Genomic DNA, 72,089 nt, shown 5'->3' with positions numbered 1-72,089 from the left:
CCCAGGATGCTTTGATAGTGACCAAGTTAAGCTTATAGAACAGCTATTTTCCGAATACTGTCAGGCTATATTTGATGCCTGTCCCCAAAAGTATAGTAAAACAAACCTGGATATGCATGTGTGCGTGCACAGTCTTGAGCTCAGATATGTTGATAAAATGAATAAAGTTTCCCCTTTAGATGTGCTTGAAGACTTACAGGCTTATGGTCGATTCCTGAATGGTGTGGCAAACCACTTTCGCACCGCAGCCATGGCCAACTCTCCAAGTTGTAGGTGGAAGCAAGGCTGGCAGCAGCCTCAGGGCGAGTTCCCCAATGCCATCTGTAAAACATAGGTGTCAATACGATGTGGAATGGCATACCTGTGATTTCACAATCCCCGCAATATCATTGCATAAATATCCTGCATATTCCATTGAATTTTTTAAGAAAACTTGGCACATAATCAAGGATTTTTGCCCGCAACAATCACAAAAAAACTCTGCGTTTTTCTGGAGGGACTGGTTAATGTTATTAGTTACACCGGTACTGCTGTGTTGACTCTGCTGAAAAAACTTGGACTTTTTTGTTCCCAATTAGCATAAAGAGGCTGACGGATTTATTTAACTATTCCTATGATGATATCACTAAATATTCTCTATTCACTAAGTCACTATTCTGGCCAAAATGATGTGAAATTGCACTGTTTTTGGTTAAAAACCTTCAAAAATGTTGGAAAGAGGAATGCTACCCCCCCCCGCTGCAACTGCTACCCACCCACGTAAGACCCCTGAAAACCCTGCATTTACAAGATCTGCTGACAAGAATATATTACCTGGTGTTAATCCATCCAGGGGCAATGTCAGCTTCCGCTCCTGTCTTGCCAGGTACAGGGTCTTCTCAGCATAGATGGGTAGCCAAGTTTCAAACAACTTTGATGCAGCATCCCAATGCAGGACAAGAAAGTCCTGTGCAATCTATAAAATGGAAAACACATTTTTAAAACCAATTCAATGTAGCATACTAATAAAACGTTTTAAACAATGCATCCTCATATTCAAGATCATATTTCCCTATACCTACCATGCCTTTGGTCATCAGGCGAGGTATGGTACATATGGTACTATCTGATATGGTACATTCTGTAAAAAAGAACAAAGTTGTCAGTCACTGAAATATTATTTTTTTGCTTTATCAAATAATTATTCTGTTTAATAATTACCTGGTATGAGAGCCTTTGCAAGAGCGCAATCATAGTTAAGTTATACAAAATATATAGAAAACAATCCTCCCTCTCTCTCTCTATGCAATTCATATGACAAATTGCATAATGTTACATGTAAATTGTCTATGTTTTTACTGCACAATAATATTTGTGGCTGCTCACTGCATAGGGCACAGAATATATATATATATATATATATATATATATATATATATATATATATATATATATATATATATATATTATATATATATATATTATTATATATTATTATATATAAATATATTATATATTTCTTAATGTTGCAGGCCTTGCGCAGAAGGCCAAGTAACGTTAGAGAGATAAGACAGTTCTGCAAAATAAGTGCATCCTATCTTTATATGTAAACATAACTTAATAAACCAAACACAAATAAAAGTAAACTCATAATGAACACTATAACCTTGTAACTGGAGTCCATTTGAATCGAATTAAACGCATTTCAGTCACCTCGTGTGTTACAGCGTTCACAAAATGGCGGACAGTCTGCATAGATCTATCTATATTCAACATATTCACAAAAAAAATGTGGACATCTCTTTATAAGGATATTGATTGGAAAAAAATGTGGTTGATGAGTAATAAATTCTGTCTTAACAATAAAATAAAAGAAGTATCTTTCAAAATTATACACAGAATATATCCGGCAAAAAAGACGTTAGAAAGATTTAAGATTGATATTGAGTATTCATGTAATTTCTGTGGCTTAAATGAAGAAACTATTGAACATTTGTTTTATCACTGTGTGTTTACTAAAAAGTTCTGGATGAATGTACAAAATTTTATTGAAAGGAAAACAGGACAGTCATTTGCAGGAGAAGGACGTTCTTCTTTACTTTGAGGACATTAATTTGGAAAAGGACTTTGTACAACTTGTTTTATTTTTAGGAAAATTTCACATTCATAAAAGAAAGTGGACTGACAGCAAGCCATAACCTATTTCTACAAGAGCTATCTCATTACAGCACCACTATCAGTGATCTTAAACAGTCAAAGGCTTTAAAAACAAATTCTATTCTGAAAAAATTCCTATGCAACTAATGTATTTTTTGTATACTCTTTGTAATCTTATTTCTTTTAGTGTTTGTACCCCTGGCAAACAGTTTTGTTCTGTAAATTTTTGTTAATAAAATTCATAAAAAAAAAAAAAATCAACATATTCACAACCCCGAACGTCATTACCCAAAAAATAGGCTTGTTTGAGATGAGCAAAATCTGCGCAGAACCGATCACCGGTGATCAGCGCGAGATGCATGCCGGTTAGAAATGTGTCCGAGTGCGGTCCGCCTTGCTCTGATGTCATGCTGACGTATGTCAAAAATCTCTCGCGAGCGCAAGGCACACCTGTCGGATTCTGCAGTCGAGCGCAGTTGCTCTCCACCGACTGCGCTGATCAGAAGCATGATGGGAAACGACTTGCTGACGACACAGCTTAATGTTCATTGGTTTAAACAACCGTTATGTATTGTTCTCTTTTAAAATGTTTGATTTTAAAACTCTGATATCATGTTTTATGTGTATACGTTATGTGTGAATATTCCCAAACTATCTAACAGTGCGATCTCTATGGGTTATGCAATTTAATTTTTATAAAAAATAAATAAATAAAAACACGTATGTCTGTATTAAAGAAAAAAATATTGATAAACATGTATTTGGAATGGAATTAAATAACAAGTACTTTGGGTGTCTTGTTCATTTTATTTATTTTCATATAAAAGCAACATAAATTGAATTACATCCAGTTTATTAGCAACACTGTGCACGAGCGTGAATCCCGCGATATCCATCTTTGATCTCGCAGGTGTCAGATCCACTACGTGAAGAGAGATCTGTCCGGCTTGCCTGCGCTTTTTTCACTCCTCCTCTCACTGCAGCCGCCTACTCTCGACTACATTTCAGGCGAGGCAAGGCGCATCTCAAACAAGCCTATTCTCTGGCAGAACCGATCACCGGCAGGGTTCGAATTATGATTTCATCTTTGTGGGGGTCTCTTAAAAAAAAGAAAAAAAAAGTAGTCTATGAGCAGGCGCTCATCGTAGTAGTACATTAGTAGCTTACTAATGTAAATAAATAAAAATGTTTCATAAAAAAGAGTTGCTAACACAATTCAATTGAAATAGTACATTTGGTTTAATTTGTTGTTTAATGAGGTCTGATATATGTTGTTAGTGGTGATTAACTTTCACGTGAATAAATAAATAGATCCAACAATTTTAAGTGTGTATTTAAGTGGTCCAGTGGCAGAACTTTTGCCAAGTGTGTCAGAGGTTCTGGGTTCTTATCCGCACTCGTATAGGTTTTTTTCTCTCTCATCAAAATCGATTATGTTTATCAGTGGTTGTATATCAGGCAAGGACACGTTTGTGTGCATTTTGTTTTGTAATTTCACCGGAACGAATAGAGAGTCTCCACAACGGATTGAAGCGCGCGTCCGAGTGAAGACTGTGCGCGAGCCACAAGAGAACACAGTATCCGCGCCACTGATCGCAGCGGCAACGAGCACTTTGATCACTTGATTTAAAAAACAACACATTTCAGTGCTAGATTGACTCTTATTTAACAAACAAACTAAATGAATGCTCTGCTAGTTAACTGGAGATGTTTATTGGTATATTAGTGAAACCAGAGTGGTTTCAAAAGTGGTGGGGACAATATCGACCTTAGCAAAAAGTGGTGGGGACATGTCCCACCCGCAAATTACGCCTATGTTAAAATAACACTTGCCTGATGGGTTATGTTACTGCTAGATCGGACGTTGACGTCACTTCTGTGAGTTGAGAAAAGTCAGTAAAAGTCCTGGCAGAAAGCGAAGCATAAGGATGTAGTGTGATAATGATCCGAGATCCCGCGAGATCCATGTGTTTGGCATCTTGTCCTACCTAAGTCTCGTATAGGTACGCTACAGTAGTCTGAAGGAAAAAGTGCTTTATTTGTAATTTAAAATAATGGTGCTGATGATTTTTAGAGACCCCCACAGGTGTATGACTTTGCTGCTTTCATGGGAGCTCATCCTCTCTCTATGGGAGCTCAGCTCCCACTGGCTCCCACGTAATTCGAACCATGATCACCGGTGATCAGCGCGAGATGCATGCCGGTTAAAAAATTATTGATAAACATGTATTTGGAATGGAATTAAATATCAAGTACTTTGGATGTCTTGTTCATTTTATTTATTTTCATATAAAAGCAACAGAACTCGAATTACATCCAGTTTATTAACAACACTGTGCACGAGCGTGAATCCCGCGATATCCATCTTTGATCTCACAGGTGTCTGATCCACTGCGAGAAGAGAGAAGTGTCCGGCTTGCCTGCGCTTTTTTCACTCCTCCCCTCACTGCAGCCGCCTACTCTCGACTACATTTCAGGCGAGGCAAGGCGCATCTCAAACAAGCCTAACATCTGTGGTATGAACATTACAGATCTCGTGTGCATATTATCTAGGGATGGCTGACGCGAAACAGTCATTCCGAAGCTTTGCGAGATCCCGAAGCGCAGATGCTTCGAAACACTGATCCGAAGCGTGATTCAAAACACCCATGTCACATGACTATGACCAAATGAAGAGAGGGGGTTCAGCGAAAAATCGGCAGCTGGCAGCAGGAAGTAGCTGCCGTTGACAGCCGGAAGTAGCTGCCGTTGACAGCCGGAAGCCCTGCCATATTAGGAGGGACCTGCTATTTCGTGACAGCCAATCAGTATCGTCCAACGTAGTAGCAACCAATCACATTTAACTTTAAGTCAAGCGACAGCAGCCAATGGTGGCGCCGGCGAATCTTCAGTAATGGCGGCGGTGTTTGGCTCGGTAAGTTCGTATATATTATCAGATTAATAAATAATTGTTGCTCTGTACGTTGGAGTTTAACTTTTATGTTAGAGACAGTGTATCTGTGACTACACTGTAAAAAATGTTACTGCTATTTACTTAAAAAAATTATGGTAACAATATTACACATAATATTTTTGAGTAGTTAAAGCTTGATTTCATTCATGGAATCTACCTGAATAAATCATGTAAAACGCCCTAATTTATTTAGTCTATGACACACAATTTTTTAGTGAAATGTGCTTTTTTATTTGAAGTATTTTTTATTCTCAAAATTGTGTGAAGTTAAGTGAATGGATATGACCAGTTTATATTTAACTTTGAGATATATTGTTTTATAAAAAGACCATATACTGCTAGAGCAGCACAGAATCAATTACTGCACTATCATTAGCAGCATTATTGCTACATGTATATAACAATATGCTTCATAATATTAAATAAATGCAGTTATTCACAACCTAACCATAAGCCCTACTCTTCTGCACAATGGTAACGATCAAAACTTTAACATAATAGAAACTCTTTCAAATGTCAAACATACCTGAACATTGAACATTAACAGATGTTTCCCTTTACTCAAAAACACATGAAATAACACTTAATTTCAAGATTTACTCTCCATTTCCAGCCATGTGCAAAGCATGCTGGGAACAAACAATGGTGTGTCTAAATAAAACCGCATAAATGAGCTAATTTTCTTAAAATAAATAGGTAGCCCCTTTTCCTTAATTTTAGGAGGTTTATCAGTTCCTCAATTCAAGCCTTAAAATTGTGTATGTTTCCTTAAAAAAAATAGGAAAATGCATCTCTTGGTGTTATTAGTGAAATTTTCTCAATATTTTCAATAAAACCCTAACCACAATTTTCTTAATAAAATATACATAATATTTTTAATGATCACCTCAATTTTTTTAATGAAAATTACAAGACTCATGATTCATTTTTTACAGTGTACTTAAGTTGAATTGGTTAATTTAATCATTTGTAGAAACGCAGCTTGTGCACCGTGTGCTCCTGGTTTGTGAGGGGCTATCATTAACTTCAAATACTACGTTACCATTATCATTAAATATTAGCTTTTTTTAACATGTTAACTTAATCTATTGATTAGAATAAAGCTCATGCTGATTTATTGGAATTATTGACAAGCTCAGCCTTGATGATACACGAGCAACGCTAACAAAACATATCCCAAATGTGCCATGTTTTAATACAAAACACCATTTTAATCAACATTACTTCACCATATTCTAAACTTCTGTTTTTTGTAGGTTCACCAGAGCCTGTCACAGATTGCTGGGGACGGACAAACATACTGCCAGGAAGGAAATCCATCCAAACTCACTGGTATGTTTTCACATAAGGAACAATGTTAAATGTATTATATCCTGTCTTGATCAAAGCAGGCAAAAGGCATACTGTTTTTTTATCTTTTTATTTTTTTATACAAATTCTAGATTGTATTGAAAATTTGACATTTCAGTGTCTATTTTCTTTGTTTGATTTATGTTTTGGATGGGACCCAATCACCAGATGAGACCAGAATATGTGTGTGTGTATGTATGTATGTGATATGTATATGTATGTATGTTAAATTATTTTATATATATCTATTCAAGATATACTGGAACTGTTCACTTTTTCCATATAACTTTCACCCCCAGTTTCACAGACAAGGCTCAAAACTGGTCCCAGACTAAAATGCATGTTTAACTGAAAGCAAATTACACTTGCATATCTTAAAATGTCAGTGCCATTGTTTCTTTTAAGATTCACAACAGTAATGTTTTTTTTCTAAGGCATATTTATAAAAGTCCTAATTGCACTAAGGCCTAATCTTGTCATAATCTAAACCCTATCTGTGAAACCGGGCTTCAGAGTTTTACATATTAGTCCAGTGGTTCAGTTCAACCCTTTGTTCTCTGGCTTTAGATGGGAATAGACAGTGGCATTTAAAAAATAAATTACACCTGCTTTTTCTCTCGTGTGTTTAAAATAACAAACTTTTTTTTTTTTTTTTTTTTTTAAGCTCAATTGCAATAAAGATGGATCCGGGATCTTGGAAGCTTGTTAAAAATTAGGGTTTGATTTCATGTTGCAACAATTTTGATTTCTTTGCTATCTTTAGTGTAGAAATAAAATATTAGTGGTTTTGTTTCCCCATAACTTTTATTTTACGGATAACCCAACATCCATAATTGTCATCAAAAGACATCAGGCTGATCCCAATTAATTTTGTTTTTCAGGTGTGTGTGTACGGAAGCCCTTCTTTAGTGTAGAAATAAAATATTAGTTTTTCCATTTAGATTTCTTTTTTTCCAGGGTGTTCCAGCTCAGTTGGGATCTGTGGACTGCGGTGTATTCATGCTAATGGTAAGTTATTACAGTGGTTTTGTTTCCCCATAACTTTTATTTTACGGATAACCCAACATCCATAATTGTCATCAAAAGACATCAGGCTGATCCCAATTAATTTTGTTTTTCAGGTGTGTGTGTACGGAAGCCCTTCTTTAGTGTAGAAATAAAATATTAGTTTTTCCATTTAGATTTCTTTTTTTCCAGGGTGTTCCAGCTCAGTTGGGATCTGTGGATACTTGTCTATCTTTTTCTAACATCTGTCTTTCTTACTAAGGTTTCAGGGGTCAAACACTATGTGATCTGATTCACAGAATTGTACTTTTATGTGTATTTCTTTAAAGTGAACATTATCTGTACTACTTTTGGAGGAACTGCGATTCCCTTGTGCTTTTGTGTGTGTTGAATGCTCTGTACAGGTCTTGTGATATGCAGCAGCTGACCCCAAGACGCCTTTCTACGACCTCCAAGGTCATCACCGGACCATCTTGGACTCGGATGACAATGTCGACTTACCCTCCTATCTGTACATAAGTGTAGAATTGTTTTAACTTTGTTCTTTTGCCAATGATGTATGTACTGATGTCAATCATGCCTTCAGAAATGGTATAACTGGTGTGAGATTGTGTGTACAGTAGAGTCTCTGGCCTGCGACCCCGTGAGAATTTGATGCCTGGCTCTACCGATGAAACTATTCTTCAGTAAATTTGTACTTATTTGATTGAACCTCACGACTCCTGGTCTTCTTTCATCATATCTGGTCCTGGGTCTTTAAGCTGTTATTCCCTAACACTAGAAACTTAGTTTTTCTATGAACTGTAACATCTAGTTCAGAATTGTTGTTCATTCTGATTTCAGAACAACAAATATCAAGCCTGTTTTTAAAGTTATAGCTGTTTTATAAAACAAAGACAAGAATGTATGGAAATACTACAGATGTAAAACTGAACTTAAATGATAGCAAAATATGTTTTTTGGGTCATTGAGAATTATTTTTATTTTTTTCTTTTAGACAGGACATTCATTATTTGTTTAATGAATGTTTTTGTACGTTTAATAAAAATACAATATTATATAGGCATTCATTTATGTATATATTTCATTATTTGACAAACATGTACACATTTATACACGTTCAAATTCATAATTTCAAGGGTAGCTTAATGTTTGTTTTTTGTACTGTCTATGATCTTCGTTACTTAATTTATATTTGATAAACCTTTTTAAATCAATTACAAAATAATTACAAATGTAAGTATTTTATTTAAATAAGTACTAAAATGATATATATACATTGATATAATAATTTATTTGCCTTGCTAAAAGCGGCATCCACCTCCGACTTCCGGTTATTAGCGGCAGCTGACGTCAGCTGCCGATGGCAGCTACTTCCTGCTGCCAGCTGCCGATTTTTCGCTGAACCCCTACTGCAAATGAAGTCTCGAAGAGTTTCACTAAAACGCCCTCCGGAGATTCAAAACGAAAAACGGGTCGGCAGCGTTTCTAAACTTCTCCGTTTTGGGTCTCCGTTTTTGCCGTTTTAGTGTGGACGGGATGTGCAAACGTAGCAAAGGGTCTCCGTTTTTAAACGAAAACGCAGTAGTGTGGACGGGGCCTAAGTGTTTCATCAGGTGTGGTCCGCCCAGAGCCATAGAGAGAAAGAGTTGCGACACTCTTTGATGTCGCCGCTATGGCTGTCACGTGGTTCATGTAAGCCCCAATAGTTCTAAAACATACGCTGGCTGTCATGCTCTTCTATGGGACAGACAGCAGCGATTGCATTATTGAACGGTAAATATAAAATAAAACACACACCCAAGTACTTTTTCAGCTGTTATTGCATTATTGCATTTTGTTAATGTCAGTTTTGCATTTGGAGATAAGTTTTAGGCTATATTTTTGGAGGGAAAAGCTAGTGTTCATGTTCGCATGGGTAGTAGCACTGGCTTTAGCGGCTCTAACTTAACTTTTCCATATCATTCATCTGATGATGGACGTCTCATGATATTTATTTTAGCACAACTGGGCTGTATTAGGCTATTGATTCCCGTGATTTTGCTTATAAATTTTGATTCAGCCATTAGCCTACCTTCGTGATCACGCAAAGAGGTCTGCCGTGGCGGTCCGTTCAGAGTTCGCTTAAATATTTTTTATTAAACAATGACAGACAACAAAAATGTGTGCTTGTGTGGGTGTGTATGAACAAGAAAAACAAAAACCAGGGGCAGGTGATCCAATAACAATCCTAGAGGTCCAGCATTGTTCTCACAAGCCGCTTCACTCAAGACAATAAAACATAATGAAAAGTTAGTATATCCCAAAAAATTTAATTAAATAAAAGTTGCTATAAAGGTGGTAGTGATTCATTACCGAACTCTTACTGTCACAGCTGACGAAGTCGCACTAGCTAGCAGGCAGTGCTTGAAAATTGGTTGAAACAACCAACATAAAATATAAATAATTACGCTGTGCATATACAAATGAAGACCAGTATAAGCATCGCAAAGGGCCTCTGATACAACATAGACAGTTGACAAATTAAAAGAGGTCGATATTTCAGCAACTTAACTCTAGAACAACTCGACGCGCAGCAATGTAAGTGAATGGTGTCCAACGCCAAAATGACGGTGTTTAGAACTATTCCGCTCTTCAAATCCCGGAAGTAGGCGGTTAAAAGCGCCGCCATTATTTACAACGGAGGTCTATAGGAGTGTCGCAACTCTTTCCCTGCGTCCCAATGTGCATACTATCCGCCCTATCTGCCCTAAATAGTATTGACAATTACTAATGTCACATACTATATAGGATGGATAGTATGCACATTGGGACGCAGGCCATCTCTCTATGGCTCTGGGTCCGCCGAATCAGCGTTTGATTGACACGGTCGGGAACAAACCACACAATCGCACATATGTATAAAAGTGAAATCAACGCATATTGACCTTGTGCGTTTTTGTGAGAGGAGATTGATTTTGAGATAACGGATTTTGGTGATATAGTGACATAGTAGGCTAAGTCCTTCCACAGCAGAGAAATTAATATTTTTGAATAAAAATATCTAAAAAAAGTGAGACATTGTGGCTTGATTTCTTTTATTAATATTCATTTTGCAGGACCAAAATAACATTATGCACAGTGAGGAGCCTATAGGTTACAAGCTTCACATATTAGAAAAATACAATAATAAAAAAACAATACATTTTTTTAAATGGCTCGTCACGGTTGTTTCAGATCAACACCTGCAAGTGACCACTAGGTGTCACCGTTGAGACGGGTGTCGGATTGATTCGAAGCCTCGAAACAATATGGCCCATTTGGTTCAACTGTTTCATTGCTTCACGAAGCCTCGATTTGCCCACCACTAATATTTTCAAGTTGTTGTAACAATAGTACCTGCAAAATAACTGGACAAATTGATGAAACAGGAGCCACCACGTCATGTATAAATAATCTGGGATCCTACAGTAAAGCCTAAGGATATTTTGGGAGGGCATTTAAATATTAGAAGCCTGTATCCAAAATGTGATGAAATTAGAATTTTGCTAATTGGTTCCAATCTTGATTATTTGTGCATAGGTGAAACATGGATGCATGATAAAATCCCCACCTCAATGATAGATGTGCCTGGATATAAGTGCTATAGAAAGGACAGGGTTACTGGTAGAGGAGGAGGAGTTCTGGTTTACATTAAAGACTCCTTTAAGACCAAGGAAGTCCAATTAGATGAATCTCTATCAATTGAAAGTCTATGTGTAAATGTGGCTCTATCCTCACGCATGATGTTTAACATCCTTGTAGTGTATAATCCACCATCTAGCTGCCTACAAATAAAAATTTGGAAAAAATTCTTAAATCTTTTAAACCGAACAGTGAGGTGCTTATCTATGGAGATACTAATGTTAATTGGTTAAATAAATCTAGTAGGAAACAACTCAAAGAACTAACATCAAAATATGACTTTCATCAATTTGTAAATGGACCTACTCGCTTGACAAAAACATCACAGACAGCAATAGATTTAGCTTTCTCAAATAAGCCGGAAAGAGTCTTAAAAACATACAATTTGGTGTGTGGCTTATCAGATCATAACATGATATTAATTTCCAGAAAACTCTCAAAAAAACGTCTAAATGAATATAAATATGACCGAAAGGCAATCAAGTTAATAATCCCCCGCAAAGATCTCATTCAATTTGAGAATGAGTTAGCAAACACTAATTGGGATGAAGTCTCACAACATAGTCAAGCGAACAAGTGTTGTGATATATTTACTTTTACAATGAGTAACATTTTAAATAAGTCCTTAAAACAATGTAAAAGGCCACAAAGAAAAGTACAGCTTCCATGGGTAAGTGATGCAGTACGACAGTTAATAAAAAAAGAGATTTTGCTTTAAAAACCTATCTTAAAACCAGATATGACACAGATTTGATGTTATTTAAAGGTTTACGAAATCAAGTAGTAAAAGAATTGCGCAACTTAAAAGCAAACTATTATATGAAAATTCTAACTGAAGCTAAAGGAAATTGTAAAGCAATGTGGAAACAAATTAACAGTTTAATTAAACCTAATGCAAATACAAATAATTCATATGACCTAAAATGTGAAGAAAAAAATATATCAGACCCTGTCCAAGTTGCTAATGCTTTTAATCAATTTTTTATTAAATCAGTACAAGATCTTGCTTCAAATTTGTAGTTTTGTCAATAGTGGCAACTTAAACATATTGTCATCAGCAAATGAGAATTCCTTTAAAATTAGAGAAGTGGATCAGGCAGTGGTACTGAAAGCTATTTCAGACCTGAATACTAATTTATCCAAAGACAACTACAACATAGATGCAACTTTCCTCAAAAAATATTCTCAAATTATCATTCAACCTTTGACCCACATTATAAATGTCTCTAGTAAGACTGGAATATTTCCAGATGCGTGGAAAAAGGCATTGGTTAAACCCATCTTTAAGTCCGGGAATACCACAGACGTTAGTAACTATCGACCAATAAGTCTAGTTCCGGTAATGTCAAAAATACTAGAAAAAATAGTTTCAGAACAGCTAACACAATATTTAGAAACAGTATATGAAGAGTTCAGATGCAAAAGCCTCTAAGTGCCATCTGAAATTTTCTTCTAGAATGACCATTTTTATCAAGCTCGTATATTTAAGTTCAGTAATTTCACTTTAATGACAATTAATAGGTAATCTTCATTGCCATTTGAGTGAAATTACTGAACTTAAATACACGAGCTTGATAAAAATGGTCATTTTAGAAGAAAATTTCAGATGGCATCATGGCACTTAGAGGCTTTTGCATCTGAACTCTTCATATACACCCTCAACAGTATGGTTTCAGACAGAACCATTCCACTGAATCAGCCATCTGCGCATTATTGGAAAATATTGTGCAGCCGCTTGATAGAGGAAACATCGTGGGTGCAGTATTCCTGGACTTAAAGAGGGCATTCGATACAGTAAACCATAGCCGTCTTATCTCAAAACTGTCATCGTATAATATGTCATACCAGGCATTATTATGGTTCGAGTCATACTTACAGGGCCGAGAACAATGTGTAGTTATTGATCATGTAAAATCTGCCCCATGTAAAATTAAGACCGGAATTCCTCAGGGAACCATACTGGGGCCTGTTCTCTTCAGCCTGTATGTGAACGAGCTGCCTGAAGTGTGTCCTGAAGTTGGCCTTCAGATGTATGCCGATGACACTGTGGTTTATGTGTCAAGCCCTGTTGTTATCGGCAGTACACTGACCAAAAGTCTTGAGAAAGTGTCTAATTGGCTAAATAAATCATGTTTAACACTTAATCTGAGGAAAACTAAATCAATGTGTTTTTCTATAAAAAGAACAAGGATAACAAATGACCTTAACGTTAAAATGAATGGTGAGCTCATCGATCAGGTAGAACAAGAAAAATATTTAGGAGTGATTTTAGATTCTCAGCTAAATTTTAAAAGTCATATTAAAAATATTTCAAGAAAAATGAAGGCCAGTATGAACTGTTTCAGAATGATTAGGAGGAGCAGGCTAACATTTGAATGTGCTCATGTCTTTCTGAATACTATGATCATGTCCCACCTGTCGTACTGCACCACTGTTTGGTCCCAGACTAGCCAAACTACTCTAAAGCCTATCGAGAGGCTTTATAACCGTGCCTATAAAATAAAAAGCCCATTCGATTCCATCACTGTTACATTTTAAGTAAACATAAAATCTTAAATTTTGTTAATTTTGTTAATCTTAGACACATAAAGTTGTTTTTTAAATGTTTGACTGGACTTGCACCTGAGCCACTTTGCAAATTTGTGAACAGGCTGGAAACCTCCAGATCAACAAGAGCGGCTACATGTGGAGACTGTAAAGTGGCATTTTGTAAAACATCTTTTGCCCAAAATGTTTTTTCTGTGAAAGGAGCCAATTTGTGGACCTGGCTTCCTGCAAATATAAAGACTTTAACTAAACTGTCCACCTTTAAAAAACGAACAAAAGCCTGGTTCATACAGCAGCAGCAGTGTGATCATGCCGTGTGAGTTCGAGTGAATGTGTTTATTTATTATACTTATCTTTATTGGTGCTAACGGGTTTCTAGACATTTTATTGTATTCACTGTAATTCTTTTATTTTTATTTCTTCATCATCTTGACTGTTAAAAGCTCTTCTAGGGACAGGTGTTGCGAATTAGCCATGGCTATAAACACTGTGATACATGCATCGGATTGTATCTGTCCCTATTCAAATAAACAACAAATAAATAAATAAACGTCGCACCAAATCCTCAGCAGATGTGAGGGTGCAGGCGCACACACACAGCTCGTAATATGAGAGTCCTCCTTTCAGTTTTCAAAATTGTCCCGGTTTCTCACCACAACAGACTATATTCTTACACTAATCCTGTAATGATTTACTTTCAAGTCCCACATCTCCACATGAATAAAAAGAAACTTTTGCTAAATGTATAACACCTTTACACAAAAATGTAGCCTAATTCAGACCAAACGAATAAGCAGGCTATCCGAAGAGTTTATTTCCATCACACTGTAAAGTGTTTTTAGAAATTACATATAGATTACATATACCCAAGATTTTACATATAAACTGGGTCAGCATTATTACAGTTAGTACCATGGGAAGTAGGGGTGCTGAGTATGACCCCTGGCGTGGAGCCCATGAAGAAATATGGTTGAGGATAGAAGTTCATACAAACAAAACCAAAAAACTGTGGTGTTTTGCCTATAGACATACATATTACTTGTGTTTGTTTTTATTTATGCTGTATTATAAAATACCCATATTATAACAAATAAATAAGATATATTTGGAAATTGCCCTTTAAAACGAAGGCTCAGTTTGTGGTTCACAATTATTTGATTAAAAACAACAAAAACAATAAAACAAAGTGTTATATTAAACACTTTTTTATTTATGTTTTTGTTAACAGAAGTTATCTTGCGCCTTTAATTGTTTCCGCTATCGTCCTGTCAATCATCTGCCTCATTCTCGCGGGTCGCGGCTATGATTAGGCTACAGTTTCAGTAAAAATTTATTTCACCATCATCGGAACCCACCCCCAGCCGATTGGCATTACAGTATTTGCAATCACCATCCCGTGGCAAAACGGAGCGTAAAAGAAAAGTTCTGACTGAACATTGGTCAGTGAGCCTCTCCCGCTCGGCGCTGTCAAGCGCAGCTTCACCACACAGATTTAACTCCGCACAGCTAAATAAAACAGGCTGGTGGCAGACTAATAGGGCCTAATTAATATTTCTGATGTAAAGATTTCTGTGAAACGTGTAAAGTTGCACAGAAGAAAGCCCAATAGGACCTGCCCTGTGTGGAGTTCTAGATATCAATATGAAGCCAGGCCATGCAGGTGAACGGGTACATTTTTCTTTTATTACTCTCCTTTTCCACATACACACTCGTGCTCTTACTTCTTCCTTTTCTCTTCATTTCTCTCTCCTTATTCACAACTACTTCCCCCTAGTGTCTCAGTAAGTATTGCACTGCATAACAAGACACCACATCTCCCCCATTACGTAAAACAATTTCACGTAGTAATACTTAACTCAAAACAGTACTAGATTACCATATGAACACTTAAGCATAACCTTTTGCCTTATTACAACTAAGTTCCTTTACAGTTGTTAAACATCTGTAATTACATTAGTTAATTCTCAATTTAACGTCTTCATAATTCCAACAGAATTACAGAATCTTAACATGACTATATTCAATCTCCATCTGCGCTATACCTACATACAGTCAGTAATTTAACCACTGTATGCTCTCATTCAGTCTCATAGTCTTTCAACCAAAAAGGTGGTTTGCGCTGTCGAACCGAACGTTTTCCTGTGCTCTGTTCAGTGTTCGGAACCTTTGCAACTGAAACATCAACGGCCGACTGATCTGAGGTCGGCTTCAAGATCTCTGGAACCAAAGACAAGTGAGAAGAGTGCCACAGTCTTCCATCTGCCAGTCTGTATGTGCTTGGGCCCACTTGTTTCTCTATTTCCACTGGCTGTGTGAACTTTGAATGTCCTTTGGGAACATGCATTGGTTTACGTACGCGCACTTTATTGCCCACCTGAAATGTAGACACTCGAGCCCCTCGTTTCGCATCAGAGTATTGCTTCATTTTGTTTTGACGAATTGACACTCGTTGTCTAACTTCCTGGTCTCGTGTGTAACTGGAGTGAGATGTGAACACAGTAAGTTTGGTTCTCATTTTCCTGCCGTAAAACAGTTCAAATGGTGAAACACCAGTCATTGCATGTGGAGTAGAACGGTACGTCTGCAAAAAGTCCAAGACTGTTTGTTTCCACGGTTGTTTTTGCAAAATGGCCATTTGCACACAGTCCTTAAGAACCTTGTTAAACCTTTCCACAGCCCCATTAGCCGCAGGATGGTATACCGATGTTTTGGTGTGTGCAATATTTCGTTCGTCCAGGAAAGCGTTAAAGGCTGAAGAAATAAGTTGTGGTCCATTATCTGTTACCAGACACTCAGGGTTTCCATGCCTACTGAAAACCAAATTCAGGAATCCAATGACGACAGCTGTCGTAATGGAAGGCGTAAACGCCACTTCAGGCCATTTTGAGTAATAGTCAGTCAGTGTAATGGCATATTTACAGTCATGAACCGCTGTCTCAAAAGGTCCTACTATGTCCAAACCTAACTTTAACCATGGACCGTCAGGAAGAGGCACCGGCTGTAATGGAGAAGCAGTAGTCTTTGCCGTCCTGTCTGACTCCTGACACAACGAACATGCTGCAATCTGGGTTTGAACCATAGCATCTATTCCTGGAAACCAATACAGCTCACGCAACCGCTGCTTGGTCCTTACTATGCCTTGATGATTCTCGTGTGCTAAAGTGACCATGGTTCTACGCAATGTCACTGGCACCACCAACCGTGAACCCCGGAACACTAGATTGTTTGTCACACAAAGTTCATGTCTCATTTTGAAGTACGGTTGTAGCTGGGAATCCAGGGCTTTCGCTGAAGCTGGCCAACCCTTTTCAATCTGAGCACGCAGGGCAGAAAGCTCAGAACAGGCCATAGAAGCAGACTCAAACTCCTTTGGAGTAACAGACGTAAGAGACATTGACAGCAACGCGACTAGCTCAGGTTCTGCATCCGAGTTCATGTCTGTGGTGGATGGCAAGGGCAATCTTGAAAGACAATCAGCTGTACAGTTCAATGAACCTGCACGATAGACCACGTCATAATTAAAGCATAACAGGCGCGCAGCCCATCTAGCTATGCGCATTCCCGCCCTGTCTGCTCCTTTTGTACAAAGAAGTGTCGTTAGAGCCTGGTGGTCGGTTCGTAGTGTAAATTTATGCCCCCACAGATAGGTCCTCCACTTTTCTACCGCCCACACGCATGCCAAAGCCTCTTTCTCCACTGTTGCATATTTCCTCTCAGCCTGAGTTAAGGATCTGGAGGCAAAAGCAACTGTCCGTTCTGTGTTGTCTGGGTGAATCTGGGTGAACACGGCACCAAGGCCATAATCTGATGCATCTGTCGAGATAATGGACGGTAAATTAGGGTCGTACAATGCTAATGCTGAACTTGCAAGCAACAATTGCTTCACAGTGACAAAGCAGTTCTCCATTTCCTCACTTCACTGAAATGGTCCCTCCTGGCGAATACATGCCCGTAAGGGTTCAACAACAGTAGCATAATTGGGTATAAATTTATTATACCATGAGAGCATACCCAGGAACGAACGTAGGGCTGGCACATCCTTAGGAGCTGGAGCTTGTACGATTGCCTGTAAGTGCTCAGTATCTGGCTGAACTCCTTGTGCTGTAACCAGGTGTCCCAGAAAACGCAGGCTCTTTTGCCTAATTTGACACTTTTGTTCGTTCAACCGTAACCCAGCCTCCTTTAGTCGGCTCAGTACTGTGTTCAGCGCAGCGTCGTGCTCCGCTGCTGTGCGTCCAAAGCAAATAACGTCATCAAGGTAGTTCTGCACGTTTGGTACACCTTTGAGTATGCACTCCATCATCTTTTGAAATACCGACGGTGCTGAAGCCAACCCATACGGTACCCTGCAAAACCGGAACAGTCCTTCATGCGTGATGAACGCTGTTAAATCACGGCTCTCAGGATGTAAAGGCACTTGATGATATGCACTCTCAAGATCGATTGTGGAGAAGATTGTAGATCCCGCTAAAGCAGTCAATAACTCTTCCATGTGAGGCAGGGGGTAACTGTCTATTACTACAGCCTTGTTTGGTTCCCTGAGATCTACACACATTCTTATGCCACCAGTCTTTTTCATTGTAACCACAATTGGTGACACCCATGGGGATGCATCAATTCGCTCTATAACTCCAGCAGAAAGTAGTCTGTCCAACTCAGCGGTCACAGCTTTTCTCACAGAAAAGGGAAGGCGTCGGAGTTTCTGTCGAACTGGCACGGCTGACTCTATCACTTTGACTTTATGCATAAATCCAGCAACACAGCCAACTGAGTCCACTTGAGTAGAAAGCTGTAGCACTGGTTCTGCAGAGCAAGATGTGGAGGCTGTAGCATGATCTGACAGAATTGTATCTCCTTTAATGCATAGTTTAAGAGCAGTTATGAGATCCATGCCCATTAATGCAGTTCCTTTATCCACCACATAGAAGTTCACTGAACATTTGCGGCTGTCTTTTACTACAGTTGCATGCAAGCAGCCGATCACATTAATCGGAGTACGGGAGTAAGTGACTAAGCAGGCTGCAGGTGGCTTTAAAGGTACTTCCCCAAAGTAATCATCATACATGCTCTTTGGCAGAACTGAAACAGACGCACCAGTATCAACGGTCAGCGTAACCGGCCTCTGAACCGCACCGGCTTCGACTTGAACGGTACAGTGAAGTTTAGTGCTTACATCCTTATCTTGTAGTAGCAGTAGCGTGTACTCTGGCATTACAACTTAATGCACTGTGTGAGTTTGCGTCGTTCTACAGACACGTGCAAAATGTCCTCTTTTTTTGCAATTTTTACATGTTACCTTGGCTGCTGGACATTCTACCGCATTTGCAAGATGTTTATCCGATCCGCAGCGAAAGCAGGAGCGTGGCGTCACCGTTCGAGGCGATGTGAATGAAGCAGTGGGGCGCGTGCCAGCCATTCTATTTTTAGGTTCCCCAGTGCCGCGTCCACGCACGTTTCTTTGCATATTCACAGTCTGTACGGAAAAGTTCTGTGTACTCGTAAACGCTTTAGCTTGCTCTCCAGCAGATTCGACTTGTTGTGCAATTGTAACAGCATCCGCTAACGTTAACTTATCATGCAGCAACAGCCTCTCTCGGATACGCGGATTAATGACGCTTTCAACCAGCTGGTCACGAATCATATCATCTGCATTTGTAAACTCACACGTAGACGAGAGTTCTCTCAGTGCAGCAACATACTGAATTATAGGCTCACCAGCTTGCTGAATTCTTTTCCGGAATGTGTGTCTCTCCATGACCACGTTCAACTTGGGTGTAAAATGAGCATGCAAAGCAGTAATAGCTGCGGTCATTGTATCGCCCGTTTCTGGTAATGTGTAAAATATTCTCTGCCCCTCCGTGCCCAGGCAATGTAACAGAAGGGCTCTTTTCCTGGCTTCCGACCATTCCTGTCCTTCAACGTCGATCACTAGTAGATAATTCTGGAACATTCGCTCCCATGTCTTGAAAGGAATCGCGGGGTCGCCCGGAGCAAGTAAGAAGAAGTTAGGAAATGGTGCAGACGATGCCATCTTTGCAGCAATAGTGGGTTGCCTCGTCGCCAATTTGTGGAGTTCTAGATATCAATATGAAGCCAGGCCATGCAGGTGAACGGGTACATTTTTCTTTTATTACTCTCCTTTTCCACATACACATACTCGTGCTCTTACTTCTTCCTTTTCTCTTCATTTCTCTCTCCTTATTCACAACTACTTCCCCCTAGTGTCTCAGTAAGTATTGCACTGCATAACAAGACACCACACCCTGTACAGTTTAAGAATCTGTAGCCATAGTAGAGGACTATTATATTGTTTTACTAAATATATACTGGTTTAAAGTGGATTAAATGACTGCAGGTTAGTCTCCTTGGAGTGAGATGTCATACAGATTAAACAATCACTGATTCCTCTTGTTCCTAAATCATATATTATTTACCACAAATGCCATGTAGGCCTAGCCTTTCAGTAGCCTACTTTTATTACTCAGTAGCCTACTGTTTGGTTAAAAGGATCTTGTCCTTTACACATTGTTGTAAAAAAAAAAACATTTTTAATTCGAATAAAGAACTAAGTTATTAGAATTTGTAACTGGTTTAAAACTTTTAGAAAAAAAGAACATACGGTAAACATACGTTTTCTCAAACGCATCTTGGCCAGGAATTCAATATTGCCTAAAATATCCAGATTTTGTTTTTCTGTTTTCACTTGCTTCTGTCTTGAAGCAGGTCTGCACAGACTGATCAGCTTATGACATTAAAGTAAGCAACAGGAAAACAAAACCTGGATATTTTAGACGTAGAAATGGCCCGTAATGGTCACTCTACAGAACAGATAGCATAGGCTACTTTACATTGCAAAGTGAAATTTTTCACTGCTGTCACGGATATACAAAAATCTAGACTACACCACTGACTGACATGTAATGACTAACGTTAACGTTAACGTTACATGGAGCAAATCCGACCATATGTAAACATGGATAAACATTTAAAATCTTAAAAATAGCCTACACCAGATAACTTCTGTCTGATATATCACTTTGATATTACAATTTATCAAACATTACGACAAAATGAAAAACATAAACGTAAATTATTATGGGGCAAAAGAGATGATTCCGACGGTAGGCCTATAGGCTATCTCTGACAACTATAACCTTAGAAAACGGTTCATTGACAACGCAAAAAAATCCCGCGATTTGCAAATAATGCAGTTACTATTCCAGTGTTAATAACATACACAGTTACAAGTTACAGTAATTTTATTACCTGAAAACCAGGTCAGGCCGTTCTGAGATTTTTTGGCGTGCTCCTCGAAGACAAAATGGTTAGAAAAGGCGGGGCTTAGCAAAGGGGTGGTTTGAGTACACAATTAAGATATCTATAAAATAATTTCGACTAGTCAGAATGTTCATTCAAGATATCTACACTGAAATTCTTCCTAGTCACAAAGCTGAATGCTATGGCAAGCCCTTTTAACATTTAAAAGCTAATTTTGACTATCCGGAATTAACATTGTAGATATCAACAATGTCTTTCTGACTAGTCGTAATTACATTTTGGATAGTTGGAATTGTCATTCAAGATATCTGTAACGTAATTGTGACTAGTCGAAACGACAGATAGAGATATCTGTAATTCAGTTTTGACTAGGCAAAACTGAATTACAGATATCTGCAATGACGTCATTGAAAACGACATTCAACTCGTCACACATCTTAAATGACAATTGCAGATATCTGTAATTCAGTTTTGTCTAGGCAGATTGAAAGTTAAAGATATCTCAAACATCATTATGACTAGTGAAAATTATTATTATATGACGTTGCTCTATTTTAGATATCCATAAATAAGTAATTTCCCCTCCCCGCCATAATCAAAGAAGTGGGTTCATTTCCTTATTTCTATGAATGGAAGAAGAAAGAAGCAGTCATGGCGTTGGCTGTAATCGAAAAAAACACCAGAAAATGTTTTTTATATACAGTACAAAAAAAAAAAAAAAAAAAAAAAATGTTGCAATGCTATGTTTATGATCATGCTTAAAATTACGTAGGTTATTGTTGCCGTAAGATTTATGCGTGAAAGAGATTCACACTAATTCACTTTAATAAAGATGCTGACATGCTATTCTTGCCATGGAAGTACATTAACATTCACTTCCTTAGATGAGAAAAAAAGTTCTTAGTTCAGATTAGTTCTTATTTTTTATTTTTTCAAATGTGTAAAAATGTAATTTTGACTAGTCATAACTCCAGTTACAGATATCTACAACGTCATTTCGCCTAGTCAAAACTTAATTTAAGATATCTGAAAAGGAACATGTAGATATCTTGAATTGAGGTGAATTAAAGATATCTTGAACTGGAGTTATGACTAGTCAGAATCAAATTGAAGATATCTCAAACTAGAATTACAGATATCTACAATTCAATTGCAGATATCCGTAATTCACATAGTGGATATCTGCAACTTAATTGTAGATATCTGTAATGATAAACCCATTACAAATGAATGGCAAAAGTGACGTCATTTGTCCTAGGAAGAATGTCTTTGTGGATATCTGAAATTACAATTATGGATAGGAAGAATGTAGTTGCGGATATCTGAAATGTTCTTTTTGACTAGGCAAAACTGAATTACAGATATCAGCAACACATATCCAGTCTAGCTGTTAAATGTTAAAATGGTTTGCCATAGTTAGAGATATCTTGAGTTATAATTTTTACTAATTAAATTAGAGATATCTCTAATTTAATTATCACTAAACTTGTCATTCGAGATATCTCAAATTAGGATTATGCCTATAGTACAAAATCAATTATATATAGCCTACCTTTAATTACAATTTCTACTAGTCAAAACTAAATTACGACTAGTACAGCCAGGGGTATTTAATGCTAAAACGGCTTGCCAAATTGATAGCCTACTTCTGCCTATCCTTTTTATTTATACGCAGTGTCTTTGACAGTGGTGTATTATTTGAATACGCTTTTTTCTTTCTTTAAAGGTCACATTTCAAGTCATTGTTTTATTTAGATGCACAGCATAAATCTTTGCAAAAAGCACAAAAAAATAAAGTGTTTACTCTTTTTAAAAACCTATTTTTACAATTTCATTTGTTTGACTTTACTGAAATGACAGTTACTTTTAAATGCATTTGTTACTCAATTCTTGCTTTTGCAATGTCACGCATGGTCTACCTCATATGAAACCATTTCACTGCAGTGTTTTGATCACATTATTATACTTCAGATGCATATAAAAATACCTAATTTCTAATAAGTACAAAAAAATAGTGGCCATGCAGCTCTTATTTTAAAACATTAAAACATCAATTTTAAAAAAGCCTGAAAGTGATACACAGGCTTAATGTTGCAGTTTCTTCTTTTCAAATATGCTTCGTCATTCGTGAGGATGGAGTGTTTGTATGGCAAGCCCTTTTAACATTTAAAAGCTAAGTTTGACTATCCGGAATTAACATTGTAGATATCAACAATGTCTTTCTGACTATTCGTTAGGGCTGGGCGATATATCGATATAAAAAATATATCGATATATTTTTGAAATGCGATATGGAATTAGACCATATGGCATATATTGATATAGTTCAAATTTGCGCTGTGATCCTTGCTCCCCGCCCCCGCTCCTCCTTTTACACTCTGCGTGCGTGTTTAGAGCATGTTATGTTATGAGAGGCGAATCATGACTACTTCAGAAAACCCAGCACAATAGGAACTACCAGGCAGTGACATAAGTGTACGCTGAAATAAAGTTTTTCACCTCAGAAAAACTGACTTTCTTGTCCTGTCAGCCGTTATCCTGTTCTCGTAGCGCACACTCTTCAATTGCACGCGCCAATGCAGTGGTGCGCGTTGTATCGCCTCACTGATCAAGTGCAAAAGAAACTACTAGCATGCAATGCCATTACGTTGTAAATTACACGAAATAAAAGTAATGCAGGTATGATTTTCATTCTATTCACCAGGAGCAGTTTCCATGTTTCATTAACAGTTATCGTTAATATTGTGTATTCACCATGGTAACTGTCGTTTCCATATTAACCCCAAAATGCCATATATATACAGTATATAGGCAAATTATAACATGTTTACACAAAATTTGTTTATATATATATAAACTTTGATAATCATAATTAATAAATCGCAATTACAATTCGAAGGGAATAATCTGCAATTATGATTTTTGTCATAATCGTGCAGCCCTAACTTAGGTGAAGAAACCAGGGCCCGGTTTCCCAAAGCGTTCTTATCTCTAAGTAGTTCTTAACCTATTCCTTAACCTCTCTCTTAATCTTATGGGACGGTTCCGAAACGTTCGTACGCTAAGTAGCCTATATCTTTTGTAAGTCACACTTTCGTAAGGTTGGTCTGGACCACTCTTAGCTTTACCTTATCACTGTTGCATGGCTGCGTTCTCCGAAACTACCTTAACGCTACGTCGTTCTTAAGTTGTACCTTAAGAAGTAGGCTACCTTATCGTTAATACGTGTTTTCCGAAACCTTCTTAGTTAAGTATACCTTCTGTAAGTCATACGTTCGTAAGGTTGGTCTGGAGCGCTCTTAGCTATACCTTATCGCTGCTGACGGTTCATACCGCTAGTGGCCACCACTACGCAAAAAGCTTTTTTACATCGCAGTTTAATTACACATAGAAAATTGTATATGAACATTTAATATAAAATCTGATTTAGTATTAAAATTACATTTTTACTTTACTTTAAAATTTTACACATAAAATACTTAAGTTGTTATAGCCTACACCCAGTGTATGGAACTGTTTTCATTAATAAAGTTTCCATACACTAATGGTTGTTAGCTTTTTTTAATTACTATCCTAAGGCACATCAGCTGGCGAACCATTTGACAGAAAAGGCTTTGGAGTCTATATAAAGAAAGATGAGTTTACACAAACTTTATAGCTATGGCAGCGAGACAGCGAGTACTTGTTTTAAATCAAAGACGGCGCCGTCCGCGGAGCCAGTTAGTGTATGTCAACTACTTTATAAGAGAACACTTTAGTCCACTGACTACCATGTCAGAAGAGACCATTGTAAAAAAAATTACTCAGCATACGTTGTGGAGAACATTAACACACATGGCCGTGAGGGTTTGGGATTGCACACTTGCTAAATTATAAACACATACTCATATTTATTTCTGCATGTACATATTTCAATTAGCCCCGATAAATGCAGTTTGTAGCTACTATTTCTAAAACGCTTCTTTATAAAGAACATTGTTTTCTCAATACTTTACCTATACCGCTGTGAAGGAAAGAGCGCACAATCGATCATCGAGGCATCGATATCAACCTATTCAGCACCTCCACCATGGACAGCACCTGCTAAGGTCGAACTTAAGAAGGTTTACCTTAAGCAACATCCTAAGGTATAGTTCGGAGAACACACGTAGGAAATGTATACCTGTAGTTAAGGTGTACCTTTTGAGTCTTCGTAGCGCGCTAAGAGACAACGTTATCGGAGAACGCAGCCCTGGTCTATATGAATATAATTCTGAAGTTTTAATACACCCAGACAGTATTAAATTAGGCTAATTCAAGTGTTTTCATGCAAAGAATAAAAATGTCATTACACTGATTGTTGTTAGATTTTTAATTATATTATTATACAATATTATTAATTTAATTAAAACGCTATTTTAAAGGCCAGTGAAAGCATAGGCTACTGTCAGTTAAGTCCTATTCGGACGCTAATATTGTTTCTCATGGGCTCGTCCGGTATTTTAAACATTTACAGGGGTAAGTCGGTGATTTTAGTGCCGTCCGAATCCATAATATCAGTGTTTTTCTCACCCAACCTGCGTAAAAATCCCTGGCCAAATTAGTACCTTCTGTTTTTTGACAAACAGGTCGTGTGGTAATTTAATTGCCGTCTGAATCCACATCTCTGAGTTTACAAGAGATTCAAAATTCACGGTTTAAATCCTTTTTGATCACTGCCGAGCACCGTATGCAAGATGTAAACTTTTATTACTGAAATGCTGGAAAGTATTTACAAGAACAATATTTCATCGCAGCTCCACCTCAGCGAACAAAAATGGGAAAGAGAAGAAGGCACGTAAATTTTTGAAAAGGTTATTGTGGCAGCAATATATGTTACAATTTTAAAATATGTAGGCTAGGCTATTATAGGCTATTATAGTTTGGATTATTTTTTATAATATCCAATAATCATAATAAATTGCAATTTCAACTATTTCTGAAGTGCTTCATTTATAAAGATCACCGCTTTCTCACATAAACAGCCCCTGCACGAGAGAATAATTGATTCTGGAGCCATCGATATCAAACAATTCAGCACCATCGCCACGGACAGCGCCGGGTAACGTCGCACGTAAGAAGGTATATCTTAAGCAGCTTCCTAAGGTATGGTTTGGGGAACACACTTAGGAACATAAACACCTTTGGTAAGATATATCTTTTGAGCTCTCTTAGCGCTAAGAGTGAGCGTTATTGGGCCCTGTTTATTATTTATTCATTTGATTTTGCAACTGTTCACTGAAATAGCTGGTTTCAATAAAACTACTTGTGACATGTCATATTTGACTTTGACTGAACATTTGCTCTCACTTTGCAGAAAAAATTTCGGGATATATATCGTATCGATATTCAGCCTAAATATATCGGGATATGACTTTTGGTCCATATCGCCCAGCCCTACTAGTCGTAATTACATTTTGGATAGTTGGAATTGTCATTCAAGATATCTGTAACGTACAGATAGAGACATCTGTAATTGAGTTTTGACTAGGCAATAATTTTCACTAGTCATAATGATGTTTGAGATATCTTCAACTTTCATTCTGCCTAGTCAAAACTGAATTACAGATATCTGCAATTTAAGATGTGTGACGAGTTGAATGTCATTTTCAATGATGTCATTGCAGATATCTGTAATTCAGTTTTGCCTAGTCAAAACTGAATTACAGATATCTCTCTCTGTCGTTTTGACTAGTCTCAATTACGTTACAGATATCTTGAATGACAATTCCAACTATCCAAAATGTAATTACGACTAGTCAGAAAGACATTGTTGATATCTACAATGTTAATTCAGGATAGTCAAACTTAGCTTTTAAATGTTAAAAGGGTTTGCCATAGTGTCTTAGATAGGCTACTTTTATAACCAACATGCAGAAATCCCCTGGTTTCAAGAGAGAAGTATTGAGGGACCACCTTCCTTGGCTTAGCTATGTCACGTGTTTTGAAATAAATGCGATATTCGCTTGATATGGGCATTCATTATTCACCAGCCAAATACATCCTTTAGTGAAAGCAAAAGTAGCAAAGCATTTCGGGGAAACTTGGGGATTTCTCCATGTCTGCTATAAAAGCATCAACGGCTTCACCCATTCCTTCAGACCGTTGACGGACCTGAACTTGAAGCATCTGCCATTTCTTCAGGGTAAGACAACTATATGGTTATTTTGTCTTTTTATAATGAGAGCAGTTCAGTTGAAGTGCAGCTTTAAACAAAAGCGGCTGTTATTTCAAAAGCGGCTGTTATTTCAAAAGCGGCTGTTGTTATAATCAGATTCAAATATTTTGAGAGATTCTTTTTAACGAAAGATCAAAACTAATTTGGAAATGCGCATTTGCTCTATTGAGATTTTTAAAACCTTCCATCTAATAACAGCTACATTTTAATGCATTCATTTTAATGCATTCATTTTCTGAACGGAACTCCTTCATATTTTTCTTGATCGAGCTTATAACCAGTCAGATTATGTTGCTTGTGTTGTACATGAATGTTGCTGCACTTTTTGAAATGAGTAAGCTAATCTAACATCTTTTATTTTCCTTTTTTTTTGTTGTTGTTGTTGTTGTTGTTGTTGTTGTTGTTGCTGCTTTTTTATAGCAAGAAAAGAAACAGCACTGCATTTAAATTAAGTGTGAACTTTTTGCATTGACATAAAATGAAAAGTAAAGAAAAGTAGAGAAATAACAAACCTCAACCAGTGAGAAAAAATATGACCAGGGCCCGGTTTCCCAAAGCGTTCTTATCTCTAAGTAGTTCTTAACCTATTCCTTAACCTCTCTCTTAACCTTATGGGACGGTTCCCGAAACGTTCGTACGCTAAGTATATCTTTTGTAAGTCACACTTTCGTAAGGTTGGTCTGGACCATTCGTAGCTCTCTCTTAGCGTTGTTGCAGGTCTAAATGAATATAATTCTGAAGTTTTAATACACCCAGACAGTAGGCTAATTCAAGTGTTTTCATGCAAAGAATAAAATTGTCATTACACTGATTGTTGTTAGATTTTTAATTATATTATTATACAATATTATTAATTGAATTAAAACGCTCTTTTAAAGGCCAGTGAAAGCATAGGCTACTGTCAGTTAAGTCCTATTCGGACGCTAATATTGTTTCTCATGGGCTCGTCCGGTATTTTAAACATTTACAGGGGTAAGTCGGTGATTTTAGTGCCGTCCGAATCCATAATATCAGTGGCCAAATTACCTTCTGTTTTTTTTGACAAACAGGTCGTGTGGTAATTTAATTGACGTCTGAATCCACATCTCCGAGTTTACAAGAGATTCAAAATTCATGGTTTAAATCCTTTTTGATCACTGCCGAGCACCGTACGCAAGATGTAAACTTTTATTACTGAAATGCTGGAAAGTATTTACACAAGAACAATATTTCATCGCAGCTCCACCTCAGCGAACAAAAATGGGAAAGAAAAGGCGGCACGTAAATTTTTGAAAAGGTTATTGTGGCAGCAATAGGCTATATGTTACAATTTTAAAATATGTAGGCTACGCTTTTATAGGCTATTATAGTTTGAATTATTTTTTATAATATCCAATAATCATAATAAATTGAAATTTCAACTATTTCTGAAGTGCTTCTTTTATAAAGATGACCGCTTTTTCACATAAACAGCCCCTGCACGAGAGAATAATTGATTCTCGATCCATCGATTTCAAACAATTCAGCACCATTGGCACGGACAGCGCCTGGTCACGTCCCACGTAAGAAGGTATATCTTAAGCGGCTTCCTAAGGTATAGTTCGGGGAACACACTTAGGAAAATAAACAAATTTGGTAAGATATATCTTTCGAGTCTTCTTAGCAGGCTAAGAGTGAGCGTTATCGGGAAACCGGGCCCTGGGCTGGGTTTCCCGATAACGTTGACTCTTAAGGTATAACTTAACTAAAGGTATACCATTACTACGCGTGTTCCCCGAACTATACCTTAGAAAGCTGCTTAAGATATACCTTCTTACGTGCGGCGTTACCCGGTGCTGTCCGTGGCGGTGGTGCTGAACTGGTTGATATCGATGGCTCGAGAATCAATTATTCCCTGTGCAGGAGCTGCTTCACTGCATTATGTGAGAAAGGGGTGTTCTTTATAAAAGAAGCACTTCAGAAATAGTTGAAATTGCATTTATTAGGACTCATGGGATATTATAAAAAATAATCCAAACTATAATAGCCTAAAATTGTATCATATATTGCTGCCACAATAACCATTTAAAAAATCTTCATCTCTTTCCCATTTTGTTCGCTGAGGTGGAGCTGCGATGGAATATTGTTCTTGTAAATACTTTCCAGCATTTCAGTAATAAAAGTGTAGGCTTACATACGGTACTCGGTAGTGATCAAAAATGATTTAAACAATGAATTTTGAATCTCTCTTTGTAAACTCAGAGATGTGGATTCAGACGGCAATTAAATTCCCACAAGACCTGTTTGTCAAAAAACAATTTGGCCAGGGATTTTTACGCAGGTTGGGTGATTCATGAAAGTGCGTATCTATAGCACGAATGATAATTCTCGTATAATTTATACGCCAAAACGAGTTTTAGCGTTCAAATGATACGCACTGCAAACCCCTTGGGTAGGATTAGGTGTGAGGAGGGCGTGCATATTACACGCCATAAAGTGCGTATCATATGCACGCGAAAACTGCGTACCATATTTACGCTAAAACTCGTTTTGGCGTATAAATGAAACGAGTTATTTTCATCATTCGTGCTATAGATATGCACTTTCATGAGATCGGGCTCGAAAAAACACTGACATTATGGATTCGGACGGCAATAAAATCACTTAGGGGAGCGCGGGGCACAACGTAACACGGGGCTAGTTGTAACACACTTGTTTTAAATACTTCCACACATCACATGCTAGGATGACGAAACTTAGTGTATTTACTAGTTGCCATATCAACACTATATAGAGAAAAAATTGCGCCAAAATTTATTTTATTTTGGAAGATATCCATAGACATTTATTAAACCATAGTAAAAGTACATTTCTTACTTAAGATAATTTTTCATCTCTATTTTTTGTGTTTATTTAAAATTAGACAAATCTGATATTATTTTAATCTCCAAGATGTTATTTAACAGTTGAGATAGTTCTTTAATGCTTCGCTAACCAGCAGAAGACACTAGCAGGGTTTAAACCCCAGTTGTGCAGGCGGGGCATGTTGTCAGACTGCGTTACAGTGTGCCCCTATTGGAAATATGCTATTCTATTCTATACTTTTATTAATTCTATTGAGAAAACATGAGAAAAGGTGAATAAAGACTGAGAGTCAATGTTCAGAAATTACTAATTGTTTATTTGTTTTGAATTATGTTGTATAGCTGTGTTTTTCTGTGTTCGTAGTCAAAACTCAAAAATGAGTTTATATTTAATTATTAAAAAATGCCATTATTTTATATGAAAGAGTTTTTTAATTGTATTTTATTTAGAAAATATTTTAGTTTGTCTTGTATATTTTTTTTTATTAGATCAGATAACATTTTAAGCCCTCACATGTTACAATGTACCCCACCTATGGGGCATGTTGTCACATTTCACTAGTTCCATTCTTTCGGGGTATATCCAGAAAAAAGTATATACTGCATTAATAAAACAAAACCACATAATTGTACTAGACATGTGGGAAATTAATGTGGGAAAAAAATAAATACTCTGAACCATAAGTAGATTTAAACAAACTGAGAAAGTCAAAAAGTGTTACTTTGTGCCCCGCTCTCCCCTACCCCTGTAAATGTTTAAAATACCGTACGAGCCCAAGATAAACAATTAGCATCCGAATAGGATACCCGAATAGAAAATATTTGCAATGCAACACATAGAAATTAAGAACAAGATCAATAGCATAGTCACTCCTAGAAAAATAAAGAAATATATCTTTCAATAAAAAGTTTTACACATTTTATAAAAGGAGAAAGATAACAACTTAAGATCTCCCAAAAAGATTTAACCTGATTGCAATGGTAGAATAAATGAAGCAAAGTTTCTTCCTCAACTTTGCAAAATACACATGTTAGAAAGATCAACAAAGAGAGTTGGTTGGATAGACATTATGTAGAATCTTGAAGTGTACCTCTCTTATCTTATTAGACATAGTATTTTTCAGGGAGTAACCATGCTCTCTTCTACGGAGCCCCTGAGGGGACCTTTGCAAAAAATAAAATAATATGACTTTCGCGTGCGCACAAGAAAGTTTCGTGTGCTCACGCGTTACAATTTCCAATTTGGTTATAGTGTCATTACTACAAATGTGGGAAAAGGGATGAGATGAGAGTGTGCTTGGAGCATGCCTCCAGAGATTTGTCTTATTATAGGGAGTTTGCATTTGAGATTGTTTGTGGACTGTGCTTTACTGTAAGAAAAAAAGCTGTATGTCATACATTATAGAAATACATCTGAAGAAAGCTTGACATTGTATGTGAGGCATACACACTGAGTTTCGGTTAATTTATGATGAGATGCGCTCCAGTTCACGAGCAATGCAAGTGACCGCGGTGCGCCTCCATGATTATATTGATAGATATAGATATGATGATATATATATATGATGATATATATATATATGATGCGTAATATGAGACATGGAGTGGGTCAGACATGATTTTGACCACTTCATTAAGTTTTGTTTTGTAGAAAGCCTTTGTTTAAAGTGAATTTCGTTTTGTATAAATTGTATCTTAATTTTAATCGATTTTTCATCAACCAATTGCCTGTATTTAATAAGAAGCAAATATATAGCAGACAATATAATCATGGAGGCGCGCCGCGGTCACTTGCATTGCTCGTGAACTGGAGCGCATCTCATCATAAATTAACCGAAACTCAGTGTATGCCTCACATACCGGTACATTATAGAAATACATCTGAAGAAAGCTTGAAATGTCTTTAAACGAAACAATCAAAACGAAAAGAAATAGGCTAGCCTACTCTCTGATTATGTAATCCATGATGTGGGACCTGATATTCATTTAATGTGATATTCATGCTTTTTTTCTTACAGTAAAGCACAGTCCACAAACAATCTCAAATGCAAACTCCCTATAATAAGACAAATCTCTGGAAGCATGCTCCAAGCACACTCTCATCTCATCCCTTTTCCCACATTTGTAGTAATGACACTATAACCAAACCGGAAATTGTAACGGGTGAGCACGCGAAACTTTCTCGTGCGCACGCGAAAGTCATATTATTATTTTTTTTGCAAAGGTCCCCTCAGGGGCTCCGTAGTCTTCCACTGAATGCTGTCAAAAAAATTGTTCCAAAAATATTTTCATCTATGTGTAAACTGTGTAATGTAACAATAGCTTAATATGTTTACGATTACATTTTTTATCAAGAAAACAAACTCCATCCAATAAAAGTTTGGCCATAATTGTTTTTCTCTCATTAAAGCAAAGGTATTATACAAAAATTATACAAAGTCATAAATTCTTCATACTGCAGTATACTGCCATCATTTTTAAATAAATCCAAAACAGAAACAAAAACTCAATCATACCAATTGTTAAGGATTTGTTTTGGATTAAAATGTTCTTATTATTCCAACCGAATTAAGAAAAGTTGTACACGGAACACAATTTCCAAGCAAGTAAAACTTGTTGGTGAAATTTAGAAAGATAACTCATTTAGAAGGGGTGAAATTACATTTTAAAAGAAACTCTAAGCCACCTAATCCAAAATATGGCATTGGGCATATAGTACCAAATTGAGTCATTAAAGACCTTTTTTAACAAACTAATTCTAAAAGAGCTGATTAATTCCTCAAAATTTAAAACTTCCAGTCCACCCTCAGAACGTCTATTAGACTAAACAGATTTACAAACTTTGTGAAATCTGTTCTTCCAAATAAATTTCAATAACATTTTGTCAATATCGTCACAAAGACTGTCACTAACAAATGAGGATAGAGAGGGATAAACACAACAAGACAAATCCTCTGCTTTGGATATAAGAACTCAACCATAGATTGACAGGTGTAAGTTGTAGCCAACAATTAAATATTGCTCTAGTTTTCATTATTTTAGATAAAAAATTAAGTTGTTGGCGGAGCAATCTATCTTTAGTAAGGAAACTCCCCAGGAACTTGAGACAGTCTTTAACAGGTATATCAATGGTTGTTGAGTATCATAAAGACAAAAAAGTTCACACTTAATTTAAATTTAATTTAAATGTAAGATAAATTTAAATATAAACCTGAGGCTTCAGAGAAAGATTTAATAATATTGATACTCAAGGGAATTTGACTTTGGTCTTAAAGATAGTAGTATCATCGGCTAGTTGAGATATTTTTAATTCTTTACCAAATATAGAGATACCTTTTAAACTAGGATTTTGTAAAATATTAATTAATAACAATTCAACAGCTAGAAGAAAAAGAAATGGGCAAATGGGGCAACCTTTTAGATAGAGGAGCACTCCTCTATCACAATTAAATTGTTTAGTAGTTTGAAAGCCGACCAAAACTACGAGGAGTTAATGTCATTATAAAGCATTCTCACAATGTTGATAAAAGTACATCCAAAACCAAAAAACATTGAGAGATTTAAGCAAAAAATGGTGTTCTAAAGAGTCAAATGCTTTATAAAAATCCCAAAACATTATAATAGCATCTGAATCAATATTCTCTGAATAATCAATGAGAACTAATCTTATATTGGAGCTAACATGTCTATTTTTCATAAATCCATGAAAAATGATGTTTCGCCAACTATACCATTAAGGCCTGATTTTAAACAAACTGCAGATATTAAAGCAAGAAATGTATAATCAATATTTAACAGTGATATTGGTCTCCAGATCTCAATTAAAAGTGGGTGTTTTGGGAATAAGAGAAATAAGACATTCTTTAAACAAAGTGGTTGCTTTAAGACGTCCCAAAGATGTAAATAAAATTCAACGGGCAGACCACCTGGAGATTTTCCTTTCTTCATAGATTTCAGTGCATCCTCAATTTCAGAGATATCAGAATAACAAAGTTGCTTAAAATCTTCATTAATACCTGAAACCGTATCATGAATACTCGAAAGAAAATCATCACATTTTTCTTGAGAAAACTGAGAAGCATACCATTTTTTCATTCCTGGATCATGTACATAAAACACCATTAATATTTAGGGCAGAGAGAGATGTCTTTTTTACAATTTCTTTTCTCCAGAGCAGAAAAAATAATTAGTGTTTTTTTTCACCCTTCTCTATCCATTTTGCTCTAGAGCGTATAAAGGCACCTTTAACAATCTCTGTGTACACATATTTGCAATTTGCAATTGACATAGGCCTACCTCATCTAATTTACTGGGATTTCCCTTTTGCCGTAACAAACCTATCTATGAATGAGTTCTAATACTTTATTTATTTTTTTCTCTTTTAATTTGTTTACTTCTATTAACAGCAAGGTCTCTAACTTTAAATTTAAAGAACTCCCAACTAGAGCCAAGGTCGCCTTCAATATTACTAAACAAAGAATTACACTATCATTAAAGTCGGCGTCTTTCAAAAGACAATTGTTAAATTTCCAATAACCCCTTGTTCTATTTTACTTTCTATGTTGTACAAGATCCAAAGAAATTAACATATGATCAAGGGGGCAAATTGATGATTAACAGCATGGACATCTTTCAAAATAGCATGAGAAATAAGAAAAATATCAATTCTAGCTTTAAGCGATCCAGATTTGTTACAATTCAGGCAGTGTAAATATGCTTTCCATTGGGGCGAATGAAGTCTGGTTTCACGTTAGTGTAAAGCGAACGGCCAAAGACAACAGGACTATGACAAGCTGTTTTAGCATTTAATCCCCTTGTCTGTACTAGTCGTGATTTAGTTTTGACTATTCAAAATTCTATTCACATATCTATTCTGCAATTTAGACTGATCTTAATTTGAATTAAGATATCTACAATGTGATTATGACTAGTCATATTCTATTGACTTCCATTGGAAAATATTTTCTGTTATCTACAAATGAGTTTTAACTAGTAGAAATTGATGGCTAATTAGCGATATCTATAATTTATATAGGTGGTTCTACTTCTAATTAAAGATATCTCAAATTACAATTTTACTAGTGATAATTCAATTTGAACTAACTGAATTACCACTAGTAAAAAAATTATAATTCGAGATATCTTGTATTTGGCTAACTGGTAGGCTTTTTGACTAGTCATAATTCAAATTTATGATAACTTTAATTAATCATCTTTAAAGTTGTACACAATACATTTGTAGATATCTGAAAGTAATTTATTAGCTACTAGTCATATTTGTAGATATTTTGAATGGGATTTTTGAATAGGCAAAACTTTATAAGAAATTTATTTGACTGAGAATTGGAATTCCTTGTCAAATCTCATTTAAAGATATCTGCAAGATATTTGATTTTTGAAGATGTTTCTTTGGAGATATCTGCATTTAGCTTTGTGACTGGGAGGAATTTCAAAAGAGATATCTAGAATTAACATTCTTAGTCAAAATTATTTTATAGATATCTAAAACATGCATGCAAATACACCTTTGTATACACCCCACATTAAATATTTTATTAACCAATCCTACCCTGGAAACTGTTGTCATCCGCCATTTTGTCCAAGAATTGTAAAGGTCCTGCATCTTTGGGTCATTTTAAACTGCTTTATGCAGAAGGTATGAAAATAAAAATGTACGTGTAAAAGTGACATACGGTGTTGCAGAGAAGACTATTCTAAATTCCTATTCTAAATCATAAAGTAGGATAATGTTCAGATATGCATGCTGTAGATTAACTTGTGTTAGCCTTCATTTCCAAATGAACATATAAAATCAGTAAGGATTTGTATACATCTCATGTCTGGTGCAACATTTGCCATAATTTTAAAATAACTATTGACTGGCACTCATCACTGAAAACAGCAGAATATAACCATAACGGATCTCTAGCTTTAATACAACACTCCCACCTTGTGGGCTATTACCTTGATGACATGAGTAAACCTGCATAAACACAGAATGCAAACAATTGCTAATCATCCACATGGGACATTAGTGATTGCCATGATTTCATTAATATGATTGCAAAGATATTTGAACTCATGTAATGTGATTATGTGATTTCTCCTCAGGATTACTGAAACCAGGCTAACTGCAGTAAGTTGTGTTGTGTAAGGCTATTTCACTCTATATTCTCCCCTTACCAGTTGTTTAACTTCTTGCTAAAAAACACTTATATGGCACTGTCCATTGGTTTTCTTCAAGCTAAGAAAAAAAATCTTATATATTCTTTAAAAAGTTGCTTTAATGAATGCTGCCATTTGTGGAATAAAAAAAGTGAGATTTTCAATTTTGTCTTTGTTTTGAGCAGGAATAGAGAAGCCATGAATTCCAAAATTGCAAAGACAACTCAAAGTCTTACCACTGCTGAGGACATGAGGAACCAAACCAAACTTATAATGCAGCCCTATGCCAACTGGGAAGAGTATCTGACTCCAGCTCCACTGTCCATAGCCATTATGGGAGAGCTGGTTTTCATCTCGTCCTCAACAGATTTCTCCATCAATAAAAATTCCCCCAAAGATGGCTACAAATACATCAAGTACCCTGATTCCTTTCGCGCTTGCCTCATGCAAGTGTGTAACTCTGGTTGGTGGGCATTTAATGAGGCCCATACGAGCATGGATCAGATTCGGCTCCATACTGCCCAAGTTCCAGATTACATGAAGACAGCTCTGAAGATTCTGTTCCAAGGCGATGATGAAGTTGTCAAAGCACATCTTCCTGATCAGCTGGACAATATCAGAGACACTGCAGATGAATGTCGGGAGTTGTCTAGTGCAACTGAAAAGCGTTTCACTGATGTCATCAGTATCATCCAAGAGCTGCTAGAAGCGTGTGTGAATGCAGAGCACTTCTATGGGGAAGAGATGTCAGCAATCAAGAAGAGACTAGAAGATTGCAAACTGAGGGAGCAGTCAGCTCAAGAAACCAAGAAAAGGACCGAGAAGGCAGTCAATGCCATGGAGAAGGAACTGAAAGAGGCTCATGAGAGCTACAAGAAAGCCATGGATTATTCACAGAAGGCCACAGAAAATTCACGATTCGCTATAGAGCAGAGCCGAGCTCAGCTGAACAAGACAAGAGAGAGCTATGAAAAGTGTGTGGAGAACCTAGAGAAGAACCAGAAGGAACTAACTGATATCCTGGTCACTATGAGAAATTGCAAACTGAAAGAGATCGACTTCAAAACAACAATAGAGATGCTGGTCAAGGGAATTGATAACATGGGGAGAGTGAAGGAGCAGTGGGAGAAGATGGTTCACTTCTTTCAGATGGTTTCTAACATTATGCGCAAAACTCTCAAAAACTTTGTCTCAGTATCTGAGAAAATACAAGCCCTCTCCTACAATGCAAAGCTCTTCTCAAAAGATCTGCTATACTCTCAAGCCTTCCAAGCCTGTAACATTGCTAGTCTGGTTCATATGATCTCTGGAACATACACAGATGTTTCTAACAAGTACCTGATGGACCGTGTCAGTTCACTGGGCAAACTGATGGCCATGGATAAAAGTAAGCCCGAATTTGAGCATGAGCGACAACAGCTCCAGAACTCCTGTGATGAGGCACAAAAAGGCATTTTAAGGCTTGTCCTGAAGAATAAAGAGGAGTTTGACAGGAAGAGCACTGCAAGACTAGAAAAGATCGATCGAGAGCTGCTTGCCATTCTGCCTGCTGCTCCTCCAGAGCAAATCAAGAGCATTCAAGAGGCTGTTAAAGCCGGATTCAGTGAGGAAGAAGAAGCATCATACTACTGAGAGAATCTACCAAATATTACAAGCTTGATATAAAAGATAATACTACCATAGTTAAGATTTAAGTTTTTCTGTCCAGTAACATGCAGTCACGACAGCTTGATTTATCTGCATTAAAGGTGCTGTATGTAACTTTTCTACTAAAATGAATCCTTTTTTTATTGCCTGTGTGTGAAGGGGTTGTAATCTCACATTAAAATGATCCACTTTGCGGGTTTTGCTATTACCTCGGAAAGCAAGTATTCTTATTTTTACGTGAAGGCTCCGGGTCGGATTTACCGCGAAATCCAGTGACGTGACCTGCACGCGTGCTCCCAAGCCTCTCGCCTCGTCTACTGACTTTGCACTCAACAGCGACGACACTGCAACTTATGACATGGACTTACGACTTATGCAACTTATGACATGTCTGATAACACTAAGAAATGGCCTGCTCCCAGCTCAACACAGACTCCAACACAAACTCCACATATTGATAAAAAAAATAAAAATAAAATTCCACTGAAGCTTGTAAGGCCAGACGTGAATCGGATGAACTTCGGGTGAAAAAACACGGCTCAACATCGGCAGGGCATTTGAATCATGGAGAAACCTTATCTATAAACCTAGAATGTAGGCTACATTTCCTGAAGAAAATGTGAATTGGTGCTTGCAGTGGCAAAATTCGGCACGGTTGATAGGGTTCCATACTTATCATGGTAACGTTACGAGCATGGAACATTAGTTCAACGTCAAGCTGATAAAAGCAGCCTATTATTGTAACGTTGCAGTGGGAGTTTACCTTAGTTGCGTCCATAGACTGTGGTTGCGTCTCAGTCTGGAAGGTACCCATAGTGCTTGCTCATAAATTCGAGCACGTGCTTGTAAACTTACTGGTTGCAATCTGAAACATCACCGCTAGAGGTCGTTGAAAACTACATACAGCACCTTTAACAGAAGACAATACTGATACTGAAATGTTTAACACTGTCAACCCAAATTAGACTTGTGTCTAGAAGAGGATTTTAAAAGCTTTTGAAAAAGAGTTTTAAAAAAGAGTTTTTAAAAGAGTTTGAAAAAGTTGTTGTCTTCTGTTTAAATTTCATATCATAATACCATAATCATATCATATAACTAGCTTGCAAATGATTCTTACTAAAAACATATTATGCATGATTGTATGATCTTTAATGGAAAGTGGAAGTGACAGGAAATGTTTGTTTTTAATAAATCTGTTTTTTTTGTTGTTTTTTTTGCTTTAAACTTATTTAGAAGAAAAATATGTAGATTTTTTTTGTATTTAGTGTAGTATTTAGTGAATCATTTTAGCTATCTGTGTATGATAAAGTTGTCCTTGAATGAATATTAATTAGGCTACATTTTAATGCATTACTAAACGCCTCCTTAGTATAATAATAATAATAATAATAATAATAACTTTATTTTGTATAGGGGAGAGCGGGGCACAAAGTAACGCTTTTTGACTTTCTCAGTTTGTGTAAATCTATGGTTCAGAGTATTTATTTTTTCCCACATTAATTTTCCACATGTCTACTACAATTATGTGTTTTTGTTTTATTAATACAGTATATACTTTTTCCTAGATATACCCCAAAAGAATGGAAGTGAAATGTGACAACATGCCCCATAGGTGGGGCACATTGTAACATAACATATGACAGCTTAAAATGTTATCTGATCTAATAAATTTTTTTTTACAAAACAAACTAAAATATTTTCTAAATAAAATACAATTAAAAAACTTTTTCATATAAAATAATGGCAATTTTTAATATTAAATATAAACTCATTTTTGAGTTTTGACTACAAACACATGAAAACACACCTATACAACATAGTTCAAAACAAATAAATAATTAGTCATTTCTGAACATTGACTCTCAGTCTTTATTCACCTTTTTCTCACGTTTTCTCAATAAAATTAATAAAAGTGTAAGGACCATCCATTAGCCCAACGACGGAATCCAACGGCCAGGCGAAGGTTTAAAGCGTGTATGTCTTTTCAGCGCTCCTGTGATGTTCACTTAATTTATTGGAACTTAGTTTTAGTATTACTTTAGCTCTATGTGTAATCTGACTCCAATTTCAAATGATAATCAAATTTAGATTTACGTATTTCTAATTAGAAAATAATCATAAATATTGATTATGAATTAATTTAGATCTTTGATTATTCAGATTATCCCATACTTTCAATTATTCGTTCATTACGGACCTAGTGTCGCTTTGAGACGTCACGTCGCGACTGCGCGCTCACGATCACAAACTAGCCAGTCCTGAAATAGTCAGAGGGTGCAGTGCAAGTATTTTACCCGATGCAGCCGCGCACTACAGACCCATAGGTGTAATTTTTTATAATATTTGCAGCATACAACATGCTAAGTCAGGAGATAGTCAGAAATCAGAAGGTCTTCCTAAGATGTGCCCCATGGTCCATTCAAAGTGCCTCCAGTTTGATCTATTCTGGACAAAGTTTGCGGAAACACCAGACTACACATTAATCTACTGGAAATAATGATTTCAGAAGAATACAGAATAAATCAAGGTTAACATTTATTTGTCAGGTAAAAATGTTTCATGCCAATTACAGAAGTAAATTATTAAAAGCCAATTCAAAAAATATATGACATCATTTACTCAAAGATGACTCTAAAAGTAAGTAATGTTTTCCTGACAGAGACACGCAGTAATGTGTCAGGGTTTTCCAACAGGAAAATACTGACATGCATTACTGTGTGGGGGTGATCCTGGTAAAAGATTCCCCCCGATTGCTCTGTCCCCTCACCTTAAATACCAGACCAGAACAACAGGGGTTAAACAAATGTTGTTTAGAGTTGTTTGGGCCAATCCATGTACCCCAGGGGAGTATCACCTGGGTTCAGGAGATATCGTAAAGAGATATCAGCCAGAGAGGAGAAACAGGATTCTCCTAAGTTCGCAATCTTTTTCATTAAACCAATGACTGCAATGAAATTAAGACCATTTTACCAATCGCACTGTGATCCTTAAAATGACACCAAACATGAAAAGGAAAAACAACATATTCACAAGATACACCATATGTGTTATATAGACATTCTTAATGAACTTTCAGTGCCTTGAGGAAGGAGAGGGGGGATGAGTTGAAGTCAAACAAGGGGACAAGGAGATAAGTTTGGGCAGGGCAAGGTTCTGTGCTCTGTCTTTGCTATCTGCTGACCAGGGTGCATTTTATGGCTTTATTGCAGGGTGCGTTTTGTTTTAGCAGGAAAATCAGTTCTTACAAAAGTATAGAATATAATTGTCACGGTTCATGAATCCACTGTCTTCTTCTTGTCTCGTGTCATTGTTGTTATGTGTGTGTGTGTGTGTGTGTGTGGGTGTGTGGGCGTGGCCCAGATCGTTACCGCTGATCAGTAGTGACAGCAGTAGCTCACTAACGGCGCCAGCTGCAGCTGATCAACGCGCCTTCATATACTCACGTTCTCTGTCCTCTCATTTTCAGATTGTTGTGAAGTCTCCTCGTGTTGTATCCTGTTCCTGTTTGGTGTTCTCCGTTGTGCTTCAGTCTGGCGTGTTCGTGAGTCGGTCTTCCCGTTTGGTGTTGCTGTGTGTCCCTCGCTCCGGTTCTGGATTTACGTCATCAACTGCCTTCACGGACTCCACCATTCACCACCGTCATCCTCTGTGTTGCCTGTCGAGGTCCCTGCGCCACTCAACTGCCACCGTGTTTGTTCAGTGTTATCTGACTTTGAGAATTCTAAATAAATACTTTTACTTGCATTATTGCTTCCTCGCCTTGAGTACATCATGACAGAACAATATGACCATCAAATGGAAGCAGCAAGTGGTCCCGCGATGACTTTGGATGATTTCATCACCCGCAGCATCTCCAGGATGGATTCCCAGGAGGAGAGCCTCACTAATACGGGGCGTGCAGTTCAAGCTTTAGTGGCGCAGGTGTCCGAGCTCACCCAGCAGTTTCAACATCTGAGAGCTCCCACTGCGCCACCCACACCGCCAGTTCCCCCCACACCACCAGCATCCCTCTTCCAGTCAGAACCACGCCTACCTGTTCCCGAGTCTTACTCTGGAGAACCCAGCTACTGCGGGGCATTTCTTACTCGATGTTCCATGCACTTCTCATTGCAACCGAGAACCTTCCACGATGAACGATCTAAGGTAGCATTTGTTCTGACACTGACTGGAAGAGCGGCATTATGGGGGACAGCGGTGTGGGAAAACCAAGATCCATGCTGCGACTCGTTCCAGGCACTCTCCGCCGAGATGAGGCGAGTATTCGACCGAGCCGTAGCGAGAAGAGAGGCGGCCAGAATACTCGCCGACCTTCGTCAAGGTAATCGCTCCGTATCGGACTATTCCATCGAGTTCCGGACCTTGGCGGCAGAGTGCCACTGGAACAAGGAGGCGCAGTGGGACATGTTCCTGCATGGGCTGGCTGACCGTGTCCAGAAAGAGATCTACGTCCTGGACCTCCCGAAGACTTTAAATGGTTTAATCGACCTCGCGTTGAGAGTGGATAAACGGTTAACCAGAGTGGAGCGACGTGTTCTTCCGAGCAGAGCGCAGGGAGGAGCCGAGGGTCTACATTCCAGTGGCGGGGACACGGTCAGCCCCGTCTTTGATCATGAGCCCATGCAGGTGGGGAGAGCTCGGCTTTCCCGGGAGGAGAAGGAAAGGCGCAGATCCCAGGGACTCTGCCTTTACTGTGGAGGGGCAGGGCACTATCTTTACGCCTGCCCAGTAAAAGGTCAAGCCCGACAGTAACTATGAGGCTACTGTCGGGTGGGATCTCCGCCGAGAAGACCTCATCAACATCTACGCTCCTCACGGTAAGACTGAGATGGGCAACACACACACACACCTGCCAAGCTCTACTGGACTCTGGCGCCGAAGGTAATTTCATGGACTATAATTTTGCACACAGACTTCAGATTCCGGTCAGCCAACTGTCACACAAGATTTCAGTCCACGCTCTTACTGGTCAAGAACTCCCAAATATTTCACACACCACTGGCCCCGTTACCCTCATCACATCTGGCAACCATACGGAAACCCTATCATTTTTGCTCATGAACTCTCCTCTCGCACCTGTTGTTCTGGGTCATCCATGGTTAACACTTCACAATCCAAAAATAGACTGGCATCAAAGATACATTCTCGCATGGAGCAGTCAATGTCATGAGTCTTGTCTAGTGTCTGCCTGTCCATCTGTGTCTGTCTCTGTGTTTCAGGAGGAGGCAGCAGATTTGTCTAACGTGCCCGCAGAGTACCGTGACCTGAAGGAAGTGTTCAGTAAGTCTCGTGCTGCTTCTCTTCCTCCGCATCGTCCTTACGACTGTGCCATAGATTTACTGCCAGGTAAGTCTCCGCCTAAAGGCAAGTTATATTCGCTTTCTGCTCCAGAAAGGGAGACTATGGAGAAATACATTTCTGATTCTCTAGCAACAGGGTTCATCCGTCCTTCCTCTTCTCCAGCGGGGGCGGGGTTCTTTTTTGTGGGGAAGAAGGATGGTTCTCTGCGACCTTGCATTGATTACCGGGGGTTGAACAGCATCACGGTAAAGAATACTTATCCTTTGCTGTTGATGTCTTCAGCCTTCGAGAGGTTGCAGGGAGCATCAATCTTCACAAAATTGGATTTACGTAATGCATATCATTTGGTTCGCATCAGGAAGGGGGATGAATGGAAAACCGCTTTCAACACCCCCAGGGGGCACTTTGAATACTTGGTTATGCCGTTTGGTCTTTCCAACTCCCCAGCGGTTTTTCAGGCACTCGTCAATGACGTGTTGAGAGACATGGTAGATCAGTTCATATATGTGACCCGTCACGGAAACCAGGGACACAAGTCGGCAGCACAACTTTCGAGCAAAATGAGAAAGAAGCTTTTTTTTTTCAAAATTTGTGATTTTCGTTTTTTTGCAGAATCTGTTAGTTGAGATCACGAAGAAGCCTCTGCATGTTTGAGATAGCAGTATTGGTATATTTAAAAGCGTACATTTTGAGTTTGAAATCGGCTTGTTTTTCGGAGATTCTAGCACGCAGTAGGGGCGTGTCATTGTCGGTGTGTATTTCCATACTGAATAAGCCGGCGTGGCTACTTATTATGCAGCGCTCTGGCCGGCTCTATCTGATTTGAAAATTCAATGAAGATGGACGCCAATAACATTACGATGTCCAGCAATCGATTTAAATAGTAGATTACATGGGGTTTAATTTGTCGTTTAATGAGATGTAGCCTAATACATGTTGTCAGTGCCAATATATAGATCTGCCAACTTATCTAACATGTGTCTTAATGGTCCAGTGGTAGAGCTTTCGCCAGCCGTGTCAGAGAGTCTGAGTTCGAATCTGCCCTCGTATAGATTATTTTTTTTTTTTCGTATAGTTTTTTTCTCTCATCAAAACGATTATGTTCAGCATTGGTTGTATATCAAGCAGGGACACACAAACGTTTGCATTATGCTTTGTGATATTAAACAGAACGAATAGAGAGTATCCGCAACGGATTGAAGCGCGCGTCGAGTGAAGACAATGGGGTGTGTGCGCGAGCCACACGAGAAAACACTGCATCTGTGCCACTGATCGCCGCGGCAACGAGCACTTTGATCACTTGATTTAAAAAACACATTTCAGCTAGTATCTTATTTAAAAAACGAACGAAATGAATGCTATAGCCTACTAATAGCCTACTCATACTATATATATATACATATCACATAGCACATCCTGTTTTTGATTTGAACATTGTCTAGAGTTTATCTTATTTTTTATTCAGTGTACACAAGAGTTGCCTATACAGTTTTATCGGTAGATGCTAAGAGACATTTATTTATATATTACCTGCAAACTTTATTTTTTATTTTTTATTTGATGGCACATTTTCCGGGCCTTTCTGCTCCCCCCGTGCTTACAGCTTTACAGGGGGTATGGCTTATCTAAATGAGATGTAAATGAGCCCTATTGTCACTCCCAGCAGGAGAGAGGTGAGAATCTTTAGACGCTGTTTTCTCCCCTTTGTGCGTTTGTGAGTGCCTACCTTTAAATGGCCATAACTTCTCCAAATATTATCAGATTTCCATGTGTTACACATCGTTGGAAAGCTTGGAGACTACACTTTCAGAATCTGTGAATAACTCAAAATGCCCCAGAACCGACTTGTGTCCCTACTTTATATTGATTTTTTTCTTCGTCTCTCCAGGAACACGTTCAACACGTCAGACGAGTGCTTCAGAGGTTGCTTGAGAATGGGCTTTTTGTCAAGGCGGAGAAATGCGCTTTTCATGCACAGTCTGTTCCTTTCCTAGGGTACATCATTTCGTCTGAGGGAGTACGCATGGATCCTGAGAAGGTTAAGGCTGTGGTAGAATGGCCAAGTCCAGATTCCCATAAGGCCCTACAGAGGTTTCTGGGGTTCGCCAACTTCTACCGGCGTTTTATTCGCAACTTCAGCCAACTAGCCGCACCTCTGACTGCCTTGACCTCCCCCAGAACTACGTTCAGGTGGTCAGACACAGCCGAGGCTGTGTTTGCCAAACTGAAAGGCCGCTTTGTTTCAGCCCCCATCTTAATAGCCCCTGATCCTTCACGTCAGTTTGTGGTGGAGGTCGATGCGTCAGAGGTGGGGGTAGGAGCAGTGTTATCCCAACGTTCTCCCACAGATGACAAGATGCATCCCTGCGCGTTTTTGTCCCATCGTTTATCACCTGCCGAACGTAACTATGACATCGGTAACAGGGAGTTGTTGGCAGTCAAATTAGCGTTGGAAAAATGGCGTCATTGGTTAGAAGGGTCGGGGGTACCTTTTATCGTCTGGACCGATCACAAGAATCTGGAATATATCAGAACCGCCAAAAGATTGAACTCCAGGCAGGCTCGGTGGGCACTTTTTTTCGGTCGTTTTGATTTTTCTCTCTCGTACCGCCCGGGTTCCAAAAACATCAAACCCGATTCTTTATCGCGTATTTTTGACCGTTCCGAACGCCCGTCTACTACCGAGTGCATTTTACCCGAGACCCTATTTGTCTCCACACTCACATGGGAGGTCGAATCGAAGGCCAGAACGGCCTTAGAAGGGGTCACGCCTCCGCCCGGTTGCCCACCGAATCGGTTATTTGTGCCGGAGGGATTACGGTCTGACGTCATTCAGTGGGGGCATTGTTCCAACGTGGCTTGTCATCCAGGAGTTAATCGCACTAGTTTTTTAGTCAAGCAACGATTCTGGTGGCCACTTATGGCTCGCGACATTCACAGTTTTGTTTTGGCTTGCTCGGTTTGTGCCACTGGTAAGACTTCCAATCGACCCCCAGATGGGTTACTTCAACCGCTGCCTGTCCCTTCGAGACCCTGGTCCCAAATAGCACTAGATTTTATCACCGCCCTCCCGCCCTCTCAGGGCAATACGGTCGTTTTGACTGTGGTGGACCGGTTCTCAAAGGCGGCTCATTTCATTCCCTTGCCCAAATTACCCCCAGCCAAGGAGACAGCGTTGACCGTTGTAGACCACGTCTTTCGCTTACATGGCCTCCCGATGGAAGTGGTTTCCGACAGAGGACCCCAGTTTGTGTCCAAATTTTGGCGAGAGTTTTGTAGATTACTGGAGGCGACTGTCAGTCTGTCCTCAGGGTTTCATCCCCAGAGCAATGGCCAAACCGAGAAAGCCAACCAAGATCTGGAAAGGGTGTTGCGATGTTTGGTCTCCAAGTCTAGTTTGGTCTTCCTCATGGAGCCAACAACTTTCAATGGTGGAGTACGCTCACAATGCGTTACCAGTGTCATCCACGGGCCTATCACCGTTTGAGTGTAGTTCAGGTTACCAGCCACAAATTTTTCCCAGTCTGGAATCCGAAGTCGCAGTCCCCTCCGCTCACGCCTTCGTCCAGAGGTGTCACCACACATGGACTAGAGCCCGTGAGACTCTACTCCAAGTGGGGGGCGCACACCAAGGCTAAAGCCGATCGCCACCGGTCTAAGCCTCCCGTATACGTCGTTGGTCAAAAAGTGTGGCTTTCTACCAAGAATATTCCTCTCCGCTCCGTTTCTAATAAGCTTGCTCCCAAATTCATTGGCCCGTTCACTGTCACCAAGATCATTAGTTCGGTTAATCGTATTCTGGACTCAAGGCGGAGGGGACGTGGATTTCAGTACTTGGTGGACTGGGAGGGTTACGGTCCGGAGGAGAGAAGTTGGGTACCTGCTAGAGACATCCTGGATCACTCCCTTATTGATGATTACAATCGACAGGTAAGGGAGTCTGGGGACGCCAGGAGGCGTTCCTAGGAGGGGGGGTACTGTCACAGTTCATGAATCCACTGTCTTCTTCTTGTCTCGTGTCATTGTTGTTATGTGTGTGTGTGGGTGTGTGGGCGTGGCCCAGATCGTTACCGCTGATCAGTAGTGACAGCTAGGGCTGGGACGGTTACCGCATTACCGCAATACCGCGGTCACGTGACGCCTACCGCGGGTCTGAGCTCCTCACCGTCATCACCGCAAAAAAAAAAAAAAAAAAAAATGAAAAGATTAAACACTGGCCTTCACATGTGTTCACGTTGTGTCTAATGACATGGATTCATTGATTCTAATGACATGGATTGTGTCTAATAACATTGTGTCTTGCATGGATTAAAGGTTTTCTAAACAAAACTTATCATCAATAGATGGAGCAAATCCGACCTTTCGCAAGTACGCAAGTTGTTCCATGACACATAATAACATTCCATTCGTAGGCTATCGACTATAACCCCTTATTTACACTCTGTGGCGTGTTACGGCTGCGACGCGGCTACCGGAGCTGATCGCGCCCACTCTAGTCAATGCTTGTGTGTTTACAACAGCCACGACGCGGCGCGTTTCAGAAGCGTCTCTCCGCGCCGCTTCGATAAAGATAGGCGCCTAGTCTATTTTCGACGGACGCCGCGTCCAAGCCGCACCGTAAATAAAAAAAAAAGTAAAAGCAGGACCTCAGCTTTTAATTGCACGTGCTTATTTAACACAATTCTCTCACGTGAAGACCGCATTTGTCAACCCTTGCGAGTCGCGGCAAGTGCACACTCACAGCACCAGAGAGTAATCTTGACGGCACTTGCAAGAAAATGGATAAGTAGACTACATAATCAAATTCACAAATATTACACCATTTAAACATTATTAAAAATACATAGGCTACTGAGTTACTAAAACAATATTTGTCAAAGAATACACTTGTTTGTTCACAGTTTGAACGTTCTGGTTTCCATTTGTTTAATATCAAGATCTGAGGTGAATTATCCATTGTTGCTTTTACAGCTACAAAGCTGGAGCACTAAACGATATTCAAAGTCACATTGCATGCTTTTAACATTAAATAAAGCACATAAACAGGACCTGAATATCATTGTCACACTTTGTTTGTTGTTCCAGCCGCAACGTCGCAGAAACAAAAAAAACTGGGGGAGGGTGGGAAGGGGGGTTGACGTTTAAAGCGGTTTACCGCAATACCGCGGGAATTTCTTGCTTTTCAACCGCGGTAAGAAAAAATCCATACCGTCCCAGCCCTAGTGACAGCTGTAGCTCACTAACGGTGCCAGCTGCAGCTGATCAACGCACCTTCATATACTCACGTTCTCTGTCCTCTCATTGTCAGATTGTTGTGAAGTCTCCTCGTGTTGTATCCTGTTCCTGTTTGGCGTTCTCCGTTGTGCTTCAGTCTGGCGTGTTAATGAGTCGGTGTTCCCGTTTGGTGTTGCTGTGTGTCCCTCGCTCCAGTTCTGGATTTACGTCATCAACTGCCTTCACGGACTCCACCATTCGCCACCGTCATCCTCTGTGTTGCCTGTCGAGGTCCCTGCGCCACTCAACTGCCACCGTGTTTGTTCAGTGTTATCTGACTTTGAGAATTCTAAATAAATACTTTTACTTGCATTATTGCTTCCTCGCCTTGAGTACATCATGACAATAATAGCATATTTCTAATAGGGGCACATTGTAACGCAGTGTTACAACATGCCCCCGCCTGCACAACTGGGATTTAAACCCTGCTAGTGTCTTCTGCTAGTTAGTGAAGCATTAAATAACTATCTCAACTGTTAAATAACATCTTGGAGATTAAAATAATATCAGATTTGTCTTATTTTAAATAAACACAAAAAATAGTGATGAAAAATTAACTTAAGTAAGAAATTTACTTTTGCTATGGTTTAATAAATGTCTATGAATATCTTCCAAAATAAAAAATTTTGGCGGTTTTTTTTTTTATATATATATAGTGTTGATATGGCAACTAGTAAATACACAAAGTTTCATCATCCAAGCATGTGCGGAAGTATTTAAAACAAGCGTGTTACAACCTATTTTTTACAGTCTATGTTTACAACTAGCCCCGCGTTAGGTTGTGCCCCGCGCTCCCCTAGCACTTTTAAAAATCAATTCTCAGAGCGCTTTACATAGTCAATATTATGGTAGATAAAATAAGCATAAAATACAAACTATTACAGAGCATACAAACAATATTATAAACCTAAAAAACAATTTAAAATCAATAAACAAAACATAGGTTATAGCAAAACCATAATATATATGGAGAACCACAACAATCACGTTTCACCCAAATGCTTCTTTAAAATAATAAGTTTTAGGGGATGACTTAAACAATTTCAAAGATGGAGCACTTCTAATTTGTGAGGGCAGTGAATTCCATACCTTTGGGGCAACCGAAGAAAACGCCCTGTCACCCATTGTTTTTAGGAGCGTTACAGGAACAACTAAAAGACCAGCATCGGCTGAGCGAAGATTACATGTCGGAATGTAGGGTAGGCTACTAAAAGATCAGAAAGATATTGCGGGGCAAGTCCATTTAACGCCTTGTAGGTCAACATAATAATTTTAAAATCAGCACGAAATTTAACAGGCAGCCAGTGCAATATCTCTAAAACAGGTTTTATATGATCTATAGGGGGCTAGCTAGGTATAGCGGAGGATTTTTTACTTCCGGGATCACCTATACTATTGGTCCTCCTAATTGTCAATCATTCTGGTGAATCAATCAAACTTGTTAAAAAAGTGGAGAGGGCCGGTCTTATCTAAAATTCGGAAAGATCCTCCGCTATACCTTTAAGCTACGATGCTTTTGGGAAACAGACCATAATATTAAGATCAGTCGTATAATCGTTTTTACGATCAACTTAGGCTTACGATGCTTTTGGGAAACGCAGCCCTGGTCAGAATACGTGCAGCAGAATTTTGTACCCACTGAAGTCTGTGCAGAATAGATTTCGATGCTCCCGCCAACAAGGCATTACAATAGTCAATTCTAGAAAAAAACAGAGTATTAATTAATTTTTCTGCTACAGAAAAAGGCAGCATGGACCGTAATTTGGATATATTTCTAAGATGAAAAAATGAAACTTTAACAGTATTTCATACATGCAGGTCAAATGTTAAATTAGAATCTAAAATTACTCCCAAGTTTTTTAATTTAGATTGGAACTGTATATCAGAGCCGTCCAAATTTATAGCTACAGATTTCACACTGCGTAACTGGTGAGGTGAACCAATAAGCATCACTTCAGTTTTATCGCTATTTAGACATAAATAATTAACAGACATCCAATTTTTGATTTCTGCAATACAGTTAGAAAGGTGAGTCACAGCTACATTTACGTCAGGCTTTGAGTGAATGTATATCTGGGTGTCATCAGCATATAAATGAAAATCGAGATCAAGAGACCTCAAGAGTTGGCCAAGTGGAAAAATATATAAACTAAAAAGTAAAGGACCTAAAATTGAACCCTGAGGTACACCATATTTTACCATACCAACCTCTGATCTACAGCCACCCAGCACAACAAATTGTTTGCGATCTGAGAGATAAGACTTCATAAGAGTTCATTAACAGATAGATGCGCGCGCAACGTATGGCGAGAATCAGCAGCGTGTCAAGCTACGCGAGCGGATTAAGCAACACAGACAGAAAGTTATTTTAAAAAGTTGACTTTATCAAATGGTATCCGGCTACCAGATCCGTGTACTATAGTGGAGTGGATAGAAGACGTTAGCAGATGGCCAAATATACAGTGGCCAGATATATATACGTATTTAGTTGAGAAACCGAGCGTGTACACCCGAGAGAATTTATGAGCATATAAATCACTGGATGCTTATGAATACGTTGTCTGTGGTCATGTACAGAACGTCTAATATGGCGTTATTTTTTAGTAAAAAGTTATGAGCGTGTAAGACATGCTCACGAGCACATTATGTTGTTTCACACGCGCAAAAATGAACCTTCAGCTGGTATGATAAAAGTACTCGCGCACAAATTCAACAACCGAGAGGTGTACAGGTAGCTGCAAGCGAGTGCCTGGCATACTCTCATAGGTTAACTCTGCTTGTACAGTGGAATCCTGCTCGCGGAGTGCTGTTTTGCTCGTGCAGTGGATTTCTCCTCGCTCAGCTGATTTCTGCTCCCTCGAGTCTACATGACTTTTGACAATTTGGGGCGGAAACCAAGGAGGGCACTGACTCTCTTATGATTGGTCACTTTCATCGTAATCACACCCACAGGGACAGCCTTGTACCTTGATTGACAGCTCTGATTACAGGAAGCACGGAGTTGGGTTAAGTTACCACCGAAGAAGAGTGGGAATGAATTAGAATGAGTTTTCTAATATACATAAAATGTCTCTGCACGTATAAAATGCTGCGCAGATCATAGTTAAATCAATTACCATCGATGTATATATTTGCGAACGATGAAGCCTACGTTTTGTTAAGTAAGTTAACATTAACGTTACATATTTTTGAGCAACAAGTAACGTAAGTTAACTAGCTAGCCTATTCGTTCTGTAGCTAACGCCTTAGCCAACACTTGTGATGCTGATCGCCCGACACTCATTTAAAAACTTTTAATCTTTAAAAACTGTCTTTTAATCTTTAAAAACTTAGACAACTAACGTTAGACTAACTGAATCATAACATAATTGTTTTCACATGTAAAAGTGCTATTCTTATTGACGCTGATTTAATGCATTTGATTTTGCAGGCTAACATCTAATGCAGTAAAATACTGTTTTGAATGTTGGGTAACTTAGCCACATGTTCACATTGTCCCTTATTGTATTTTTGTGTGGATCCAGCTCATCTTGCCGTTTATAGATGGAAGAGAAAATGGGTGCTGAAAACTGTCATGTTAGGTGAGTTGACCGAGTGAATAAATATATGCTTTCCTCTCATGCTGATAGACGGTTGATTGGATTGCTTATTTGAATGTGCTCCTCCTGAAATTTGTTTATAAAACATCATGTGTAGATTCCGCCATCGCGTCTGTTATAGAAGATATCGACAGCGCATTAATTTTAAAAGAGGAACAGAGAACCGCGATCGGAAACATGAATGAAAAACATACGTCACTTACTCCGTTGCTCTGATTGGTTGTAGGTCTATCCAATTGAGTGCAGAGGAATTTTTTTTCCTGGTTCGGTTGAAACACGCCCCATAATCAAAGCTCAATGGAGAAGTATCAGACTCACATTCTGACTAGAATGGAGTATGACAACGTCAGGCTACTTTCTACAGGTGTTTCCCTGGACTATTTAAAGATAAGCAGAAGTGTAGGCCTCCTTCGCGATTGTCTAAAAAAAGGTCAGGCACCAAAACAACGCCAATCCAATTCTTTCTTCTGGACAGCCCAACAGAGAGAACCCCCAAACCATCTGATGAGCTAATGCTTTTATAAGCTGGGTTAGGAAGAAGGACTGTAAATGTTCCAGAGGATGCTTGTCATAATGAGGTATGTGGTATGACACTTAATGAAGTAAGAACTGAAATTTGCACAAAATATTATTAACCTATACTAAAACAGCATATCCAGTGAAAACAGTAGCCCCAATCTTAGCCACCAAAACCATATCATTTATTTTTGGAATGCTGCCAATAACTCTAATAAACAGATTTGTCTTGAGCTCATTGATTTTATAAATATTTGCTAATCTTACTCACACACTTTAAATTCATAGATTACACACATTCTTTCTGAGACGTATCCGAAGATGTCAGAACTGGAGGGTGCCTGGATGCTGCACAAAGCCATGAGTAAAAAGCAAGAGATTGAAGTTGACTTTTTTCTCCAAGCAAAGGAAATTTATTGAATCTTTTTGTTTGTTATAAAGTTGTCATGTTTGAAAAGTATGATCCTTCCAACAAGGGGCAGAAAATAAATATTTGTTTAATATTTGAACTTAACCCATTTGTGCCCAATTTTTTCTGAATGGTTTCATGCATATAATCCTGTTAATAGTGTCCTATGTGAACATGTTCTGCATTTATTTTCCCCAGGTTTTTTTTATTATATTTCTTGAAAATCATATTTGAATGTGCGGCAACTATATTTGCCGGTGGGCAAATATGTTGTATGCACCCCTTCAATGTAAAATATGAATAGGAGGAGAACATTTGGCATTTATCTCAAAATAACTGCTTTCAACAGATCAATCTTTATTCATAAACAAATTTATTATGTATAAAAGTCGAAAAACATTTGATGCAGACCCCCCCAAAAAAACGGCATCTAGCTTATAATCTCTTGAATATGAAAACACAACAAACAACAAATCCATTTGCCTTAACCATTGTGCGCTGTTCAGGGTCTTTTTGACCCACATTTCTGACTTTCATTCATGGGGATAACATGGATAATTTGACATGGTTAAGTGTTTTTAAAAGATTTTTGCCCATCTTTTGGAAAATGCAGTTCTAAAAGTAACAATTTATCACTTTAACCAGTAGATGGCTGCAGAGCACCACTATTTGCTATTTGCTTTTTGACTAACTGAAAGACATCTTTTCACAAGTTTTTCCAGTTGTACTCATATCTACATATAATGAAATCACAATTATAATAATAAAAGTTACTTTTTGTACTGAAAAAAAATCTGTTTTTCAGTAATATTATGATTAGAATCAAATGAATTTGATCAATGGACAAAATTCATCCTCAAAATCAGAAACAACACAGAACACACAGACAGAAATGAAGTGGCACACTTTAAATTTGTAGAATTATATGAAAAACAGATGTTTGAAATAAATGATAAACTCTAAAAACTCCAACTTTTCTCTTTGTAACATCCTGATCAGGTTTGATTCTAATCATAATGGAACATTATTGAAAAACTGATTTTTTTTTTCTTTCAGTACAAAAACTGCCAAACTTTGACAAAAAGTAAATTTTATAGTTATAATTGTGATTTCATTATATGTAGATATGAATCTAACTGGAAAAACTTGTGAAAAGATGTCTTTTAGTTTGAAACTTTTAGTACTTTTAGAGCTCTGCAGCCATCTACTGGTTAAAGTGATTTTTTTTTACTTTTAAAACAGCATTTTCCAAGATTTGGCCAAAAATCTTACACTAAACCATGTCAAATTATCCATGTTATCCCCATGAATGAAAGTTAGAAATGTGGGTATTTTATAAGGCAAATTTTTTATAAATTTTTTTTTTTTTTTGAGAATTTTTCTTTTCTTTTTTTGGACATTTTGTGGAGTAAAAATGTCCAAATGTAGAGTAAAAACATTAATAAACTGAGTAAAATTACATTTGTTTAAAATATATATGTTGTTACAAAATAACATTTTGTTGCCTGGGGTCTCTCAGACCCCAAACAGCCTGACTGTAAACCGCAAACGAACAGCGCACACACTGTAAAAAATTTCTAACCCTCCCAAATCAAAAATTTCAAGTGACCGATAACATTATTTTTCAATTGGCCCAAGTGAAATTCTGTAAATTATAAAATTAAATGTACAGATTTTCACTTGGGCCAATTGAAATTTACAGAATTTCACTTGGGCCAATTGAAAAATTTAGATGTTATCAGTCACTTGAAATTTTTGATTTGGGAGGGTTATAAATTTTTTAAAGTTGTGGAACATAGTGCAGAACAAAGTGCAGCCATAACAGGGCATTGTGTATCAAAAAGTTAAATGAAAATAAATAAATACAAATAAATAGAATGAAGAAAAAAATATATCTATATAGAGATGTCATTTAAAGGGTTAAGTTATGTTTATGCACTAAACAAGACCAATAAACTTGATTTATTAACCTATTAACACAGTATACCCCATTTTCCCATGATATATGTACTTCACAAGGCATTTGCCCACCGGCAACTATAGTTGCCGCTTGGACTTTTGACTAAGTATACAAAAAACTATAGATCTCTTGTAAGATTTGTTTTGTTTGGCTGATTCTAGAGACCTTCATGATTATGTAGATATATATGTCAACAAAAAATACTTATTAGTAACATGAAAATGACCTTTCTTTGGGAGGGTTTGCCTTCGCCCTGCTTCCTGGAAATAGGGGTAGGAAGTTGACAGCGTCATGTGACAGGGAGGAAGTGAATACCTTTTTTTTTTTTTCTTGAAATCCTTTATTTGGTTGTTTGCTTGCATTCCATTGAGAAATAAAACATGGACAACATCTAGAAAAATATTTACAAAAGGAAAATGACAACTATGTACTGCGGCAACTATAGTTGCCGGTGGGATCAGGTCAACGGAAACTCAACTTGTTGACACCTGAAGAGGAAGGATACACAGGGGCCAGCCTTGTGAAGAGCTGGGGAGGCAAGGGCTGTCTCTACATTATGCCCATTCAGAACACACTGGACATTTCTCCCCTACCCTTCACAGCTCTGGAGTTCCAGGCCATGCCGAAAGCCCGGTGTGTGTCATGCCAGGAGTATGTGCCTCTGCAGCTCCTCGGTCTCCATGTCAAGACATGTATCCAGTCTAAAGTCAAGATTGAGGTATGGCTTGCTGATTTGAAACTATAACATTGGTGTTCTTTCTCCTTATTTGATATACAGGTTGGTCATTGTGTCATTTCTTAAATTTCACAGCAACTATTGGATGGTGGGACCATGTTAGCAGTGTCCCTGTCAGCTTAACCCAAAATTGCTTCTGTTGTTTATATTGTTTTTTTGTAAGTCATCAAGTCTTGATATTTAATTTTATAGACCCACTGTGATGATGATATTATCAACTTGGATGACGACATTATCAACTTGGATGACGAAGTGGTAAGCTATCAATACAAATGAAGAGATCATACATAGCATTTCATATTATTGAGCCATACATTTATGATTTTATTTCAAATATATCTGATGTGAATGACCCAGAAATGTTTTACAGGCATCTGGTGATGTGCAGCCATCACATTTGGAGAGTAAGGTGAGCAAATTGCTTCTGTTTCTTCTTAAGATTTAGGTTTTAAGAATTAACCAGTGAAATGTTTTACATGATCTGTTCTCATCAAAGAGCATGTTTACATCTGACCTCTGAAAGAGTACATCTGCATTTTTAATGGATATTTAACACTGTTATTTTTTATTTTCATAGGTTGCTTGTCCATTGTGCAGTCAACTATTTACAAAAGACGACATCTATGTGCATGCAAGTGTCTGCGGGGAGAGGTAAAAGCTTTTATAAGTTTCTTCTTAGTATCTTACAAAGTTTGATGCATTTTGTATCCACTTGCTTAAAATGCTTAATCCCACTGTAGAGTCCCCTCATCGTCCCCCCTTTTATTAAAGAATTTGGACAGATGATGGATTAAGGTAACCTGTTTATGGAATTTTTTGTTATTGTTGATCTTTACAGCAACACAAATGAGGGAGATGCAGATATTAGTGAGGACACCGATGAGCACTTCGGCAGGTATGCTGTAGAATAATTTTTAATGGGATTGGATAATGATGCTTGCCTTGGTCTGTAGCACTGAATTCTCAACAATATTGTTTTGATATTGTTGTGTAGCGTATCAGACATCCTGATGTCACTTGAAAAGAAAGTTGACACATCCCGGTCATTCAACATCAATGTGACAAGAGAGGACCTGTTTCAAAGGGGGCTGAAACAGTGGGCCCCCCAAAGAATCTCCTCAGGGTCTCCTTCATTGGAGAAAATGGAATAGACCAAGGCGCTCTTCGTAAAGAGTTCCTTACCGGTATGTGTGCCCCACCAAGGTTGACTCACATGATGAAAAGCACATTTAAGAGATTATCAATGTGAATAATATCTTATACATATCTAATACATTTGACAAAAGCAGCTCTTTGTTCTTTACAGAAATGGTGTGTGAAATTGAAGCACGTTTTTTTGAAGGAGATGGGGAAAGGGGCAAAAACCCTAAATACAGTATCTGTGACTACCAGGACAACAGTTTCAAGTATGTGCCACAGTCTGTCATATAAAATATATGATTTTGTATTGTTTAATTAGGTAGTAAAAGTCCACTGCCATTTTGTTCAAAATAGCTTTTGTCTTTGTCACAAAAGGACTTGTGGGGAGATTTTTGCCACAAGTTTGGTGCAGGGGGGTCCTGCACCAAACTTCCTTACAAGATGGTGCTACCATTTCTTGTGCCATGGGGAGATGGACAAGGATGTTGGTGTACTCGAAGTCACTGATCAGGATATTAAAAATCTGATGACAGAGGTATTTAAACAGTGTAATGCATACATTTTTCCAAGTCAGGCATATAAAGTTATCAGACAATGTTTGTCTCTTTTTGCAAATATCAAGGTTGTGTCTCTACTTTCAGGTGGAAAATGCAGAAGGTGGAGAAAGGCTGATAGACTTATCAGATGCGATTGTGGCATGTGGCTACACTGGGCCAATAAATGTTGACCAAAAAAAGGCCATCACAGAGTAAGTTAACATAAACATAACACATAAATATTTGTCACAAAATGCTTTAGTGTTAACAATTTAACTCTGAATCAATACAGTATTATTTTCGGTTACACTTTATTTTAAGGTGTCATTGTTACAGTGTAATTATATATTTAAGTACAGAGTAATATTAAGTAACTACATGTACTTACTATAGGAATAGGGTAGGATTAGGATTTGGTTGAGGGTTAGTCGCATGTAATTATGCATCATTTACTGTTATTACTACGGTAAGTACATGTAACATATGTAACAAGGACACCGTAAAATAAAGTGTTACCTTATTTTCTTACTGTTTATTAGTGCCATCGCTTTGCATGCACTGGTGAGGCTGATCCCGATCTTGAACCAGCTGCGTGAGGGATTGAGGCTCTACGGATTAGATGAGGTGTTAGCACAGCACACCCAGATGTGCCAGCAGATCTTTGTCCCCGGCCACTTACAGGAAGTCAGTAACGTTGTGAATGCACAATTATTTTATTAGAACAGCCACTGTTAGAGACACTGATGACTTGCTCTTATGGCATATTCTGCATTTTTACTTTAAGCTGCCTTCAAATGTGTGTTCAAAGAGCTAAACGCTACAGGCCAAAATATAAAATGAATCTTTAATTTAAATCTGCAATCCTTACTGTTTTACCGTGTTTAAGCATTTGATTTGCTTCCTTATTTTAGGTGAATGTAGACTTCCTTCTGCTTGCGTTATCTCCTGATTTCAGTGAGGAAGGGTCTATGAGACGGCAGCGAGAGATGCGGATCATCAGTTTTCTGCAGGATTTCTTGCAAAAGTTGGAAGACAGAGGTAACGCACTGCTTAGCACCTTTTTCTATAATCCTTGTCCATCACTCTTACCATACTATCATACACTTGTTTTCCACCGGTTTCATTTTATTCTATTTTTATTAGTTACTCCCTCTTTAGGTTTATATTCGTATGTGTATTCTGTCAAACCCCCGCCATGTATATGACGAATGCATTTGTACTAACAGAAATGTTGGAAATTACTTATTTGTATTTGTCTCTGAGAAGAAGCAGACAGCCAAGAAGAGGGCAGCCCTGAAGGTCAAAGTCATGTGGCAGCTGTGCACGGAACAAATGGTGGGGGGAAGCGCCTGTCAGTCCGGAGCTTCCTTCAGTGGGTCACAGGTCAGGCACATGTTCCACTGATCGAATCCAAGAGAGAGGCATTCAAGATAACTGTTAATTTTGATCATGACTGCGACTCCCGCTATGGGGCTAATAGCCTTTGTTACCCCATTGTCAATGCTTGTGCTGTTGCCATTACATTTCCTACACGCCTTTAGCCACCTCCCAAGAGTTTGAAAACAACCTAACCGAGGCAATCTGTGGTGGTTACGAGTTCAGCAGACACTAAAGTAGCATTTTAAGGTCCTTGTTACTTGTTTTAGTTACTTGGTAACTTTGTTACCCTTTTTGTGCTTTGTTTCTATTTTCTACTGTGTACAAACAAGTGTACAACAAAGTTGTTCTATTGTTAAAAAGAATAAATCTAAAGATTTAACTGTGGTTGTTGTTACCTCTTTTTGTGCTTTGTTTCTATTTTCTACTGTGTACAACAAAGTTGTTCTATTGTTAAAAAGAATAAATCTAAAGATTTAACTGTGGTTGCTGTATATTTTATTTACATCACTTTCTGATCACAAAAACAAACATTAAACACCTGACAAAGCCTGAAGCACATATTCATGACATAGGAGGTAAAGGTCTCTAGTGTCAGTGTCTCCATTTTCTTCAATCAGCACCTGAAGCTCTACTAGCTGCTGTTCATTCAGTGGACACTCAAATTCAGGGACTACTATCACACCATCCACATGTTCTCCATAGTCAGCTGCAACATCCCAGTCAATGTCCGGCTCTTCAATATCCTGACAGTTGAACAAGACAGAAAAATACCGCTATCATTAGTCATCCCATGTTTACAGCATCTAATGTAATCTGTTCATCCCAATTGTTTGGCTTTTCAACATTAGCTGAAGATAAACATTTAGGGTTTGTATAACTATGCAACAAATTGATTTGATCAGGTGCTTAAATATTCATATTGGTGTTAAACAGTACAAGTGTACCTAATGAAGAGGTTACTGAGTGCATATGAACTGTATTACCAACATTTGCATCATTTGTTTCACCAGCTGAAGATGTGTTACACTGCTTAGAGCCTGGTGGGCCATTTCAAGGTTACATTAACAGCTTATTTTGGATATAAAATTTACTGTAGCAACTTAGTTGTTTTAAAAGGAAAAAAAAAGAACCTCAAGATTCTCTGGCTGGTCAATCGGTCGAAGCATCATTCCTGAGTGCCAAATCTACTCAGGAGTTTTATTCCCTTCTGTTCTCAGTGGGTGGTTGTTCCAACCTTCCACAAAAGCCTCCAGGTCTGCCTTCAGTTTAGGAAGGAATGTCAGGTGGACTGTCAAAAGATCTTCTATAAAGGGACAGGGTAGGAGTATGTTACTTTTCACAGGTGAGCTTTGAAAACATAACATTAATCATTGAATTGCCTTTCGTAAATACATCTCATTGATTTATGTATTTTTCCCCAGTATTTAACCATTTCTAAAATTCCACAATGATTTACAATGATATACGACTAGCCATTAATGTTTATTAAAGTGCTCCAGACATCTGTTAACCAATCCAATTGTGTTGAAATTGACCAATTATAAGGACGCCTGCGCCTTCCTTGTTTTCCACCTCAAGTCATGATTATTATTATACCAGGCAAGTTTTTAAGAACAGTTATTTACAATAACGACCTGGCAGGGGACAAAGACCTCCTGTATGGAATGGATACTAGGATTAAATAAAATCAACAACAGAAGATGAAGGACAACAACAAACCTTACAAACCATGCACAAATCAAATAATAATAGAACACAGACACAGGAAACATTTAACTGACCAAGACGTACAACAATCTACAGAAAGTAGATGATAAATAGCACAATATGATGAGACAAACCCTTACCTCTGGAGGACACATCAAGAAGGTGATCCATCTCTGTGGAGTGCGTTGTAATATTTTGATATCACACATGTTCTGACATCCCGCCACAAACGTTCAATCCTACGGATTTAGAAATTATTATTTTAACAATCAAGGACATGATAAAATGTTAGTATGTTATGATTTTACACACAAAAGACCTCTTTATTAGCTTGGTAAAAGCATCCAAAATACACAAAAGAAAAACCTTTGATTATGGACGCTTTTTCCTGACATGAAGCTTCCTCGATCAGTTCCACGGACAGTGAACATATATCGGGCTATTTCAACATTCTCCACTCCCTGATCACTTCTCACCCTGAAGTGCACACACAGATGACCAGTGTGTTAAAATCTGTCAGTGATGTACAATACACAGAAATAAAGTGCTACATTGTGTCAGAATAAACGTGTTCAGCGTGGAGGGGTAAGGCTATGACTGGGAGAGTATAAGGAAGTAGAGTGTTGTGAGGAAACATTTAAAATTATAATCCTTGAGAACCCTGAGTTTACAGTAAATTCTTTCTTAAAATATAACATCCATCATGTTTGTGTCTGTACCTTGAAGCCTGTAAAAACTTACCTTGAGGGTATTCCATGCCTCTCTGTAGCTTTTTTGAAGGCAGTGAATGCGGTTGATGCACGATTGTTTGTTGCAGCATTCAAGCACATCACCTGTGTTATGAGACATTTTCATAAATGTACATTTACTATTTTTCAATATCTTACATGTACAATTGGATTACACTCTGGTCCCTTCATGCCTCAGGGAATCTGATATTTTAACACACCTTAATGACTCTTACTACCATGCGGCACCCTATATAATAACTTTTCTCCCACGTCAACAGGGTAGTATTTCAGCCATCTGAATGCAACATGTAATTATTTGGTGTACATCATAGCAAATTTGCTTACACAGAAGGCCAACACATGAAAAGACCCAATGAAATGAAATCTTACCTTCCTGGAGTAGCCGTCCACTGCACCAAAAAGTACAATGTTGTACCTGATGGGAACAAAATAAAGACCTACATTACCAGTTTCAACCTGGATTTTTATTGTAGAAATGTCATGGCAACATACTTATGCTTTGAGATCTATCAGTGTCTGCATCATTATATTTAACAAAATAAATAAATAATGAATAATCTGTACTGTACAGTACTGACCTGATAAGTTTGTGGTTAGTGTCGACATGCCACAGTGAAAGGGGCCCCCTGACAGAGTAAGTTCTTCGCACAATGCAGCCCAGTCCAGTCAGTCTAGAAAGAATCCCAAGAGAGTCCACTCGATGCATTGATGCAGTAACTCTCCTCCACTGGACGTGGATTCCCATGGACTTTAGCCTCCCTTTGACCATCCGATAGCCTGCTGTGGGCATTTCATTTTTGATGCGTTGGACTGCATTATCAAGCTCCTGCCTCCTGGTCAGTAGCATTGCTGTAGTTCTGTCTGGCAGAGAGACCAAACTCCCTCATCCGTCTGTTGACTGTACTGGCTGAAACGCACAGTAACTTTGCGATGCAATCCACAGACAGATTTATCTCCAAAAGCTCAACAAGTCTCTCCTTCTCTAAATTGTACCTGGGACGCCCCATCTCTCCAGCTACAGTTTCAACAGTACTGCTGGTAACTTCAGCATTTTCAATGTGGTCCATGACCAGATGGAGGAAATCTCTTAAGGCCTGTACAATATCTGGGGGGACATTTACATGCCTTGACAGTGCTTCCCAGAGGTACAGCTCCTGCCGACATGCAAACTGTAAGAAGTCCAAGTCAAGAGGCGTTCTTGAAAGCGCTGACTCTAATTTAATGATCAGCCTGGAAGTAATCTCACGTCTGACTATGTCCTGTTGAAGTGGAAAACAACATGAAATTAACACTGTACAATATCTCGGGGGACATTTACATGCCTTGACAGTGCTTCCCAGAGGTACAGGCTCCTGCCGACATGCAAACTGTAAGAAGTCCAAGTCAAGAGGCGTTCTTGAAAGCGCTGTATGTTATAGTAACATACATGGTCACTAGTTCAACTAAAACACTTGCCATGAAAAGTTTGGGAACCACTGGCCATACTTTACGTTTTGTTTTACACATGCAGCACTGACTAAAACGCTAGTTTGCTGAGAGACACCTAACGTTAACTTAGGTAAAGTTGGTTTTATATTCGCACATTCACACTTTTTTGCTTAAAAACTGTCTCAATAACAAGCGCAATAAAGCACATTTTTGCAAAATAAAAGCAGCTACATGATCTTTAGGACAAAGATGGTGAACTACAACACTCCACAATCGATCAAAATGGGCAAATATTGTTTTAATGGCATACATGTTCACTGAACATTCAATGTGTGTGTTAAAGAAGATTAGGGACCGTCTAAAAAGTTCTATTCTTTTTCCATTGTGTGCAAACAGACAACTACATTTTTGCAAAGTACAGATGTACCAGCAAATCTCTCTCACATTATGTGTTCTAATGCTATTGATTGTACTTTAGCAACAATAAAAAGTGCATTATAATGATTGTATTTAGGAAACCTGCCTCACTGTACATAATGTACATAAATATTTTTAGAATAAAATTACATTAATTCACCAAAGGGATTTTTTTACTATCCGAAGGTTGCAGCATGTTCCTAGTGACCACACTGACTTACTACAGGTGAGATTTTGACAAAAAGTCCCTTACTGTACGTACAGTTGACAAATATGTTTTTTAAAAAATTACTGTAATTCACCCTAAGTATTTTTTCGTGTTCCAAAGGCTGTAGTGTTTTCCTACAGACCAGACTGACTTACTACAGGTGGAATTTTGACAATACCTCCCTTACTGTACAATTATCAAACATGTTTATGTACTGAGCATATTATTACATATGTTTATTACATATGTTTATGAAATAAACTGTAAATCACCTATAGTGTTTTTTTTTTATATATCCCAAAGGTTGTAGTACTTTCCTAGTGACCACACTGACTTACTACAGGTGAGATTTTGACAAAAAGTCCCTTACTGTACATACAGTTGACAAATATGTTTTTTAAACAATTACTGTAATTCACCCTAAGTATTTTTTCGTGTTCCAAAGGCTGTAGTGCTTTCCTACAGACCAGACTGACTTACTACAGGTGGAATTTTGACAATACCTCCCTTACTGTACAATTATCAAACATGTTTATGTACTGAGCATATTATTACATATGTTTATAACATATGTTTATGAAATAAACTGTAAATCACCTATAGTGTTTTTTTTTTATATCCCAAAGGTTGTAGTACTTTCCTAGTGAAAGCACTGACTTACCACAGGTGAAATTTTGACAAAAAGTCCCTTACTGTACGTACAGTTGACAAATATGTTTTTAAAAAAATTACTGTAATTCACCCTAAGTATTTTTTCGTGTTCCAAAGGGTGTAGTGCTTTCCTAGTTACCACACTGACTTACTACAGGTGAAATTTTGACAATACCTCCCTTACTGTACAATTATCAAATATGTTTATGTAATGAGCATATTATTACATATGTTTATTACATATGTTTATGAAATAAACTGTAAATCACCTATAGTGTTTTTTTATATATATATCCCAAAGGTTGTAGTACTTTCCTAATGACCAGACTGACTTACTACAGGTGAATTTTGACTATAACTCCCTTACTGTACGTACAATAATCAAATATGTTTATAAAAAAATTACTGTTATTCCCCTAAAGTATTTTTTCATGTCCCAAAGGCTGTAGTGCTTTCCTAGTGACCACACTGTTACTACAGGTGAAATTTTGACAATACCTCCCTTACTGTACAATTATCAAATATGTTTATGTAATGAGCATATTATTACATATGTTTATTACATATGTTTATGAAATAAACTGTAAATCACCTATAGTGTTTTTTTTATATATATCCCAAAGGTTGTAGTACTTTCCTAATGACCAGACTGACTTACTACAGGTGAAATTTTGACTATAACTCCCTTACTGTACGTACAATAATCAAATATGTTTATAAAAAAATTACTGTTATTCCCCTAAAGTATTTTTTAATGTCCCAAAGGCTGTAGTGCTTTCCTAGTGACCACACTGTTACTACAGGTGAAATTTTGACAATACCTAATAATACTGTTTTACATAATAATATAATACTGTAATTTTTTTTTTGTTTGTTTAAGGTTGTAGTACATTAATAGGGGCTACATTATTATTAACAGTAGTGACTGAACCTGTACGCATTGGTGCAGCAAATCTGACAGATAATGAACAGCAAGATCATGGAGGCATTCAAGATACTGTACAGTGCACTGTTTTATTTCTATTATCTTTCTAATTGTTCATGGAATACCACTGGGATTATACATAAAAGTTGTAATTAATTCCTTGTGGTTAGAGTAATATTTCAATTTCACCTCTTCAAAATTTTGCTGTTGTTGATCCTCTCTTGGTTTAAGTTGTTCTTATATTATCATAAACCCTTTAACTGATTGTTTTGTCAAGTACTTTTTACTTTACTATATTTTCGTTTAGTGAAGTGACGTAAAAGTTTAAGTAAAACAAATGTGTGTGTTTGAATACAATTTTTTCAAATGTTTTCAGTCAGGACTACTTTGGGTAAACAAAAATATTTAAGCAATTGAACATGTTATTTAATATTTATTCATTGCATTATGTAATTGGTTAACACACATAACTATAACTGTTAGTGGTTTGTTACATAATTAATCCTTGTCATGTTTACCAATGTGAACAGTGCCAAAGATGGTACCCAGTGTATGCTGCATTGGACTATCACCAGACAAGCTACCTGGAAAAGATGCCCAATGGTTGTGCTCACTGTGTACCTTAAACAGTGGAACATCATTAAAGAATATCTGCTGAAACTTCTGCTTTATTGTCCTTGTTGCAATATGGATTACCACTGTATATCTGTATTTTGGGACTTACAGTTAAAGACCCAAGGACCAGATAGGATTTATTAAGACCAGGCGTTAGAAGTGCAGTCAATTTAAGACAAGAGTCAGAATTATAATAAATTAAAGGAAATTTTACTGAAGATAGTTTGCAGTTTCATCAGGCAGAAGTCAGCTTCAAGAATCACAAGGAGTGATTACTCCAGTGATCAAAAGTAGGCCGCTTCCCCTTACATTTACAAAAATCACAGCAATTATACCCTTCACCAGGTCTAAGCTTTGTCATTGCTTCAGGTTGAATGATTCTGATTGGCTAATAAATAATCACACATTTTCTACACATAGATAGACTGAAGCATATCTCCATCAATTATGCGGCTGACATTCGGACCCTGAATTTAGGCACGTCGTGACCTTCCACACTTGTAGTGATTGTAATGAATAGTAATTGGACCAATTTTTGAGTCTGTAGAACCAACTCTATAGCGCCACCACCAGTTCAAAAATTCCACATTAAAAGGGTTATAGCTTTTGAACCCTTTGATGTAGATGTGAATGTAAATAGATGTCAAATGAAACTTAGTACACCTGATTCCACTCATTATGGTGATCACAATCAATATCTTACATTAAGACTCTGCCCATTACAGTAGTGGCCATTTTGAAAAGTACAGTGTTAAATTTTCTGTGCTGCTACTCATTCAAAATTTGTTAAATTTTTACGAAAATTGGCTCAGATGATCTTTGGACTGAGCCACACAGAAGTGACTGAACAGATTTTTGATTTTTGCTACCGTTCCCGATATATTTTTCTCCAAATTTGACCTGTATTTGTTGCCTTGTGGTAGTTAGCTTAGCATGCTAATTGGTTAGCATGAACCATGAACCATTCCAGTTGTGGGTTTGAATGCTGTGTGGCACATTCCCAGATCACAAGAGGTATTGTGGCCTTAAGTGGTGGAAAAGTTGCTTCTGTTCCAGACATGGTGCCTATATGTGAACGAACTCGATAAATACAACATGCAGCAAATTTATACAAAAATTATTCATTTTGAATTGCTTCTCACTTGAACTATTGCACCTTCTTCATCTTGCCAAAAACACAACTTCCCAGCGGCGCAATGATATGAGTGACAGGTATCTGACCCAGAGATAATGGGTTCGAGCCCCACGTGGCATGATTTTAAAAAATTGTGTGTAATGTTGTGTCATGTCGATTCCTTTATTATTCAACGTTGTACTAATCTTTCTTCCTCTTGGATTAATGTATGTCTTGTTCATTCTATGTTCATTCTCATCTGAACTTTGTTCATTTTGAGTTAATTTTCACCTATACTTCTAAACCAGCTCTTTTTTCTTCAATTTCTGCTGTTTTTACTATTCCTGCTCTTGCTGCTGCTTCAGGGGCTTGGCCCCGTATCGCTGCTTGCAGCTATATTTCCACTTGTTCCTTAACCTGTAACCAAGAATACTAACACACACAGACACAGTTTCTTCAAGATTGGATTTGGTGAGGAGGAGAGTCTTCTCAAAACGTTAAGATAACATGTTCTTTCTCTCAAGGAGAGGATACTTTAAATCTAACTGTGTTAAAGTAAAGACTTTAACTAAGAAATGGTATCTCAACTATAGGTTTCAATGACTCCTGAGACCATTGCTATCAGGGTAGCCTAGAAAAGCAGATGGATGTAGTGACACCTGTTAAAGAAGTCCATATTTCATCTCTGGAAGCCAGGCTAAATGAGCAAGCACTGTTACTGCATTCCTGGCATGGGTCAGACCCTTACGTTACACCTCAGATATCAAATACAGACATTTAAAGGATACATGAAATAACATTTTCGATAATCACACTGGTAATTTCTATAACAAAGTAAAATCTCATAAGCCTAGAGAAGTCATTCAACTCATTTGATATATAGAAGGAAAACTATTGATTAATACCTTGATTATAATCACTCATTAGATATACACTGAAGCAGCAGTGCGTTCCAGAATCCACTTCTTCAGGAGTTCATAACAAAAACTTAACTTGAATCATTACAATAAGGGTGTTGCTTATTTATAACGTTGAAAATATGATTAACCTAAAATATCTGCATTTTTTTAATCAGTGAAAGAATTGTGTTGTACAAGGAACAGCAGTTCTAATACATACTTTTACCTAATACATTTATCAAAATTAATTGAGTAGAGTGATCACTAGGAACATACTATAACCATTGGAACATGAAAAAAGGAGAAATTACTGTATTTTTTTAATAATAATATGTTTGTACTATACTTACAATGTCACCTGTAGTAAGTCAGTCTGGTCACCAGGAAAGCACTACAGCTTTTGGAACAGGAAAAAATACTTTAGGTGAATTACAGTAATTTTTTCTTAAACTTATTTGTTTATTGTACGTACAGTAAAGGAGGTATTGTCAAAATTTCACCTGTAGTTAGTCAGTCTGGTCAATAGGAAAGCACTACAGCCTTTGGAACATGAAAAAAATCCCTTTGGTGAATTACTGTAACCTTTACATAAAACATATTTACGTACTGTATGTAGAGTAGCCTACACAAAAGTACACTAAAGCAGTCTAGGTGAATACGCAGCAAATATCAAACCTGAAACTACTTTATTTTTTATTTTTTTTACTTGACTATGTTCATGGTGCTGTCCACGTATGTGGAACTGAGGTCCTACATGATCAAGTCTGCAACTTGGGTAAAGTTGGTTTTATATTTGCATATTTGCGGAGTTCCGCGTTCAATATCTCGTGAGCTGAATATTGTTACTACACAAATAACATTGTTTTAATATTTAAATCTTTCTCAAAATGAGCTTTCCTTCGGGTTTGCACTTTGCAGATGGTCCCTTCTTGGCAGCCTGCGCATAGAGATCAATGTATTTTGTCCAGTGCGAAGGAAAGATCGTTTTGAGGAAAATTATGTTGTAGCTTCTGGTGTTTTATCTGTAGTTATATGTGATAGGTGTTTTCTGTAGCAACAACGTTTAGTTCACGAGTTATTGAACGCGGAATTCCGCGAATGTGCGAATATAAAACCAAGCCCCACGTTAGCCCCTGCTGAGTTTGCTAGCTCCCTAGCCTAAAACTTGCTAGTTAAGGTTGATTAGCTTATGTCAGCTACTTACATGTTCCAAACAAATTTCAGATTAAATTGCTACATTGTCAAACACACAGCCCCCATATCAATATACTTTAGCCTACGTCTACATCTTCAGGTGTCGCCGCCATTCCGTCCACTGTGCAGTGTTAAAGGTACAATATGCAAGAATTTTGCATTAAAATATCCCATAATCTCAAGGCCAGTGTTATATATTTTGTTAAGTTGATTACTTACAATATCCCAAATGTTTCCAACTATTTTTAAATCGTGAGAAAATTGCGATTTTAACCAAGGAAACGGGGCGTTAGAGCAGGGGGGAGCTGGGACCCTTCGCCGAGCCCCGCCCCCCTTAGTTACTGTTGCTACGTCCGACAAACAAATGGTCAACCTCGACCAGCGCGACAGATTGCCATGACGGGAAGAGGTATCCCGTGCGTGTCACCATTTTATATAATATTATATCATTGACAAAAGTAACGTTACGTGGTGCATTTTCTTCCAAAAATTCCAAAATTTTCTTTCTCAAATTCATGCTTCAAGTTGACAACGCACAATAAACGAAATCACACAATAACTGTTTAACCAGACATAGCCTTAATTTGTATCTAAATAACTTTCATTGCTTGTCTTTCATAATGCACTTACCATAATATTTATTAGGGGGACAACAGATCACAAAACTCGCGGTTGAGACCATAATATTTATTAGTGGGGCAACGGATCATAAAACTCGTGGTTCAGACAATATTATGTTTTTTGAGTAACAGATATGATAGTTTTTCAGATCAGAAAAACAAAACAAAAAAAACTTTAAGTAGCCATCGACACCACAGCCAGCAGACGTATTTATGCTTCGTAATGTTCGACACATTTAACTGGGAGTGGGGCCGTCCACACTGTTTTATCCATTGTAGGCACCGCTCACGTTGTGTTTTCGGCTTTGGGAATGGAAAGAACACAACTCCTCCAGACAATCTCTCGGGGTATCTAGTGTCCGATTTACAAACGCCGTGGGCGCACGCTTCACCATCTTGCTAATGTTTGTCGGACCTGCTCAGTGCTCACATAGTAACGGTTGCTATGATGTGTGATTGGACAATGGCCGTTTTGGGGGAGGGGCCGGCGAAAGGTCAATTGCGTCATATCCGCGTTAGGGCTCTTACATAGTCAACGCATCGATACGCGTACGCGCCTGCAAGGCTACGCGTCGCTACGCTTCGGCCGCCATTATGCGTCTAATGTGTCATCCCAGTTTTTGATACGCGACGCACCGTTGCATGCAATACTACGCGTTGTTGGTGGGAGCGATACTGCAAGTATTGTACATTATTTCATATTACAGAAGAAGACGGTTTGAATACAATGGCGGGCGAAGAGGAAAAACTATGCGAGCTTGTGCGAATACGTCCGCATTTGTATGATAGTTCGTCTCAGTTACATGCAAATAAAATAGCGTTGGACAATGCCTGGAGGGAGATTGCAACCGCAATGGGAAAAAGTGTTGATAGAGTGAAAGCGGACTAGAAAAGTGCCCGTGACAAATTCACACGGGCGCACAAGAAGTGGAAGGTGGCATGCAGAAGTGGTGCGGGGCAGCTCAGTTTCGGCTACCCCAAAATACTGACAGTTCTAAGCTGGTTGAACGAGTTCGTGAAGCATAGAATTACCGAGTCAAATTTTTCGGTAGGCAAGAATAATCAACGTCATGTGTGTGTGAAGTCACAGAGAGAGAGAGATAGAGAGAGAGATTATTGTCCGATGTATAACAATATCATATAATAACAATATCAGTGGTGTTGATGAGTGTAGTCTACATATTGTGAATAGATAATAGTGTGATTTCTGAATGTTAAAAGTTGAATTTTGTGAATAAACTCTTTTGAGACTTGGATAAACTCTAGGCCTGCTTCTGAAATCTCAGTGGTGGATAAACTGTTGAGGTTACTTGTTTAGCCTCCACTACAACCCTGATTGTAGCATTAAGCACTTTTGCGAATAGGGCCTACTGAGAATAGTAGGCTGACTTGGTCAGGACGTTTGAAACAAATGTAGGCCTACATTTTCTTTCTGTGTAGGCAGGTGAGGGAGATGATGAGTGCGCCAACGATGATGAGGAAAGTATTACGCAGGGAGATCAGGCACCTCCCCCCGACCCCGTCTCATCCCTACCCCAGATTCCATCTCACCGCCCCACCACCCCGACACTAGTGGCTACGACAGTTTCTGCAGTTACCCCACCATCTCATCCCCCTAGTACCACCCCCGTCAGCCTCCCGTGGTGGTAAAAGGAAGCGTAAAAGCGTCAGGCCGATGGATCCGTTTGAAACTACCCTCCTCGATAGGCTGCAGGAAATACGGCAGGAGAAAGAGAGAGAGAGAGAGAGAGAGAGAGAGAGAGAGAGGTGGGGGGGAGCGACATACACACCACTTTTTGTAATTACCTGTGCCATTTTCTACAAAATCTCCCACAGGAACAGAGCGCTATTTTGATGCGCGACATCAAGCAGCTCATGCGGCAATATGAGCCCTTTTAATTTGTCTCCCGATATTGTAGGCGTCATTTGTTATTGACATTTGTTATGTCATGTTCTTTGAGAAACATGTTGATTTGTCTCCCGACATTGTAGTCGACAAGCGAAATGCTACTGGCGTTATTTGTTACTGACATTTGACAGTGTTCTGTGCGTTCACAAAGTTCATAGCATTCATATGAAAATGAATTATTCACTGTCACAATTTCAATGTTGCCTGGGCTGTTCAGCAGGCCTATTTGTATGTGTATGGTGGAGGTCAATTACGTGCTTGATATGTGGTGATGCGATCCACCATGATAAGGATTAGGGGCGGGTTCAGTATGCGTGGCGGATATAAAAGGGATGAGAATGGCGTCTAGGGGAGCGCGTCATTCTGGGTTCTGGACGTGACGTCATTTGGGCGCGCAGCGTTTAGGATTGGGAGGTAAGAATTACTGGTAGCTGCTTAACTTTTAATGTGCGTTGGGAAGGATAAGTTAAGACCCATTTAATTTACAGTGCGACTGCGGAGTATCGGAGATGCGTCGCTTAACGCCCGTCGTGGCGAACCGGTAATTTGCACTCTACAGAGTACACTGGGTGGTGCGAGTCACCAACAATCGGTAAGTCATACCTATTTGAATGTCCGGTTAATGAGATCATAAACTCAATTTACAAACGTTGTGCGTTGTATTTTTTTGATAGTGATACGAGGAAGGTGTTGCAGCAGGCTTGGTGGGAGTAGCTGGGCTTAGTGATGACCGAATGGATTGCGTTTCCCCTTGCCAGAAACTCCTCGACCATTTCTCAGTGACTATTACTGGAACAGCGCATTTGTTGTGATCATCTGACTAACATTTTTTCTTATCTCTCATCTGTCTTGAGACGGCCGGAACAATAGCGCATTTTCGGCCGTAGTGACGCTTTCTAAACCTAGCAAATTCAGTGCTGATCTCTGGGCTGGCGTACAGCGGCGAATAACTGGGTTGTCACTTCTATTTTGCTTTTTTAGCAGAAACGTTGTCATTTAAAGTATCTACGTTTGTAAAATTGTTATTGTCTGTCTTTGGA

At 38.1% G+C, this 72,089-nt stretch overlaps 3 protein-coding genes across 4 annotated transcripts; 2 read left to right on the top strand and 1 right to left on the bottom strand.

Moving 5' to 3' along the window:
* The first annotated feature begins 27,049 nt into the window (after positions 1-27,049).
* LOC311276339 (uncharacterized protein) lies at positions 27,050-38,258 on the top strand. The gene is made up of 3 exons (XM_084385958.1): positions 27,050-27,095; positions 36,062-36,086; positions 36,301-38,258. Exon 3 carries the CDS (start codon positions 36,314-36,316, stop codon positions 37,745-37,747), a length of 1,434 nt encoding a protein of 477 aa, XP_084242084.1. The 5' UTR covers positions 27,050-27,095; positions 36,062-36,086; positions 36,301-36,313; the 3' UTR covers positions 37,748-38,258.
* Positions 38,259-56,896: 18,638 nt separating this feature from the next.
* Positions 56,897-57,950, top strand: LOC311276381 (uncharacterized protein; the record flags this gene model as incomplete). Its single annotated transcript, XM_084386017.1, has 4 exons — positions 56,897-56,960; positions 57,070-57,229; positions 57,336-57,442; positions 57,770-57,950. Exons 2-4 carry the CDS (start codon positions 57,167-57,169, stop codon positions 57,948-57,950), a joined length of 351 nt encoding a protein of 116 aa, XP_084242143.1. The 5' UTR covers positions 56,897-56,960; positions 57,070-57,166.
* Positions 57,951-59,089: 1,139 nt separating this feature from the next.
* LOC311276102 (uncharacterized protein) lies at positions 59,090-68,623 on the bottom strand. Of its 2 annotated transcripts, XM_084385607.1 has the most exons (8): positions 67,677-68,623; positions 61,648-62,328; positions 61,439-61,484; positions 61,059-61,150; positions 60,684-60,794; positions 60,458-60,556; positions 59,741-59,913; positions 59,090-59,353 (listed from the first exon to the last, which is right to left on the bottom strand). In XM_084385607.1, the coding sequence occupies exons 2-6, from the start codon at positions 61,914-61,916 to the stop codon at positions 60,472-60,474; spliced, it is 603 nt and encodes a 200-aa protein (XP_084241733.1). In that variant the 5' UTR covers positions 61,917-62,328; positions 67,677-68,623; the 3' UTR covers positions 59,090-59,353; positions 59,741-59,913; positions 60,458-60,471. The 2 variants fall into 2 exon arrangements, with proteins under 2 accessions (XP_084241733.1, XP_084241732.1); XM_084385606.1 differs by lacking the exon at positions 67,677-68,623 and having other exon boundaries at positions 61,648-63,096.
* Positions 68,624-72,089: the final 3,466 nt, after the last annotated feature.

Source organism: Rutilus rutilus (genome assembly GCF_951802725.1).
Source record: "Rutilus rutilus genome assembly, chromosome: 17".
Taxonomy (NCBI): Eukaryota; Metazoa; Chordata; class Actinopteri; order Cypriniformes; family Leuciscidae; genus Rutilus; species Rutilus rutilus.
The sequence above is the reverse complement of the archived record's forward strand: the minus strand, read 5'-3'. Positions and strand labels throughout refer to the sequence as shown.

Excerpts from the sequence above, each read along its gene's own strand:
- LOC311276339 (XM_084385958.1), top strand. The coding sequence starts at position 36,314 with ATGAATTCCAAAATTGCAAAGACAACTCAAAGTCTTACCACTGCTGAG.
- LOC311276102 (XM_084385607.1), bottom strand. The coding sequence starts at position 61,916 with ATGCTACTGACCAGGAGGCAGGAGCTTGATAATGCAGTCCAACGCATC. Across the intron at positions 61,151-61,438 it reads TGGACGGCTACTCCAGGAAG|GTGATGTGCTTGAATGCTGC; the intron begins GTAAGATTTCAT and ends CTCATAACACAG. Across the intron at positions 60,795-61,058 it reads AGGCATGGAATACCCTCAAG|GGTGAGAAGTGATCAGGGAG; the intron begins GTAAGTTTTTAC and ends TGTGCACTTCAG.